General features: G+C 42.3%; 2 protein-coding genes across 7 annotated transcripts; both read left to right on the top strand.

Annotated features, from left to right (window-relative positions):
* The first annotated feature begins 7,016 nt into the window (after nt 1-7,016).
* Nucleotides 7,017-18,019, top strand: LOC120031397 (NADH dehydrogenase (ubiquinone) complex I, assembly factor 6-like). Of its 4 annotated transcripts, XM_038977131.1 has the most exons (10): nt 7,017-7,190; nt 7,295-7,414; nt 7,804-7,907; nt 9,741-9,863; nt 10,027-10,083; nt 10,179-10,281; nt 12,943-13,076; nt 15,912-16,013; nt 16,427-16,483; nt 17,498-18,019. In XM_038977131.1, the coding sequence occupies exons 3-10, from the start codon at nt 7,887-7,889 to the stop codon at nt 17,624-17,626; spliced, it is 726 nt and encodes a 241-aa protein (XP_038833059.1). In that variant the 5' UTR covers nt 7,017-7,190; nt 7,295-7,414; nt 7,804-7,886; the 3' UTR covers nt 17,627-18,019. The 4 variants fall into 4 exon arrangements, with proteins under 4 accessions (XP_038833059.1, XP_038833056.1, XP_038833057.1 ...); XM_038977128.1 differs by lacking the exon at nt 7,017-7,190 and having other exon boundaries at nt 7,202-7,414; nt 7,804-7,903; XM_038977129.1 differs by lacking the exons at nt 7,017-7,190; nt 15,912-16,013; nt 16,427-16,483 and having other exon boundaries at nt 7,202-7,414; nt 7,804-7,903.
* A 19,999-nt stretch (nt 18,020-38,018) lies between these two features.
* LOC120030887 (pleckstrin homology domain-containing family F member 2) lies at nt 38,019-71,493 on the top strand. 3 transcript variants are annotated; one of them, XR_005473700.1, is made up of 3 exons: nt 48,465-48,769; nt 67,828-70,139; nt 70,961-71,493. XR_005473700.1 is itself a non-coding variant. In XM_038976392.1 (2 exons), exon 2 carries the CDS (start codon nt 67,839-67,841, stop codon nt 68,583-68,585), a length of 747 nt encoding a protein of 248 aa, XP_038832320.1. In that variant the 5' UTR covers nt 38,019-38,160; nt 67,828-67,838; the 3' UTR covers nt 68,586-71,493. The 3 variants fall into 3 exon arrangements, 2 of the variants coding, with proteins under 2 accessions (XP_038832320.1, XP_038832319.1); XM_038976392.1 differs by lacking the exon at nt 48,465-48,769 and adding an exon at nt 38,019-38,160 and having other exon boundaries at nt 67,828-71,493; XM_038976391.1 differs by having other exon boundaries at nt 67,828-71,493.
* Nucleotides 71,494-72,089: the final 596 nt, after the last annotated feature.

Below are 72,089 nucleotides of genomic sequence, written 5' to 3'. Positions count from 1 at the left end.
GACAATGTGCTCATGAGAGCACATACTTCGATACTCATGTTAAAAAGGGTACATTCAGCAATCTAGTGAGATAAAACATGTCTGAGGCAGCCAAAACTCAAGTGCATCCTAAATCTCTGTACACATCAGTATTTTCACCTGGCTAGCTTTGTTGGCTTCCACAAGACATGTTTGTACTTCAGTTTGTGACAGTTAAATATCTTAGACAGCCCTCAGGCTCTGGTCTATGAAAAATCTATGGGGGGGGAATGAGATGTGGGCGCACATTGAATGCTTTGGTGAGTCTGCCCATACAATATTACATCAGCCACGCCACAACAACCAAGCAGCCGTCTGTTCCAGGTGGCTGGTTTTATTGGTTTAGGGACCACTGCTTTTTTCACTGCTCTTATTTTTCCCATCAAACTTGCATGAACGTAAACACCCTTATCTTGGAAACAGGAACATTCCAAGGTAGAGCCATTACTCTACATGGAATGACTGACAGGTCAACACAACACTTCTCCAGGGAACAGGGAGTACCGTTCTAATCTAATTGGTTATGTTCCAAAGTAGACGTCATATTACGCGATAGGGTTATTGTGGCGCGTGCGTTTGTTGTTTTCGTTGGGTGGCTTCATTTGGGCATCGAGGTTTGGCTAGGGCAAGGTCATTAAAGTTTCATACGGAGAAACAAAGAAGCATTGCTGTTACGGAGATAAGACTTGCGATAATTTAGAATGAGTAATAATCTTAGAATATCCTCTCTACATTCTCCTCTTCTGTCTCTGCTGCTAAAGCCAATTTCTACCACTCTAAATTCCAAGCATCTGCCTCTAACCCTAGGAAGCTCTTTGCCACCTTCTCCTCCCTCCTGAATCCTCCTCCCCCTCCTCCCCCCTCCTCCCTCTCTGCTGATGACTTCGTCAACCATTTTGAAAAGAAGGTTGATGACATCCGATCCTCGTTTGCTAAGTCAAACGACACCGCTGGTTCTGCTCACACTGCCCTACCCTGTGCTTTGACCTCTTTCTCCCCTCTCTCTCCAGATGAAATCTCGCGTCTTGTGACGGCCGGCCGCCCAACAACCTGCCCGCTTGACCCTATCCCCTCCTCTCTTCTCCAGACCATTTCCGGAGACCTTCTCCCTTACCTCACCTCGCTCATCAACTCATCCTTGACCGCTGGCTACGTCCCTTCCGTCTTCAAGAGAGCGAGAGTTGCACCCCTTCTGAAAAAACCTACACTCGATCCCTCCGATGTCAACAACTACAGACCAGTATCCCTTCTTTCTTTTCTCTCCAAAACTCTTGAACGTGCCGTCCTTGGCCAGCTCTCCTGCTATCTCTCTCAGAATGACCTTCTTGATCCAAATCAGTCAGGTTTCAAGACTAGTCATTCAACTGAGACTGCTCTTCTCTGTGTCACGGAGGCGCTCCGCACTGCTAAAGCTAACTCTCTCTCCTCTGCTCTCATCCTTCTAGACCTATCGGCTGCCTTTGATACTGTGAACCATCAGATCCTCCTCTCCACCCTCTCCGAGCTGGGCATCTCCGGCGCGGCCCACGCTTGGATTGCGTCCTACCTGACAGGTCGCTCCTACCAGGTGGCGTGGCGAGAATCTGTCTCCGCACCACGTGCTCTCACCACTGGTGTCCCCCAGGGCTCTGTTCTAGGCCCTCTCCTATTCTCGCTATACACCAAGTCACTTGGCTCTGTCATATCCTCACATGGTCTCTCCTATCATTGCTATGCAGACGACACACAATTAATCTTCTCCTTTCCCCCCTCTGATAACCAGGTGGTGAATCGCATCTCTGCATGTCTGGCAGACATATCAGTGTGGATGACGGATCACCACCTCAAGCTGAACCTCGGCAAGACGGAGCTGCTCTTCCTCCCGGGGAAGGACTGCCCGTTCCATGATCTCGCCATCACGGTTGACAACTCCATTGTGTCCTCCTCCCAGAGTGCTAAGAACCTTGGCGTGATCCTGGACAACACCCTGTCGTTCTCAACTAACATCAAGGCGGTGACCCGTTCCTGTAGGTTCATGCTCTACAACATTCGCAGAGTACGACCCTGCCTCACGCAGGAAGCGGCGCAGGTCCTAATCCAGGCACTTGTCATCTCCCGTCTGGATTACTGCAACTCGCTGTTGGCTGGGCTCCCTGCCTGTGCCATTAAACCCCTACAACTCATCCAGAACGCCGCAGCCCGTCTGGTGTTCAACTTTCCCAAGTTCTCTCACGTCACCCCGCTCCTCCGCTCTCTCCACTGGCTTCCAGTTGAAGCTCGCATCCGCTACAAGACCATGGTGCTTGCCTACGGAGCTGTGAGGGGAACGGCACCTCCGTACCTTCAGGCTCTGATCAGGCCCTACACCCAAACAAGGGCACTGCGTTCATCCACCTCTGGCCTGCTCGCCTCCCTACCTCTGAGGAAGTACAGTTCCCGCTCAGCCCAGTCAAAACTGTTCGCTGCTCTGGCACCCCAATGGTGGAACAAACTCCCTCACGACGCCAGGTCAGCGGAGTCAATCACCACCTTCCGGAGACACCTGAAACCCCACCTCTTTAAGGAATACCTAGGATAGGATAAAGTAATCCTTCTAACCCCCCCCCCCTTAAAAGAGTTAGATGCACTATTGTAAAGTGGTTGTTCCACTGGATATCATAAGGTGAATGCACCAATTTGTAAGTCGCTCTGGATAAGAGCGTCTGCTAAATGACTTAAATGTAAATGTAAATGTAAATATAATAAAGGCCTTTGTGTTTGAGCAAATAAACATAAGAACTTAATATTCTATGATAACAGGATCAGTGTTCCACAAACTCAACTACAAGCCTTGACAGCATTTGTCTAGAAAAAGTAATGAAGTGCGAATTTATGTTATAAATTACACATTACAACCACAAATGGAGCTCAAATTGAATACAGAGAGAGATTGAGAAGGACATTTTACCCAAAAACAAGTGTACCGTCCCTCCTGATGCCAAACTGGGCATTCTGCACCCCTCCGCTGTCCCTCACTTTCACCCCGTCACTGACTACATTCCCCAGTCCTAGTACCAAAGAACCCTCCATTCTGGGCATAGAGACACCAGGTGGCTTTAGCCGTTTCCTCCACCGCCTCCCGCTGGTTCACCCCGCACCCCCCCGGCCCTCCAAGCTCCAGCACAGACACTGTCCTCAGTGGGTCGTAGACCACTGTAATGTGACCTGTGGCAAGGAGGAAATCATTTCTTATATATACACACCCACCAAACAAATTAACAGAATTTCACTTGACAAAAGCCTAATATTGTAAGGGTATGGTGTTTAAAACTGTTAAATAGATATGGAAACAAAAAAGACCACATTTTGCCATAAAGATTTAAAATGGGGCAATTTTAGGGGTATTTTCAAAATGTATATTTCCTCCACTGACATGTGACCCATCGGGTTGTGCCAGGGACGTCAGAGACGAAGACTTTGGACTCAGCCGCGGGCACCCCAGTGTGGTTGCTGGCGGGCCAGGTCTGGTGGGCGACGTTGCCATGGACAACGGGCTGGCAGTCTCGGACATGATGGTGGGAGTGTGAGGGTCCATGGCTATGGCCGTAGGGGTACGGAGATAGGTCATCGTCCAATGAGGGACTGAAGAGCAAATACCCGGTTGTTTCAACTTTATTCACTCATGATACACTTATCCTGAGCCCTGAATTCATATTGCATTAAACGTTAAGCAAAATAGACAAACTGCATTCAAAGAAATCAAGATCTGCAGCAAAACTGTTTAGAACTTTTTTCTTTAAAGTAAAAGCACCTGTCACACATTTGAGTTATGTTCAAAAACACTTTAATCTCACAAACAATTGACTTATTATCAGTGGGTCACAATGTGTCCATATATTGTTGGTCATGTGAAGAAAAAAATAAGAAAAAGCCTTGGGCCACTTCAGACCATCCTTGGTACATCAACGCTTATGTCACCCCATTGAATTTTAAATGGTTAAGATAAGGGTTAATAAAGACACACTATGCAGAAATAATACCTTATTTGATTTGAAGTAATAAAGATTTCAGTTTAAGTAATACAACAAGCAAGTATAGTATCATTATACCATTTAAACCGCTGTGAAATATATTTTCCATAACCAGAAATATTGTATTTTTAGCCGTTTGAAGCTTGGTGTACAAAACTGAAAGTAAAAGACGTACAAATTTAACTTTAAAACAGAAAGCATATAAATAGACCACATCTCCTGCTTCGTAAACTTGCTTTTCAATGAGAAAAGGTCTTCTATGCCATTAGACAACATATGACAGCTTATGCTACTTGATAAGATGAGAGAAATGCTGGAGAGGTTGTAGTAACAAAGTAAAGACAGGATCTGTAAAACCAGACAAACTTGAGCTGAGAATTGATTACTAGGATTTGATTTACATAATTTGAGATACAAGCACAGCACTATCCAACACTGCTCTCTGGTGTTAATGAAATGCAACTGCCGGAACCTTCAAGACGAGTTGTGCTTAAATGCTGAGAAGAAACATCTCTGCCTCAATGAAATTACATGTGTACTTTAGATTTGTAATTTAGATAATATACATTTTGTAAAGAATAGGGGATGAGTTATTTCATGCATAAAAAAATGCTCATATTTCACATTAGCAATAAGTACAATGTACAGTTGAAGTCGGAAGTTTACATACACCTTAGCCAAATACATTTAAACTCAGTTTCAAGATTCCTGACATTTAATCCTAGTAAAAATCCCCTGTCTTAGGTCAGTTAGGATCACCACCTTATTTTAAGAATGTGAAATATCAGAATAATAGTAGGGAGAATTAATTATTTCAGCTTTTATTTCTTTCATCACATTCCCAGTGGGTCAGAAGTTTACATACACTCAATTAGTATTTTGGTAGCATTGCCTTTAAATTGTTTAACTTGGGTCAAACGTTTTGGGTAGCCTTCCACAAGCTTCCCACAATAAGTTGGGTGAATTTTGGCCCATTCCTCCTGACAGAGCTGATGTAACTGAGTCAGGTTTGTAGGCCTCCTTGCTCGCACACACTTTTTCAGTTCTCCCCACAAATTTTATATAGGATTGAGGTCAGGGCTTTGTGATGCCCACTCCAATACCTTGACCTTGTTGTCCTTAAGCCATTTTGCCACAACTTTGGAAGTATGCTTGGGGTCATTGTTCATTTGGAAGATCCATTTGCACCCAAGCTTTAACTTCCTGACTGATGTCTTGAGATGTTGCTTGAATATATCCAGATAATTTTACTCCCTCATGATGCCATCTATTTTGTGAAGTGCACCAGTCCCTCCTGCAGCAAAGCACCCCCACACCATGATGCTGCCACCCCTGTGCTTCACGGTTGGGATGGTGTTCTTTGGCTTGCAAGCCTCCCCCTTCTTCCTCCAAACATAACGATGGTCATTATGGCCAAACGGTTCTATTTTTGTTTCATCAGACCAGAGGACATTTCTCCAAAAAGTACAATCTTTGTACCCATGTAAAGTTGCAAACCGTAGTCTGGCTTTTTCATGGCGGTGTTTTTACGGTTCCTCCTTGCTGAGCGGTTATGTCGATATAGGACTCGTTTTACTGTGGATATAGATACTTTTGTACCCGTTTCCTCCAGCATCTTCACAAGGTCCTTCGCTGTTGTTCTGGGATTGATTTGCAATTTTTGCACCAAAGTAAGTTCACCTCTAGGAGACAGAACGCATCTCCTTCCTGAGCGGTATGACGGCTGCATGGTCCCATGGTGTTTATACTTGACTACTATTGTTTGTAGAGATGATTTTGGTACCTTGTGGAGGTCTACAATTTTTTCTGAGGTCTTGGCTGAATTCTTTTGATTTTCCCATGATGTCAAGCAAAGAGTTTGAAGTTAGGCCTTGAAATACATCCACAGGTACACCTCCAATTGACTCAAATGATGTCAATTAGCCTATCAGAAGCTTCTAAAGCCATGACATCATTTTCTGGAATTTTCCACGCTGTTTAAAGGCACAGTCAACTTAGTGTATGTAAACTTCTGACCCACTGGAATTGTGATAGTGAATAAGTGAAATAATCTGTCTGTAAAAAATTGTTGGAAAAATTACTTGTGTCATGCACAAAGTAGATGTCCTAGCAGACTTGCCAAAACTAGTGTGTTAACAAGAAATTTGTGGAGTGGTTGAAAAACGAGTTTTAATGACTCCAACCTAAGTGTTTGTAAACTTCCGACTTCAACTGTATATGTTTATTTCAGATAGCGTCACTGCAAGCTGAGGACCTAAGTGTACGAAAGACTTCTTCACTTGACTGAACATGTTTGCGTTAAATAGCCTATTCACACAGCCTAGTATAGTCACACAGGGACAACTCTGTTGTCAGAGACAATAATGACTTTGCTCTTTACTGTTGCCACTGCACTAGATAAACATAAATCAAGCAACTGCCTGGCTTTAACTGATCAAATTATTAGTGAGTTTATTAATTTCCAAAACCTGGCAGAACATAGTCAGGGAATACTAATTTACCCTGATGCATTTTACTCAATACATTTTCATACTGGTCACCATTGGAAATAGAACCTACAACCATGACATTGCAAGCTCCATACTACCAACTGAACTACACGGGACTACCACGTCAGATGGGTGCTGTGTCCTCCTCACAGGCTGTCCTAACAAGATTCCTGTCTGCCTCCTTGAGACAGCTGCACAAACAATCTAGCTAGCGAGCAGGCTAGCGCTTGTTAACTTCTGAGTCTGATTGTAAAAGTTTTGCTACCGAGCTAGAAACGACGGCCCTTACCCAATATTGTTGCACTCTGACAGCCAAATACCATGCCATATCAGGACCAATGCAAAGTGACAATTAATTGAAACTGTTGCCATATGATAGCATCGACATTGAAACTGTGTAACTGCCTCACTCTACTTTTAAGCTCCCATAATCATCGCGAGGGAAGTCCCCTTATATATGACGTTGTCCAAGACAAGAGCACGTCAAGTTCTGTTTACTTTGCCTGCTGCAAAGGTCTACTATAAATGACATTCTGAAATGTACAGTTGTAGCTGCTACATATTGTTCGCTAAATTACCAATAATTATCTTCCTTGAGATAAATACTTTACCTAAAACGAGTGTTCTGTATTTAAAAATACAACATAAAGCGGAACACATGAAATAGGGGGGAATACTTTTGTTGTGACACAAGGTAAGGGTGAAAGTTGAAGGGTATGTTGTCAACATGGCATCTGGCATTAGTGCAAAGCATGGATTATTAACCACAAAATGTTCGGTGTTTCACTCACTCCAAAGAAATATATTGCCACACGCTATTTGTATTCAACGACCTACCGAAGTAAAATGTATACGAGCTTCAACAAACTCTACTGCAGAATCTCAGCATAACGAAAAATACTGTATCGATATTGTGAGGTAAGCAACCCAGCTTGCTAGCTAGCTAAATATGGCTAAATGGTATGACTAGCAAGCATCCTTCTATGCACAAATTGCATGGGCCCCTCTCTGACTGGCTACATTGTACCGCTAGTTGCATGGTTGGGTTCAATTCCTGTTAATTTAGAAAGTAAACCAAATACATAAAAATTCCAATTGTTCCTCGTTGAAATGCATTGAAGAGAATTGAAATGTCAGTGCATATACTGAATTGAAATGGAATTGACCCCAACCCTGGCCAGTTATTTGTTTTTGTTACATGTGTTACTGCATCCAATGTTTTCATTGTGAAGAAGTTTGTCCACCAATAGCATTACACTTGACTTGTTTCAATTAACTTGCCTGTGTCCACTGCCTTGTTTCCCCAGGTCTCGGGACTATGACGGTTTTGTGTCCTCCCTGCTTCTCCCTGAGGATGCCCGGCGCTCCTCACTGGCCCTGAGGGCCTTCAATGTCGAGCTGGCTCAGGCAGGTATTCCAGAAAGTTCAGCCCTGAGTGCCTTCAGAAAGTATTCATACCCCTTGACTTGTTCCACATTTTGTGTTACAACCTTAATTCAAAATGGATAATTATATTTGTATTTTTTTCTCTCACCCATCTGTACACAATACCGCATAATGACAAAGTGAAGACATTTTTGCAAATGTATTTAAAATTAAATACAGAAATATCTCATTTACGTAAGTATTCACACCCCTGAGTCAATACTTTGTAGAAGCACCTTTGGCAGCAATTACAACTGTGAGTCTTTCCAAGTCTCTTAAGAGTGTTGAACACCTGGATTGTGTAACATTGGCCATTTATTCTTTTCAAAATTCTTCACGCTCTGTTAAATTGGTTGTTGATGATTGCTAGACAACCCCTTTCAGGTCTTGCCATATATTTTCAAGCAGTTTTAAGTCAAAACTGTAACTCGACACTCAGGAACATTTCACTGTCTTCTTGGTAAGCAACTCCAGTGTAGATTTAACCTTGTGTTTTAGGTTATTTTCCTGCTGAAAGGTGAATTTGTCTTCCACTGTCTGTTGGAAAGCAGACTGAACCAGGTTTTCCTCTAGGATTTTGCCTGTGCTTAGCTCTATTCCATTTATTTTTATTCCCAAAAACTCCGTAGTCCTTGCCAATGACAAGCAAACCCATAACATGACACAGCCATCACCATGCTCGAAAATAGGAAGAGTGGTACTCATTGATGTGTTGTTGGATATCCCCAAACATAATGCTTTTTATTCAGGACATAAAGTTAATTTCTTTGCCACATTTTTGCAGTTTTACTTTGGTGCCTTATTGCAAACATGATGCATGTTTTGGAATATGTGTTCTGTACAGGTGTCCTTCTTTTCACTCTGTCAATTAGGTTAGTATTGTGGAATAACTACAATGTTGATCCATCCTCCGTTTTCTCTTATCACAGTCATTAAACTCTAACTGTTTTAGTCACCATTGGCCTCATGGTGAAATCCCTGAGCGGTTTCCTTCCTTTCCGGCAACTGAGTTAGGAATGACGCCTGTATATTTTTGTTGTTGTTGCCATCTACCAATAGGTGCCCTTCTTTGCGAGGCATTGGAAGACCTCCCTGGTCTTTGTGGTTGAATCTTTGTTTGAAATTCACTGCTCGACTGAGGGACCTTACAGATAATTGTATGTGTGGGGTACAGAGATGAAGTAGTCATTCAAAAATCATGTTAAACTATTATTGCACACAGATTGAGTCCATGCAACTTATTATGTGACTTGATTATTACATCTTTAATCCTGAATTTATTTTGGCTTGTCATAACAAATGGGTTGAATGCTTATTGACTCAATACATTTCAGGTTTTATTTTTGATTAATTTGTAAACATTTATAAAAACAATTCCACTTTGACATCATGGGTTATTGTGTATAAGCCAGTGACATAAAAAAATCTCAATTTAATCCATTTTAAATTCAAGCAGTAACACAAAATGTGTAAAGAGTTGAGGGGTGTGAATACTTTCTGAAGGCACTGTATGAATATGTATATGCATTTATTGGAAATTATGATACTATAATCCTCAATGGGGTGGTCATATGTCCAATACATGTCCAGAGCTAAGTGTTGATGTTCAGGCATCCTGCTATTGAAGGTAATGCTGTTATGTCTAGAATAATACATCAACCTATAGACCTAGATATGAACAAGGATAACAGTGAGGGAATGGTCTAGTAAAGCGAGACATTTTTCATGCAAATCTGTATGCCTAACAGTATAAACTTATTCAATGAAGATGTCTTCTGAAAGGAATTGAGAAAACCCTCGCTTTTTGTTTCTCTCCAAGGTGAAGGACTCTGTTTCCCAGAAGACCATAGGTCTGATGCGGATGCAGTTCTGGAAGACTACAGTGGAGGAAATATACAGGGACGACCCCCCAGTGCAGCCTGTCAGTGCAGAACTATGGAGGGTCAGTCTGGAGTAGACATCTTCTGTTTTTATTTTCATTAATACATCTGCAGGCTATCACAGTCTACAGTATATTGTTTGGGCTTTGCATACCATTAAACATAGCTTTTCCAATGCATTTGATATGTACTGTTTTAAACATCTTCAAATATCTCCTTTTGCAGGCGGTGAAGAAACACTACCTGACAAAGAGGTGGATGCTTAGGATAATCTCTGAGAGAGTAAGCAAATGTTGCATTTTAGGTCATGGATTTGGGTGGATTCAATTCTAGTTCTGTTTCATTTATTTGAAGTATGTCTCTACTGTTGCCAACAGGAGAAAGACATGGAAGACAGAGCTTATAGAAACCTCCAGGAGTTGGAGGCCTATTCAGAGAATACCCAGTCCTCACTACTGTACCTTCTTCTGGAGAGTTTAGGTGAGCAGGTTTATGTGTGTTTTGTGCTTGACTCCACTGACTGAAGAGAGTGTACAGCATGTGCATTGTTCTGTTCCCGAGGGGTGGGGGAAACATCTAATTTATATTCACAATTAACTTCCCAGTGTTCAAGTACCTCTTAGAAATGTTGAGAATCGTGCTTGCAAATGCAGCACATTGACTAAATTGAGAAAGATGAGAATTACAGCCAGCGAATGGAACATTGCCGGGAACTTTGTAATTGTGTCTTGTCTAATGATACCATGTCCGCCTGGCGTTGCAGAGCTCTTCGTGCATAATTGCACAATGGAAATGCCATCAGAATGAATCAATATAGCCACTGATCTCCTGTAGATTTTTGCTGAAAGGCTGGACAACAGAAATGACCCATTTCCACTCTACATTAAACACATTCTGAATAGATTCCATAGAGCCAAAGAAATGGATGACTATGACTCTGCTCCTTCCCTATCTGGAAGAACCCTGACAGGAACAGTCACATTATACTGTGGATGTACTGTGCATTCGGAAAGTTTTCAGACACCTTGACTTTTTCCAAATTTTGTTACGTTACAGCCTTGTTTTAAAATGGATTAAATAAAACATTTTCCTCATCAATCTACACACAATACTTTTAATGACAAAGTGAAAACAGGTTTTTAGAATTGTTTGCTCATTTGTTAAAAATAAAAAACAAATACCATATTTACATAAGTACAGACCCTTTGCTATGAGACTTGAAATTGAGCTCAAGTGCATCCTGTTTCCAATAATCATCCTTGAGATGTTTCTACAACTTGGTTGGAGTCCACCTGTGGTAAATTAAATTGATTGGACATGATTTGGAAAGGCACACACCTGTCTATATAAGGTCCCACAGTTGACCGGGCATGTCAGAGCGAAAACCAAGCCATGAGGTCGAAGGAATTGTCTGTAGAGCTCCGAGACAGGATTGTGTTGAGGCACAGATCTGGGGACAAACACATTTCTGCAGCATTGAAGGTCCCCAAGAACACAGTGGCCTCCATCATTCTTAAATGGAAGAAGTTTGGAACCACCAAGACTCTTCCTAGAGCTGGCCGCCCAGCCAAACTGAGCAAATAGAAATGGGGGAGGAGGGCCTTCGTTAGGGAGGTGATCAAGAACCAGAGGGTCACTCTAACAGAGCTCCAGAGATCCTCTGTGGAAATTGGAGAACCTTCCAGAAGGACAACCATCTCTGCAACACTCTACCAATCAGGCCTTTATGGTAGAGGGGCCAGATGGAAGCCACTCCTCAGTACAAGGAACATGACAGCCCGCTTGGACTTTGCCAAAAGGCACCTAAAGGACTCTCAGACCATGACAAACAAGATTCTCTTGTCAGATGAAACCAAGGTTGTACTCTTTGGCCTGAATGCCAAGCATCACATCTGGAGGAAACCAGGCACCATCCCTATGGTGAAGCATGGTGGTGGCAGCATCATGTTGTGGGGATGTTTTTCAGGAGCAGGAGCTGGGAGACTAGTTAGGATTGAGGGAAAGACGAGCAGAGCAAAGTACAGAGAGATCCTTGATGAAAACCTGCTCCAGTGTACTCAGGACCTCAGACTGTGGTGAAAGTTCACCTTCCTACAGGACAACGACCCTAAGCACACAGCTGAGACAATGCAGGAGTGGCTTCGGGATAAGTCTCTGAATGTCCTTGACTAGCCCAGCCAGAGCCCGGACTTGAACCCGTGTCGAACATCTCTGGAGAGACGCTCCCCATCCAACCTGACAGAGCTTGAGAGGATCTACAGAGAAGAATGGGAGAAACTCCCCAAATACCGGTGTGCCAAGCTTGTAGTGTCATACCCAAGAAGACTCGAGGCTGTGATCGGTGCCAAAGGTGCTTCAACAAAGTACTGAGTAAAGGGTCTGAATACATGTAATATTTAAGTTTTTTTTATTTTTTATATATTTGCAAATATTTCTAAAAAACTGTTTTTGATTTGTCAGTATGGGGTATTGTGTGTAAATTGAGGGGGGGGAAACTTTTTAAATAATTTAATAATAAAGCTGTAACGTAACAAAATGTGAAAAAAGTCAATGGGTCTGTATACTTTCCCGAATGCACTGTATACAAAATAATGATTACTTGAACATGCAGATTGTTTTATGAGAGGAAGACTTAGAAGCTGGTCAAGCTGTATTCACTTGAGCGATTAATTAAGTGGCATCATTTCTGCATTTCAAATACCTGGATTTCTGTGAATCGTTCACATTTTCTCTTGTGGAATGTCATTATTTTGCCCCCCTCTGCGAAGGAACCTGTCACACTTGTTCCAGTCTAATTGACTAGAAGAGGTTGAGGCTTTGAGTCAGACATCTATTTCAAGTACAGGGCACTCAGCATGAAAGCATTTCCCAGTTCTTAATATCAAAGCGGTTGTGCTTCATTGTTGTGATAAATAATGTATACAAGAGAACAGTGTCTGCTTATGGTTTTAGCATGGTCCTAGTCAATCAAAAACGGTAACTAGGTTTCTGAGGTAAACTAGAAGACAAATTCTTCTTGTACCTAGACAGCGCATGTTTAATTCAATAGAGTTTATTTATTTGTTTTGAAAGTGGTGCAATGTTTTAACTTTTAGTTATTTTCTGTCTTCCCTGATTCCCTTTGTGTGTGTGTTTGTCCAGGTGTGAAAGATGTCCATGCTGATCATGCTGCCAGCCACATTGGTAAGGCCCAGGGGATTGTGACGTGCCTAAGAGCCACGCCCTACCACAGCAGCAGACGCAAAGTCTACCTACCTATGGACATCTGCATGCTGGTGAGTGACCATATCTGCAGCAGAGGTATCAAAATGATGACTTTCCTGCTGGTGACGTTTTGTACAGATGGATGCCATACTGCCATTCCACACACACACACACACACACACACACACACACACACACACACACACACACACACACACACACAGGCCTTTATGTGACATTATATTCCTGCTAGACCGGTTTGGCATTATCAACACAGTGAGGGAGTGTGTCACTACTCCAAATGAAGTATGCCAGAGGCACAGTTATAATGAAACCCCATGACAAATGTACTGGCTGTAGTTACAAGTCAAATTCACAGCCTTTGTCTGATCATCTGTCGACAAGGCCTCTGAGCCACAGATGGCGTGACAGGGGACTGTGTGCAGCTGGTTTATGATGTGACATCAGGAGATGTTTTTACCCCTACTAGTCCAGTGTGTGTGACATTAGTGACCTCGTCAGGTTCATGGAGGCCTCCAGGTCATTTGCCTAGCACTATTGTTTTGACACCTGGGGTGCTATTGTAACATAAAGGTCTAGTCCTGAGCTCAATTGAAGCTTACCTGGTGGGTTTTCTCCACTTCCTGTGTCATTAAAGGACAGTGAGTGCTTTGCAATTTTCCAATTATTTTAATCCGGTCATAAGTTCATTGCTCTGGTCGGAAGCGGAAGAGACTGTTGGTGTCCGGGGGTTTAACTACTGCAGCCTCTGTCCGTGGTGATGTTACATTTATACAGGCTTTGGCATTGGACCCTCTGTATGTTTGTTTTGTTGTTGTTGCTCCTATTGCTTGACAACAGCTTCTAGCCTAGCTAATAACTTGCAATTCCAAGCTTCATTGCATTCAAATAGTATTGAAGTTACCTGACTTGATTGTTTAGTTTGTCAAGCTAATGTGTGTAGCAGCATGTCTACAGACACCGACCGCCTTGTGCTTTTGGGCAATACAAATCTCATTGTCCTCATATTATTGTTAAACTAAACTCAGCAAAAAAAACGTCCTCTCACTGTCAAATGCGTTTATTTTCAGCAAACTTAACATGTGTAAATATTTGTATGAACATAACAAGATTCAACAACTGAGACATAAACTGAACAAGTTCCACAGACATGTGACTAACAGAAATGCAATAATGTGTACCTGAACAAGGGGGGGGGGTAAAAATCAAAAGTCAGTATCTGGTGTGGCCACCAGCTGCATTAAGTACTGCAGTGCATCTCCTCCTCATGGACTGCACCAGATTTGCCAGTTCTCGCTGTGAGATGTTACCCCACTCTTCCACCAAGGCACCTGCAAGTTCCCAGACATTTCTGGGGAAATGGCTCTAGCCCTCACCCTCCGATCCAACAGGTCCCAGATGTGCTCAATGGGATTGCGATCCGGGCTCTTCGCTGGCAATGGCAGAACACTGACATTCCTGTCTTGCAGGAAATCACTCGCAGAAAGAGCAGTATGGCTGGTGGCATTGTCATGCTGGAAGGACATGTCAGGATGAGCCTGCAGGAAGAGTAGGAGGATGTCTTCCTTTGTAATACACAGCGTTGAGATTCCCTGCAATGACAACAAGCTCAGTCCGATGATGCTGTGACACACCGCCCCAGACCATGACGTACCCTCCAACTCCAAATCGATCCCGCTCCAGAGTACAGGCATCGGTGTAACGCTCATTCCTTCGACGATAAACGCGACTCCGAACATCACCCCTGGTGAGACAAAACCGCGACTCGTCAGTGAAGGGCACTTTTTGCCAGTCCTGTCTAGTCCAGTGACGGTGGGTTTGTGCCCATAGACGACGATGTTGCCGGTGATGTCTGCTGAGGACCTGCCTTTACAACAGGCCTACAAGCCCTCAGTCCAGCCTCTCTCAGCCTATTGCTGACAGTCTGAGCACTGATGGAGGGATTGTGCGTTCCTGGTGTAACTCAGGCAGTTGTTGTTGCCATCCTGTACTTGTCCCGCAGGTGTGATGTTTGGATGTACTGATCCTGTGCAGGTGTTACTCGTGGTCTGCCACTGCGAGGACGATCAGCTGTCCGTCCTGTCTCCCTGCAGCACTGTCTTAGGCGTCTCACAGTGCGGACATTGAAATGTATTGCCCTGGCCACATCTGCAGTCCTCATGCCTTCTTGCAGCATGCCTAAGGCACGTGCACGCAGATGAGCAGGGACCCTGGGCATCTTTCTTTGTTGTTTTTCAGAGTCAGTAGAAAGGCCTCTTTAGTGTCCTAAGTTTTCAAAACTGTGACCTTAATTGCCTACGTCTGTAAGCTGTTAGTGTCTTAATGACCGTTCCACAGGTGTATGTTCATTAATTGTTTATGGTTCATTGAACAAGCTTGGGAAACAGTGTTTAAACCCTTTACAATGAAGATTTGTGAAATTATTTTGATTTTGATGAATTATCTTTGAAAGACAGGGTCCTGAAAAAGGGACGTTTCTTTTTTTTGCTGAGTTTATATCAAACTAAACTCCTTATTTGTGGAATAAGATTCCGATTACCCGTTTTTATATATATTTTTTGCTGTCAAACTATCCTACTTGAACTCAGTTTCTAAACAACTGCTGTCTATCATGGGGTTGATGGCCACAGTGCCGTAAACAGACCTCAGGGCAGCCTGAGGCCATAACAATTTTTAAAGGAGAGAGAACTGAGATCTGACAATCGCTATACATGCCGTGAATAATGAAGATAATTATCGAGAGCTTCACTTTGTTCGCCCCATTAGAGGCCATATGGTCTCAGCATGAACAATTGGTTGGCTTGGCTAGATTAGTGGTTTGAAGGAACAAATCTCTCCTGTGTGAATAAGTGGTGTGAACAAAGGTGTGTGTGTGTCACCACCAGCACAGAGCCTCCCAGGAGGACTTCATCCGAGGAAGCCGGGAACAGAATGTGAGAGACGTGGTATATGACATTGCCAGCCAAGCCCACGTACACCTACAACACGTACGTACCCTCATGACATCAGGACAGTGTTCCTCCAATGTTATTTGATGGGCTGTTCTTGCCGAACAGATTTACTGCTTGATTTGATTCAATTACATTTCTACATTTGAAGGGCTCTGATAGTGTGTTCTCATGTGGGATCAGTCGTTTTCTCGAATGGCTACTACGATGCCTTTTTTACCTGTACAACACATACATAATCATTTAACGTTGATGAATACTTGTAACTTTGTTTCATTGTGAGCTTCAAGTTAAGGCTTGTTTGTACACAAAAGGAAAAGAGAAGCTGAAGTAGTCCAAAATGTAGTAGCTACTGGTGTTTTTATATGCTCGCCCATCTCTGTTAAACAGATTATAGCTTTATTAGCCTGTGTTAGTAATTTTACTCAGTTTGAACCTTTTTGTCTCCACAGGCCAGATCATTCAGCAAGAACATACCAGCTTCCGCTTTCCCTGCCTTCCTCCAGACAGTGGGTTGTTGTTGTTGTTATTATTATAAGAATCATTAGCATTTATTGGGTTAGGTTGTGGTCACTGTGACTGTAACATCATGAAAAGGGTCATATTTACTAAAACGTTGACCGAAGACAAGACTGAACTATGGGGCTTCTTTAGTCCTGGCACCAGGGAGGAGACCAGGTCTGTGTGTTAGTTTCTCTTCAAGTTCTCTTGTCATTCGTTTTTTAATTAATCCTCCAGTCATGTTCATCTGAACCTAGGTAAGGAGGAGCAGCCATCTGTTGAATGATCCTTTCTCCTCCTCAACCACCTCCCAATATCCTCACATGGCTGTCTGTCTAGCCTAATCTCCCTCCCATCACAGCACGCTCCCCATCAGGCTAGATAGACCTTTTAATGCTCCAATTTTAATCGCACCAGACAGACCACCAAGGGACTGCATTATGGGCTCTTACCACTGGCACTCTCAAAAGCAGTCTGATTCCCACAGAGAAGGGGCATGAAAGAGAGCAAGAAAGGAAGGACAGAACATATTAACCAGAGGCTTGAGAATGAGGCCCAGGTGAAGAATTCGAGATAGACAAATGCCTCGCGTTGTGTGTTATGTTTTGAAGGGTGGATGGTCACAACGCTTGAGTGCTCCAACCAGCAGGGGTATGATGGTAATTAGAGAAAGAGAGAGATTAATCCACTCAATTCTGTGTTCCTCATTTATCCTCTCCATCCAGGAAAATTTCCACAAATATGATGCTCTATTGCTGCTGGTGCTATAACTATGTTAATCTGTTCTGACGCCTTAAAGGCTCTTTCCTCTCAGCTGCTGAATCATATCATATGTTTTAGGCCGGGCTGGCTTTGTGCATCTAGGGCAAAGAGGAAGCACATTCCTGAGCTCTGAGATGACGCTCACGCTAGCTTCCACATGTAGAGAATAAGGACTGACAGACACACACAACACAACACACACACAAACAGGTGTGTTGATGCTGTGGATGCTGTTTCCCTCTCTCTGGCTGCTGTTCTAGGTGGTGCTGGAGGACTACCTTCAAAGGGTGCGGCGGGTAGACTTTGATGTGTTCCATCCCAGCCTCCAGAAAAGAAACCCACTGATCCCAATCCAGCTCTATTTCCGCTCCTGGAAGAAGACCTATTGACCTGTATGGTGGGACCTTATCGTTTGCCCTATTGTAATTTATACCAGGTTTCAACATCCGATTTCCCAAAGTCCCGCTCTCGTATGTTGGTTTCTAAGTAGACCAAGATTTCAAGAGACTCCTCCATCTATGATGTCAGCACTCCCCAGAAAAGGATTCTGATCTAAAACTTGCCTCTGCCATCTAAACCAGTTCACCTGTGTTATTCCCTGTTGTAGACTAGACAGCTGAGGACCACAGACAGACATTATTGTAAAGCAATAACTACAGTACTGGAGACTGAACTGATGCCCTGATATATTGAATATTTTCAGTAATAAATTGTGTAGCCATGTTGATGGTCTAAGTGTTTTCTCTTCTTTTTAAAGCTCTTAAATAAAGATGTCACAACCATATTAACAGTTCTGTATATCATTGTGAATTATGACATTTAAGAAAATATAGAGCTTTTTACTTGACTTAAGTGCGAATATCACTGTCATTTTTGCGGAACAGGCTGTATACATTCACAACATAGCTTTTTACCAGCACAAAATTATATGGTACTGTTGCTCCTGACAACCATTTACAGCCAAAGTAGGATGCAAGTGTATATTTAGCATAGTGCTTAGTTTACCAGAAAATGTCCGCCTCCAGTTGATTGTTTTGATCTGGATCAGATGCCAGCTTGTGGAGTTGAAAAGAAAAGGGCCATTTTGAACTGTTTATGTACTTATTTGGTTTTATTCTTCAAAACCAGGAAACGCTAAGGCTTTACCTTAAAGATTGTCACAGATGGCCAGGTCATTCACCCAGGTTAGTTTTATGATTTATTTAAAAAATTATGTATTTTATTTATTATGTATTTTCCTCCCTGTTGTGAATCATTACAGTCAGTGTGTTCCAGACCCTGATAATGCCCTCTTCAGACTAGGCTACCCTAGCCCTTCTGCCCTTAACAGAAGGGAAAGTCCTCCTATCCCACTTTTTCTGCCTGTTCTCAATGATGCAAAGAGCTGTAGCCTTCCAGCGATTCATTGTTTTTTTTGTTCCCAAGCAACCCTCTGTGCTACTTCTGTCCGCTTAAGGCTGTTTCTCATACATGCAAATCCCTGTGGCCATTCGTTAGATTGATGTTTCATCCTACCATGGCAATCTTGATGCAGTCAATGGACTACTGATAAAATGAAGTTGGTATCATTCACTTGAAGCAACCCAGTGAAGTCCTGGACAAGTGCCATGTTTTGATGAGAAGTGCCTTGTACTTCTAAAGGGAGAGACAGTGAGAGAGAGAACGCGACTAGAAGAGAGAAATCCAGGATCAAAGGATATTTGGTAGGTTGGTTTAAACCTTCACCAAAGATGAGCGAGCATCGTCACAATTTATGTATTTTTTTCGTCACCAAGCCTGTGACGGCCAAAATAAAAACACAGGCAGAACTCAAATCAAATGTACCTTTTCTTTTGAACCAAGATACCAGTATGTGATGGCCAGTCAGTTATCCATAGTACTGCCACTGTCTCTTTCAGAGAGAGAACACTTTGGTCTCATCCAATTGAAGATTCTCCCCACTGGGCACAGACGTCTGTTCCACATTGGTTCAGTGTCATTTCGTTGAAATTATGTGGAAACGTTTATTCAACCAGTGTGTGCCCAGTGGGTCAGAATTAAACCAACTTGATTGTTGCCTCGCTGTTTGACTTCCTGCATTGTGCCGATGTGTCCTCTTGAAAACAGTTTGTTTAATAATGTAGGAATGATGACTTTGTTGTAAAGGAAGTGACTTGCAGTCTGAAGGGTGACCTATAATATGCTTAGGAAAGATGTTTCTTCCAGTAGATGCCACTTTTCTTGTCTTACTAAGTATTGCTAGAATGTCAGTGGGGTGGTTCAAGACTAACTGAACTGTGTGAACCTAGAACGATTGGTGTAGTGGCACTGCTGCTGGTACAAAGCATCTGGTCCTGTTATACTTCAAAGGAGGAGAGAGCGAACCAGGTATGAGTCATCAAGTTCCCAACTAGAATGCTAATGATCAAGCGTCATTAATTGGTCGTATTATGGTCTGTTGCTATGGAAACCTGCTCATCCTTCCAAGACTGATAAATTGTTTCAACGATAAAGACTTGTGTTAACGATGTTAATTGTTATTCTAAATCATATAGGCACACTAATCCAAGAGGTTTTGACCTGTGGTCTAGAGGTACAACTTAATTGCAACATGATGCCAATTTTACCTTTATATAACCATTTATTGTCTAGTTGCAGAATTGCATTTGACGGGATTATCAAGCTAAATTAATTGCTGTGATGCATAACATATTGCGATTAAATTAAAATTGTGTGCTGAACCCTACGGGACTTGACAAGGTTCCCTGTCTAGTCAAAAGCCTACTAATTCCATATTGCAGGAAATATAGGTCCATCCAAGCTCTCGATCCATTCCGTAATAAACAAAAATATAAATGCAACATGCAACAATTAAAATTGTTTTACTGAGTTTACAGTTCATATAAATTCATTAGGCCCTAATCTATGGATTTTAGATGACTGAGAATACAGATATGCATCGGTTGGTCACAGATACCGTAAAAAAAAAGGTAGGGGCGTGGATCAGAAAACCAGTCAGTATCTGGTGTGACTACCATTTGCCATTTATCTCTTGAGCTGTCTGTATCCTACTGACTGGTGTTTCTTTTTTTTTAAGACACTTAATATGCTTCTCTGCATCTCTGATAAAATCTGCGTAAAAGATTGAAAGGAATGTGAGTCTTATCCAGTACATTTAGTAATTGCTTGCTTTTCTAAAGTCTACCAACCTTGCCAGCAGGCATGCCAGCCAAGATACAGGTAACTGCCAAAATAATGGAAACACTTGAGTAAATGGGGGATACAAAATATATTGAAAGCAGGTGCTTCCACATGTGTGGTTCCTGAGTTAATTAAGCAATTAACATCCCATCATGCTTAGGGTCATGCATAAAAATGCTGGGCAGGCCATTATTTTTGCTATTATTTTGGCTACCATGGCTCTGTACCCATAGGATGACAATGCCCCGATCCACAGGGCACAAATGGTCACTGAATGGTTTGATGAGCATGAAAACAATGTAAACCATATGCCATGGTGGTCTCAGTCACCAGATCTCAACCCAATTGAACACTTAAGGGAGATTCTGGAGCGGTGCCTGAGACAGCGTTTTCCACCACCATCAACAAAACATAAAATGATGGAATTTCTCGTGTAAGAATGGTGTTGCATCCCTCCAATAAAGTTCCAGACACTTGTAGAATCTATACCAAGGTGCACTGAAGCTGTTCTGGTGGCCCAACACCCTATTAAGACACTTTGCTAGTGTTTCCTTTATTTTTGCAGTTATCTGTAATTGGACAAGCTTGATTGATAGCCTGAAATGGCTTCTTGGTAGCTAGTTATGAGGTTGGCAGATAGGTTTCCATTTTGGGCTAGCTAAAGCCAACTTCATAAAATGCTAGGTAGCTAGTAGTACTACAGAAAAACAACTCTTTAAAAAATTAAAAATATTAAAACAGGACAAATCTGAGGTACCTCTGTGTATGAACATTATGCTCAGTCACACCCAGAAACATAGACAGTTATCTAATTCTGTGGGATCTATTGTGACTGCTGAAACCAACATTGAGAAAGTGTCTGATAGGAAACATTATCATATAAAGTGTGAAAAACAAGGGGTTAGGAGGAGGAACTAGTAAACAACTCCTGCTGTTCTGTTCAACTTCTTCAAAGGAAGTGGTGGGTGAGTAGGGAGGCTCCTGATGCTTACCAACTTGAAAAGATGCACAATGGCTTCTGCCCTGTGTGTGCGCGTGGGGGCAGACTGGTTTTCGTGACGGATCCAGAGTCATGCTAGATACGTTCATGCCAACTTCAGATTGAAGACCTTTTTACTGCCACATTCCCTCAGCAGGGTTGCATAATGAGACAAGAGAGGGGAAATCATCAGAGAAGTGTATGCTGGGAATAGATAATGTAATGAACTGAGTTTATATTTTCTCTCGTCCACTATTCACATTTTAGCCTTTGAAATTTCTGGCAGGTAGAGATAATGAACATATCACCCATACCAGTCACAGGAGTTCTGTTGCTTCAAGCAGGTCCAAATAAACTGCATACTCAGGCCCTAGACATGTTTACATGAATGCAGTTTAAAACATCTGGTCTCCTTCTGTAAACAGTATTTTGATGAATACATGAATCCTATGTTATGTAGCTTAAGAATTATATTTCTGACTTATCCTGCTGGACACACTGTTCCGGGTTTCGATTCATTAAGCCCTTCGGTTTTTATGGAGATTACAAAATGTATCTCTGGGAAGTACTTAATGCTCCCTGGTTCCCCCACAATAGATGCTTACTGAGGAGCTGTAAAGGACTAACTCTTAATCCACCTGAAAATGCCCTCCCACATGCACAGAAAAAAAACACTACAATCCTTTTAGCCATAGACTTGATGTACCTCTTAAAGCAACTTCTCCTCTTCTATTCTTTTCCATGGCAACCTACTGTAGATGTTATTCTATGTTATTACTGTGGTGTTACATAAGAACCTCAAGGTTGTATGGGTTTATTCAGAAAACCTGGGTATTTCATGAAGTTCTACTGTTGTGTGGTTTACTGGTTGGAAACACTTGGTTAACATTATGGACTTGATGTAGCCTACAAGATAGAAATGACAATCACAACAATCGTATGCTGAATATACTGTAAATAACGCTGAAGGAGAGTGCATGCTAAATCAAACACATCAAAAAAGCGGCAACCGAATCAGTATCATTAAAATTTCATAACAACTTGCTGAGAAAGACAGAAACATCAACTTACACCCCTTAGTCATGGCATCTTGCTTCTCAGATTTTCATATCTAGAGGCAATTACGTTAGTAGATAGAGAGAAACATGGGAAAATATAGTACATTGTTTTTAATAAGCACTGGACACATACACTAAGTCCCTTGAAATGCTGATAGTGTTTTGTCATTTAGGAGTGTCACATGAAGAAATGGAAATACCCTATGACTGCATGTGCTCCTTTCATTTGCTCTGAGATTATGAGTGTAATGAAAATGGATCTGCGTTCTGATTATTTATTTTTGTCACCCAGTAAGCCTACTTTTCACATAATTGTTGTCAAAGTGGACTTCACCCCATTGTAACACTGTATGTGATAGGCTGTGAAAGTGCTTGACAGAAAGCTCAAATTTACTTTTTGAACTGTTACCCTTTTTAGCTCTTGTGTGAATAATGTAGAAGCCTGCTATGGCCTGCTATAATCACTTTAGAGGCTACTTCTTGATAACCAATTTGTTCTTATATTTCCAGTATCAACATGAAGCTCATGGTGGTTAGGCTAGTTAGTTAGGCTAGTTATATCCATGGATAATGAAGGAAGAGTGGAAAACAAAATAATGACATGAGAGAGGGAAGACAAATGCCTTTGGACTCTCTTAGATTAAGGTCAATCTTATTCACTCAGCTGAAGAAAGGATCATTCTTCCCATCATTTGTTTTGCACTTTACATTTTAAAAGCTATTTATTGAAGTGAAATAAACATGAGCCTTTTCATGTAAACAACAAAGGTAATAATGCCACAAATTAAGTCTGAGGTATGTCAACGCCGTGTAGCCTGTTAGCTACAGAGGGACCCATAATCAAAGGTTATTTCAGTAGAACTATTGTGTCTTTCTAAAGAGGATTGTAGGTAACTTCAATGTGTGTGTGTGTGTGTGTGTGTGTGTGTGTGTGTGTGTGTGTGTGTGTGTGTGTGTGTGTGTGTGTGTGTGTGTGTGTGTGTGTGTGTGTGTGCGTGCGTGTGAGAAAGAGAGCATGTGTGCATGTATTGCAGTGCAGTCACTCTCTCTCCCTCTCTCTGTGGTGACGTACAAATGTCAACCTCACCATGTGTATGTACATGTATTGCAGTCTCTCTCTCTCTTTGTCAACTTCACCATTGGTCCAGATGCCTTAGTAACATTGTAATTCTGAGAAGAAAGAGGATATACAGTATACTGAACAAAAATATAAACATGCAACGATTTCAATGATTTTACCTAGTTGAAGTTCAAATCTGGAAATCTGTCAAATTGAAATAAATAAATTTGGCCCTAATCTATAGATTTCACATGACTGAGCAGGGGCGCAGCCATGGCTGCCACCCACTGGGGAGCCAAGCCCAGCCAATCAGAATGAGTTTTCCCCCACAAAAGGGCTTTATTACAGACAGAAATACTCCTCAGTTTCATCAGCTGTCCGGATGGCTGGTCTCAGACGATCCCGCAGGTGAAGAAGCCAGATGTGGAGGTTCTGAGCTGGCGTGGTTATACGTGATCAGCGGATGTGAGGCCGACTGGACGTACTGCCAAATTCTCTAAAACAACGTTGTAACCAAAAATATAAAGGCAACATGTAAAGTGTTGTTCCCATGTTTCATGAGCTGAAATAAAAGATCTCAGACATTTTCCATACACACAAAAATGTATCTCAAAAGTTGTGCACAAATTCTCTAAAACGATATTGTAACCAAAAATATAATGGCAACATGTAAAGTGTTGTTCCCATATTTCATGAGGTGAAATAAAAGATCCTAGACATAGAGATATTAACATTAAATTATCTGGCAACAGCTCTGGTGGACATTACTGCAGTCAGCATGCCAATTGCACGCTCCCTCAAAACTTGAGATACCTGTGGCATTGTGTTGTGTGACAAAACTGCACATTTTAGAGTGGCCTTTTATTCTCCCCAGCACAAGGTGCACCTGTTTAATGATCATGCTGTTTAACCACCTTCTTGATATGCCACACCTGTCAGGTGGATGGATTATCTTGCCAAAATAAAAATGCTCACTAACAAGGATGTAAACAAATTTGTGCACAACATCTGAGATGGATCTTTTATTTCAGCTCATGAAACATGGGAACAACACTTTACATGTTGCCTTTATATTTGTGTTCAGTATATATTGTTCTCATGGCCTTAGAAGGTGCTAAGCAGACAACCTTGGTAGGGGATAAAAACCATCTGCACAGAAACGTGACTGGCACACTTTCCAGGGCTTTCCTCCTTACTCCAGGTGTAGTACAAACAATTAATAAATAACCTGTCTTTGTTTACAATGGGTCTAAAGAGAGGGAAAGCTGCCACAAATTTCAAATAAGCAAACCTAAACTTTCCTTACAATAGCTATTATTCACATTTGCAGTTGGTTTTCTTTTAAATTAGCGAACAGTGGTGATTATGTTTTCAAGATGATGATTCTTAGTTTTTGCCACAAATGGGAAGACGGACAACAAAATCTCTGCTATCACCACCTTGTCTATGTTGCTATTTCGGGGGCCTAGAAACATATATAGGGGGGCAAATAACGGCCCGTGGGCCGTTTCTGGCCCGCCGGGCACTTCAATCCAGCCCACGAGACATTAAAAAAATATGTATATGTATAATTTTCTTTTTACCCCCTTTTTCTCCCCAATTTCGTGGTATCCAGTTGTTAGTAGCTACTATCTTGTCTCATCGCTACAACTCCCGTACGGGCTCGGGTGAGACGAAGGTCGAAAGCCATGCATCCTCTGAAACACAACCCACCAAGCCGCACTGCTTCTTAACACAGCGCACATCCAACCCGGAAGCCAGCCGCAGCAATGTGTCGGAGGAAACACTGTGCACCTGGCGACCTTGGTTAGCGTACACTGCGCCCGGCCCGCCACAGGAGTCGCTGGTGCACAATGAGACAAGGATATCCCTACCGGCCAAACCCTCCCTAACCCGGACGACGCTAGGCCAATTGTGCGTTGCCCCACGGACCTCCCGGTCGCGGCCGGCTGCGACAGAGCCTGGGCGCGAACCCAGAGTCTCTGGTGGCACAGCTAGCGCTGCGATGCAGTGCCCTAGACCACTGCGCCACCCGGGAGCCTTTTTTTACAGTCTTGTCCCATCGCTGCAACTCGAAGGTTGAGAGCCATGCATGCTCCGAAACTCGACCCAGCCAAGCCGCACTGCTTCTTGACACAATGCCTGCTTAACCCGGAAGCCAGCCGCAGAAATGTGTTGGAGGAAACACCGTACACCTGACAATGTCAGTGTGCATGCGCCCCGCCCGCTACAGGAGTCGCAAGAGCGGCATGGGACAAGGAAATCTCAGCCTTCCAAACCCTCTCCTAACCTGGATGACGCTGGGCAAACTGTGTGCCGCCTCATGGGTATCCCAGTAACGGCCAGCTGTGGCACAGCCTGGGATCGAACCCGGGTCTGTAGTGAAGCCTTAGACCGCTGCACTACTCCGGAGGCCCGCAAATTGTTTTTAACAAACAATTGATTCGCCCAAAAAAATGCATCCCTCCGTTGAATTTCAAAATCCCGACGTGGCCTTCGAGCCAAAAAGTTTTCCCATGCACCCCTGTGCTAGAGCGTCATGTTACAAACGGCGCGCGTTTCTCCCCCAAAAAGTTTCCACCCAAGCGCACGCACGTTCCTAGATCTATGAAGTGAAATGTGGAGAGACCTTTAAACGCATAGCTGGCGCACTAGTGGGGGGCGACGAGCATTTTAAATTGCGCGATAGCGCTCATGTGAATGGGCAGCTGCCGCGACAAAGAGTGGCAAGCGCAAGCCTGGATATCAGAGAAGAAACTCATGACTGCAGCTCCGCCAAGCCATAATCCCCTAAACGAAATTAAAGACAGGTTTACAAAAATCCCAAATCTGCTCAAGATTACCACTGGCAACGTTTGAATATTTGCTCCCTGTGTGTATGTGCGTGCGTGCGTGCGCGTGCTGTACGAGTGGGTGTGTGCGTAATCAGAGTGACAATGATGGACACTTCGGCTTGCCTATAGGACACCTACAACAGGACCGACGCATTACACATCTTCTTCATCATCATCTTATTCATTCCTTTCAGGCTACCATTTTAATATCCAACTACTATAATTTCTACACAAAACAAATTCATATGCTGCCATGTTCTTGCTAATGGTGAGATTGACCATCTGCGCCCTCACACGCCGCTCTACCCCAAAGTAGCCTATCAGAGTGAGGTGAGGTGTAGCTCCCGTCTGTGATTATGGTGTTAATAGAAAGTGCAACTTCCACCCATCTGAACAGGTTCCCTAAATTGTATTTGTAACAAAAATACATTTATTTTTCATAGTCAGAGAACACATTGTGTCAACAATACCGCATATTTGACCAATTGTAGTACACACAGTTACCACGCAGACAAGTATTGCTGACTGAAAACAATCATTTCACAAAATGGCTAAGTGTGCACTGAACATGACAGCCTAAATAAGACAAAGCTGCTATACCATCATATTTGAAAACGGGTTATGCTTTTATGATGTAATTTTTTAATTTTTTATTGTTGGACATAAAAGACTGTAAAAACACCAGCAAATCAGCTCCAAGTGATTTTAATTTTTGGAATCTGTTCCAAAGTATTCAAAAAAAAATCTGAAAAATCTACACTGAGTAGACAAAACATTAAGAACACCTATTTCCATGACATAGACAGACCAGGTAAATCTAGGTGAAAGCTATGATAGCTTATTGATGTCACTGTATTAAATACACTTAAATCAGTGTAAATGAAGGGGAGGGGACTAGTTAAATAAGGATTTTTAAGCCTTGAGACAATTGAGACATGGATTGTGTGTGTGCCATTCAGAGGGTGAAAGGACAAGACAAAAAATGTAAGTGCCTTTGAACGGGTTATGGTAGTAGTTGCCAGGCGCACCGGTTTATTATTATATATTATTATTATTTATTATTATGTTCAATTAACCATACGTTCAAGAAAAAATCTGCCTGCGGCTGAACCTAGTTGATGATTACTGCCCGAACATGTGTGTGCGTAAAGCATCGATCACAGAGATACCATAGCCTAGCATTTCTCTGTAGGCTGCTTTTCTTTCGTTATTACATTGTCTTTGGTACCTTCATCATAAATCCGTCATTTCGACATGTACAAATATGTCAAAATAAGATTAAGACAAAATGTCCACAGTTTTTGAGGTCTTGGTGACATTATTGATTTGGCAAGGAATCAAAAGCTTGTGCGCGCGCAGCCTAAACTTCTGGTCTCTCACGCTGTATATTATAACGTTCCAACAGCTATTCGTAGTCAGTATCCAAAAAGCAAAAAGCGAAAAGTTGCACCATTCGTTTCCAAGAACATTTCCCACGACAAAGACAGCAATGGGGGTGAAGGATGCCGTAAAAGCCAGCGTTAAAGTCCCTATTGTTTTGGCAGCTTTGATATCTGAGAAAGTGGGTCTGGAGCCGCTTTGGCATTCGCTTTCAGCCAGATGTTTTCTCTGCTTTGAGTTCTGGCGTATGCTAGACAATGAAATTATATTTATCACCACGGTTCCACCAAGGAGTGTGAAATCAAACGCGGGAAAGAGCAGGAGAATGTTCCATGCCTGGGAAGGAAACGTGTCGATGGTGCCTAGTGCGTAATTGCACATTCTACTACAAAGGTTATATTCGAGGGCAATTTCATTGCTGAAAATCATCGGAAACACTGCCAGAAAGAAACTTCCCACCCATGAGAAGAGTATGAGGATAGTGGTCCGTTTGCGCGTAATGACTGATTCTTTGTGCAACGGTCTCAAAACTGCGATGCTCCGTTCGATAGTAAGGAAAAATATAGTCGTAATGGATACAAAGGTGCAGCCAGCGAAAATGGGGCCAATTAAATTGCACGGGTGAAAAGTCGTTGCTTGTGAATTGTTCACGATCCATTCTGGCGCGGAGTTGTTCAACATAAGCGACACCTCTGCGTAAACGGAGACTGGCACCACAAATATCCCTACCGCCAAGTCAGCCACCGCTAGCGACGTTTTCAGATATCCCTGGGGCGTATGAAAGTGCTTAGTCCCGCACAGTACGGCTAAAGTCACCGAGTTGCCGAACAAGATAGCAAAAATCAAGATGACCATAAAAACGACCATCAAAATCTTGTTGGTCAGAGCACAGCAACACAGAGTACAGTTTTTCGGCTCCGTTCCCTCCGGCAGCATGATTGGTCTATATGAGAAACAGACCATGAGCTGAAGTTACTTTTATAATGATGAATATCCTCCTCATCAACTGCATGTTACAGCAAGAACATCTGTGGTAAATAGACGACTCCAGGATAGGACACGCGCTGTAATGTCTCGCGTCGAGCTGTCACTAAGAGTAAAGCGATGACGTCATATTTAGTATTGACAGCAGCTGGAATAGTAAATACAGATGCTATTATTTGTAAAGTGGATTTCATAAATGAAGTCTTGCAACCCTAATATTTGATAATATGAAAAAATAATAATAATGTAGTAAAAACAAATAATATTCTAGGCTATTGTTATAGAGTTGGCCAATCTCAAATTATTATTTTTTACCTTTATTTAACCAGGTAGGCTAGTTGAGAACAAGATCTCATTTACAACTGCGATCTGGCCAAGATAAAGCAAAGCAGTGCAACAAAAAACAACAACACAGAGTTACACATGGGATAAACAAAAGTACAGTCAATAACAATAGAAAAATATGTATACAGTGTGTGCAAATGGAGTAAGGAGGTAAGGCAATAAACAGGTCATAGTAGCGAAGTAATTACAATTTAGCAAATTAACACTGGAGTGATAGATGTGCAGATGATGATGTGCAAGTAGAAATGCTGGTGTGCAAAAGAGCAAAAAAAGTAAATAAAAACAATAGGGGGATGAGGTAGGTAGTTGGATGGGCTATGTACAGATGGACTGTGTACAGCTTCAGCGATTGGTGAGCTGCTCAGATAGCTGATGCTTAAAGTTAGTGAGGGAGATATAAGTCTCCAACTTCAGCGATTTTTGCAATTTGTTTCAGTCATTAGCAGCAGAGAACTGCAAGGAAAGGCGGCCAAAGGAGGTAATTGGTTTTGGTGATGACCAGTGAGATATACCTGCTGGAGCGCGTGCTACTGGTGGGTGTTGTTATGGTGACCAGTGAGCTGAGATAAGGCAGAGCTTTACCTAGCAAAGACTTATAGATGACCTGGAGCCAGTGGGTCTGGCGACGAATATGTAGCGAGGGCCAGCCGACGAGAGCATACAGGTCGCAGTGGTGGGTGGTATATGGGGCTTTGGTGACTAAACGGATGGCACTGTGATGGACTGCATTCAGTTTGCTGAGTAGAGTGTTGGAGGGTATTTTGTAAATGACATCGCCGAAGTCGAGGATCGGTAGGATAGTCAGTTTTACGAGGGTATGTTTGGCAGCGTGAGTGAAGGAGGCTTTGTTGCGAAATAGGAAGCCAATTCTAAATTTCATTTTGGATTGGAGATGCTTAATATGAGTCTGGAAAGAGAGTTTACAGTCTAGCCAGACACCTAGGTATTTGTAGTTGTCCACATATTCTAAGTCAGAACCGTCCAGAGTAGTGATCCTAGTCGGGCGGGCGGGTGCGGGCAGTGATCGGTTGAAGAGCATGCATTTAGTTTTACTCGCGTTTAAGAGCAGTTGGAGGCCACGGAAGGAGTGTTGTATGGCATTGAAGCTCGTTTGGAGGATTGTTAACACAGTGTCCAAAAAAGAGCCGGATGTATACAGAATGGTGTCGTCTGCGTAGAGGTGGATCAAGGAATCACTCGCAGCAAGAGTGTCATCATTGATATATACAGAGAAAAGGGTCAGCCCGAAAATTGAACCCTGTGGTAGCCCCATAGAGACTGCCAGAGGTCCGGACAACAGGCCCTCCGATTTGACACACTGAACTCTATCTGAGAAGTAGTTGGTGAACCAGGCGAGGCAGTCATTTGAGAAACCAAGGCTGTTGAGTCTGCCGATAAGAATATGGTGATTGACAGAGTTGAAAGCCGTGGCCAGGTTGATGAAGACGGCTGCACAGTACTGTCTCTTACTCTTGCATTTCTAAGAGGATGGTCTCTCCCCCCCAAAAAAATCTGGTTGGTTTTTCTTTGGATTTTCTCTCACCGTATCTGCTGTGTTATATTCTCCTACATTATTTTAACATTTCTACAGACTTAAAAGTGTTTTCTTTCCAATGGTACCAATTATATGCATATCCTGGCTTCAGGGCCTGAGCTACAGGCAGTTTACTTTGGGCACGTCATTCAGACAGGAAGTGGAGAAAAAAGGTGCCTAGCCCTAATTAAAAACAATTTCTTATTTTCAATGACGGCCTAGGAACAGTGGGTTAACTGCCTTGTTCAGGGCCAGAATGACAGATTTTTACCTTGTCAGCTCGGGGATTTGAGCTTGCAATCTTCCAGTTACTAGTCCAACGCTCTAATCACTAGGCTACCTGCCGCCCCACAAATTAAAAGAGTCATTATTGCAGATGGTAGAAACAACTCACTTACCTTAAATTGATTTTCAAATGATTAGATATCAAATTCACCAGTATGCTTTATTGGGGGTACATAGGCCTACACAGTGGCTGCATCTTTTGCTCCAGTTTAAATATGCCATATATAATCCCTCTCATAAAACAATGAAATATGACAGATTACTATTCTCAAACCCACTTTTTCAGATGACTCTTGGAGACGAGGACCAGACCCAGTCAGTCCGGGACGATATGACCAGACAGGGCTTGAAGTCAGTGTGACTGTATGTGCACTGCATGGTCGAATATTATAGGCGGAACTAGAAATTACATTTTTACGCAGGCAGATTCAACCCCATTGGCTGATGTTCTTGATGACAATGATTGATGCTTAAATTGTCTTTATGACATATGAGGTTTGCTTTGCACACTTTTGGGATGACAAACCTACCAGTTTATTTTGTATCAAGTGGAGAGATGAGGAGAAAAGTATCAGTTGGTTGTGATGGTGTGAGGGACCAGGTTCAGGAATTTAGACAGGACTATTAAAACCCCTATTTGTCATAAAACTCCACTATCACTGCCCTGTGTTGTTGGGGTCGTCAGATTGATGGCCCTAGTTCTCCAACGGCAGCAATCTGATTTTGTTTTCCCATCCATCTCCCTAAAGTAAACTGGGTCTGACCCTGCTAGATGAAAACCAGTAGAAGGACAGAGGTTGGTGTGGTTTGGCTTACTAAAATCATACAATACTGCACACTGATTAAACGTGATTGTCTAAGCAGTCTGTAACATGGACGTTCGGCTTTCGCTCTGTTTGTGCTTTAGCTATGTTCGGGCAGAAGTAGACACAGAAAAACAAAATAATAATCTCATGCCATTGTGTGTGTAGTTTAGTGGTAATAATCCCTAATCCAGGGTCACCATGTGTGACTCAGGTACCAGCTCTGCAAAGCTCCATAAACAGAGGAAGACATGCAGCTGGCATCATGCCCATCTCACCAGATGCAACAGTCAATATTGCCTTTATCACCAATTCAGTCTGAAAAGGAGCAATGGGATGGCAGGACAGAGAAACAGATGGAGATGGGAGATCAAACAAGCAATATTGAGTGTAATAAGAAAGAGAGGGAGAGAGACAAGTAGGAATAGATTGTTAAGGGCATGACACAGAGACAAACAAAGCAAGGGCACTTATTTCCATCACTGGGCCTACAACAGCACCAAGTGAGTCGAGTCAGAGTTGGATTAATTGGCTTTGACCATGACATGCACCCGTTTCTCTCCGGAAAGACCAGCGCTGCCGCTATAGCTTCCCCTATCCCCCAGCTAAGTCTAGCTCTGCTCGGTCAAGCTCTTGAGGGTGTGTAGGAGTGGTGCTTTGGGAAGGTGGATTGAAGACGTGGGTTTGGTTTTGAGTGACAGATTGAGAACAATCGCTAAGCATGGTTTAGTACAGAGGTAATTGGCTGTATTGTGTAGCTCTGAGGCAAGTTTGTTTTCACTATGTTGTCATCCTTGTGTAGTCATATTTCTCAGTGCTGGCTGTGTTAATGCCCTGCTGAAAGAAAATAGCATAGGCTGGTCATCAGCCTTCACTGTGTTTTTGCTGTTGGCTAGCCTTTGCTGTGTTTTGGACACAGGTGACATTAATAAGGGATCATAGCTTTCACCTGGATTCACCTGGTCAGTTTATGTCACGGAAAGAGCAGGAGTTCTTAGTGTTTTGGACACTCAGTGTATATAATACATTGGCTATCTCAGGTCTGCCAGTCATGTTATGCTGGTTTGCAAAGCGATGTTTAATTCATATTGGAATCCAGCCAGAGTGGGGATATCCAACAATTGGAACTTTTATTCACCCACAATCTGCAATCAGAATGACTGCCAGGGTAAAAAGATGAATATGTGATACTACCTAAACAATCTAAACTGGAACAACCATTTCAGTAACAGGTGCAATAAGTCCAACTAACAGATTGGATTAGTTTAGAATTGTTTTATTTTATCTAAGATTAATGAATCAATCAATGTACATGCAAAAACAAAAATCAACCTGCAATAGAGCTTGCTGGGAAATATGTTAATGATGGGCGTGGTTTTACCTGACTAGCTTGACCAGCTAGCTAGACCATGCTGGACCAGCATACACCAGCTTGGTCACCAGCATACCAGTATCACCAGCATAAACTGGTCACCAGCATACCAGCATCACCAGCATGAGCTTCTCACCAGCATCATCAGCTTGAGCTGCTAGTGGGCCAGCCTAACCAGACAAGGGGTGGGCAACTTTGATAGGGGTGGGGGCCACCAAAAATCTGAACTCATGAGGGGCCGCAGTGGCTCGCAGGTCTGTGTACCCACATCCATACTCACACATGCAGCCTTTTGGGGGACCTACAGTATGTGAAATTTTGTTTTGCTAACAAAATCAATGGCGGCCCCCCGATCAATAATTCGACCATGATTACTACAGGTTTAGATAGTTGGCTAGACTAACTTACTCATCTAAAACCTGTTAGCTGACATGGGCTAATTGAGTGACTGTCAGTGACTGACATAAGAGAAAAACTGCTGATGCACATTCAAATTTAGAAATTGCACCCTGTGTATTCTACTATTCTAACTAAGTTGAGACCCTTTTAAAAAAATTAACATTGTGTGGAAATAGATCCGCGGGCCTACAAAAGGGGGGCCAGTTGCCCATCCCTGTGCTAGACCATGCTGGTCAGACCAGATATACCAGCATGAACCAGCTTGAAATGTAGGCTGTTTTTTTCAGCAGTGTGTACCTCGTCATCAGAAAGTTGAACTGAGTTAGTATTTCATGGGAGAGTTTCCCATTGAACAATATAAACTATGAAAATCCTGGAAAAGGGTCTCAAATTCCATACAATTCATAGAAAAAACATTTAATTCACAATATGTGTTCCTTGAGCATTGCCCTCTCTTGTCCTATTTGCTCCAGTTGGCAAACACAGCTACCTTTCAATCAGGGCAGTAGCACTGACACGTTTCAGGTAAATTAGGCTGCGTCAGCCATTTCATCACAGCCTCAGTCACTGAGAGGAACACTTCCTCGACAACAAGCCAGGGAGACTGTCTGGAGATGACACAGGGAGACACACCAACGCAGACAGGCTCACCTGTTTCAGACAGGGACGGAAGTCTAATGGGGTGCACGACAGGATAGGGGCATGAGCCACCTGGCGGAGGGTACTACAGCTCTGTGATATGAACCCTGGTAGGGGTGGCGATGCACAGGAGTTATCCCTGCTGAGATTCCCATTAGCAGAGAGACTGGACAGTGCTGAGTGACCCACGTACAGGCGAGCACAGGGGGGAAATTAAGCTAAAGCAATGTTAATAAATTGCCATGGACACCTGATATTTTCTAATGGGAATCTGAACCAAGTAAGAAAGCAATTAACAGTGATAGGAGAGAACCATGAACAACAACAGGGCCTAAAACACATGTGGAACGTCAAAAAGAGAAAACTTGAGAAGTCTTATCACTTATCATGGAGATGAGATTTAAAAAATACAAGGGTTTTAGAAAATAGAAAAACATGGCTTTGGTAAAAAAGGTACTTTGTGAAAATTCCCTAAATGTCCATTAGTTGCTACCTGGAGAGACAAAGAGTCTAGAGCAAAGGTATTCACTTCCTGATGGTTTTCTGTTCTACCTGATAATTAATTGCAGACACCCGGTGTCTCAGGTCTAAATCAGTCCCTGATTAGAGGGGAACAATGAATAAACGCAGTGGAACTGGCTTCAAGGTCCAGAGTTAAGTATGACAGGTCTAGAGTATAAAGCTGGGATTGAACTAAATCTCCTTGAGGCCACTCTAGCTGAAAAGAATGTTTATTTCTCCCTTTGCTCTCAATTAGTTTTTTGGAACTTGCCCAGAGTCTTTTCCTTGTAGTCACCAGAGTACACACTCCAATTGAACAGACTCTAGTCTCTACACACCATGTTTTTTGGACTACAATTTAACCTGTTGTGTGTGTTCATGATCAGTCAAAGTAGTTCAGATGATAATCAGTGCCTTATCATTGTGCTCTAATTCCTAGCCTGGCTCTATGCTCTAACTCCTAGCCTGGCTCTATGCTCTAACTCCTAGCCTGGGTCTATGCTCTAAATCATAGCCTGGGTCTATGCTCTAACTCCTAGCCTGGCTCTATGCTCTAACTCCTAGCCTGGGTCTATGCTCTAACTCCTAGCCTGGGTCTATGCTCTAACTCCTAGCCTGGGTCTATGCTCTAACTCCTAGCCTGGGTCTATGCTCTAACTCCTAGCCTGGCTCTATGCTCTAATTCCTAGCCTGGGTCAAAATCAGCTGCTAGAGACAAAGGAATATGCTCCTTATAAAAGTGTGAAACATTCAGGTGCACTGAATTAGATACACAATTAACTGTACTGGAACATGTTTTCTGAGTGTTCTTGGACATCCCTGACCTACTAGTGCTATGTCTGTGTGTACTAGATGGTTGTCCATGCTTACATGATCCTCCAGGCTATATTCACCTCTATTAAGAGTGTGTTCCTTATTTAAAGATCTAGGCATTGGAGGATAAGGATTAGAGAGGAGCAAGGATGTGACATTCTCCTGATCCTCTTAACTACACTAAACAAAAATATAAATGCATACATGTAAAGTATTGGTCCCATGCTTCATGAGCTGAAATTAAAAATCCCAGAAATGTTCCATACACACAAAAAGCTTAATTCTCTCAAATGTTGTGCACAAAGGAGTTTATATCCCTGTTAGTGAGAATTTCTCCTTTGCCAAGGTAATCCATCCACCTGACAGGTGTGGCATATCAAGAAGCTGATTAAACAGCATGATCATTACACAGGTGCACCTTGTGCTAGGGACAATAAAAGGCCACTCTAAAATGTGCAGTTTTGTCTCACGTCACAATGCCACAGATGTCTCAAGTTTTGAGGGAGCGCTCAATTGGCATGCTAACTGCAGGAATGTCCACCAGAGATGTAGCCATATAATTGAATGTTAATTTCTCTACCATAAGCCAATGTCTACCAATGTCATTTTAGAGAATTTGGCAGTATGTCCAACCGACCTCACACCACGTGTAACTTCTTCACCTGTTGGATCGTCTGAGAGGGGTTGTTGGGGTGCTGAGGAGTATTTCTGTCTGTAATAAAGCTCTTTTGTGGGGAAAAACTCATTCCGATTGGCTGGGCCTGGCTCCCCAGTGTGTGGGCCTGGCTGCCAAGTGGGTGAGCCGATGCCCTCCCAGGCCAACCCATATCTGCACCCCTGCCCAGTCATGTGAATTCCATAGATTAGGGCCTAATGAATGTATTTAAATTGACATATTTCCTTAAATGAACTGTAACTCAGTAAAATATTAGAAATTATTGCATGTTGCATTTATATTTTTGTTCAGTATAGAAGAGAAAGCAGATGGACTTGATGGGAAAGTGATTATGTTAGTCCGTTCCTGAGTTAATGCTGCGTTCAAAACAACTGGGAACTCGGAAATCTCAGACTTCCAACTTTGGAAAAAAAACTAGCTTAATCTGTATGGGACCTCGCTTTGTGCACGGAGGAATTGTGATGCTGAAAAAGAAAAGAGCCTTCCCCAAACTGTTGTCACAAAGTTAGAAGCACAGAATCGTCAAGAATGTAATTGTATGCTGTAGCGTTAAGATTTCCCTTCACTGGAACTAAGGGGCCTATCCCAAACCACAAAAAACAGCCCCAGACCATTATTCCTCCTCCACCAAACTTTACATTTACATTTAAGTCATTTAGCAGACACTCTTATCCAGAGCGACTTACAAGTACATACATTCATACTTTTTTTGTACTGGTCCCCCGTGGGAATCGAACCCACAACCCTGGCGTTGCAAGCGCCATGCTCTACCAACTGAGCCACACGGGACCGTTTACAGTTGGCACAATCCATTTGGGGAGGTAGCGTTCTCCTGGTATCCGCCAAACCCAGATTCGGACTGCTAGATGGTGAAGTGTGATATATCACTTCAGAGAACGAGTTTGCACTGCTCCAGAGTCCAATGACGGCGAGCTTTACACAACTCCAGCTGACGCTTGGCATTGTGCATGGTGATCTTAGGCTTGTGTGCGCAGCCGCTCGGCCATGGAAACCTATTTCATCAAGCTCCTGATGAACAGTTCTTGTGCTGATGTTGCTTCCAGAGGCAGTTTGGAACTCGGTAGTGAGTGTTGCAACCGAGGACAGGCTATTTTTTACACGCTACGCACTTCAGCACTAGGTGGTCCTGTTCTGTGAGCTTGTGTGGTCTACCACTTCGCGGCTGAGCCATGTTGCTCCTAGACATTTCCATCTAGCAATAACAGCACTTACAGTTGATTAGGGCAGCTCTAGCAGGGCAGACATTTGATGAACTGACTTGTTGGAAAGGTGGCATTCTATGATGGTGAAACATTGAAAGTCACTGAGTTATTTAGTAAGGCCATTCTACTTCCAATGTTTGTCTATGTAGATTGCATGGCTGTGTGCTCGATGTTATACATGTTTCTGAAATAGCCGAATCCACTAATTTGAAGGGGTGTCCACATACTTTTGTATATATAGTGTATTTTTAGTACTGACTAACCACATGATATGTTATAGCAATCTATCAGTCAATTACGTGACACGCAACCATTGGTTGATGCTTGCAACGTCTGAGAAGGGGAACGCAACCTATATGTGGTTAGCTGATAAATACCTATCAGGCATTGTAAGATCTGTCAGGAGTCAGAAATATCCAAGCAGTGGAACATGACCTGAGTATTCACTCAGTAGGGAGTCCAGGCAGTTATCTTCTCTACTATTGTTGGATCCCAGTTTACTAGGGGAGTAGCCTGCCTACTTCATAACAGGGCCTGTTGACCAATCCTGAAACAAATTATGGAGAGAAAAAAAAAAAAGACCAAAAAACATGGTAAACCAGTGAACCAGTATCCCCGACCCGTCCTGTTTATGACTGCACGTCCCAGTCCAGCCCAACCCAGCCTTGCACTCACTCCCATATTTTTTGAACAAGTCAAGTGACGCCACTACTCCCTGTAGCCATATTGTTATTACTTTCAAGGCAACGAGTGAGCAGCTGTCCGCGGACAGCAAGGTAGAGGGCGACTGACAAGTGTGGAATTTCATTAAACGAAGCTACAAGTTACTTGTAAATTGCTGGTCGAAGTTAAAGTCGGGTATGTGCTTTGTTGGAATGGTATCTCACTATTTGTGTTCTTGTATTCTTAGCCATAGTCACAGCTACTGTAGCTAGCTAACTCGCCACTGTTCCACTGCACTGTGCTAACACCACAGCGGCTAAGTTAGCTAGCAAGTTGGAAACGGGACCGAATGGAGGATTTAGCTAGCCTTTGCTTTAGCATTAACATTGTGGCTAATGAGCGTAGCTAGCAACTAACTAAATAAGTTGATCTAGCTAACTTAGCTAGCGCTACACCAATTATGAATTATATTGAGATAACGTTGGCCAAGTTAACCACGCGAGTCATCTTTAGTAGCTAATGTTAGCTAGTTAACCAGTACACCATTCATAGACGTTGTTAGCAAACTACCTTCTTTAGCGCCCATTAACGATGGTATCGTCTGACTGGGGGTGTTTTCTTAAGCGCCCCGACGCTTGTTCTAAACGTTAACGCATCGTTTGCGGTAGGGTTTTGGAAACATAAGGAACGTATCTTTCATATCAGCAGGTGGGGAAAAAGTACTCAATGTTCATACTTGAATAAACATAAAGATACCTTAATAGAAAATGACTCAAGTAAAAATATAAGTCACACAGTCAAATACTACTTGAGTAAAAGTATTTGGTTTTAAATATACTTAAGTAGCTATCAAAAGTAATTGGAATTGCCAAAATATACCAGATCAGAGACAGTAGGGATGAACAGGGATGTTCTCTTGATAAGTGTGTCAATTGAACCATTTTCTTGGCAAAATGTAACGAGTACCTTTGGTTGTCAGGGAAAATGTATGGAGTAAAAGGTACAGTATTTTCTTTAGGAATGTAGTGAAGTAACAAAAATATTTAAAAAAAAAAAATATATATATATATATATATATATATAAACAGAAAAGTACAGATACCCCCCCAAATACTTACGTAGTACTTTAACCCTGCTGCTGTGTTCTGGTCAAATTGGACCAATCTACGTTTTCGCTCTGAAAAATGTAATTAATTTAATCTGATAGTCATGGAACCTTATGACATTGTCCACACAGGGCATCTGAACACACAAAATACATCTTGATGATTTTCATTACATTTTGGGTGTTTTATTTAACTTTTGTACACCTGTGGTGTTCCCGGTCAACAATGACCGGTCATTAGAAATGAATGGGTGAGACTACAATTAGTGTATAAAATTGAGTTCAGGCACATGCCCATTCATCAGATGGACACACTTCCTCTCCCAGACCCCCACATGCATGTGTGTTTGAGCACACACACACCTCACTCCCCTTCTTGGCTTCCATGGCAACCCACAGGGAACCTTTCCCCAATAGAATCACCTGTTGGCATTCTCACAAACAATCACAACATTGTTTCAATAATATATAGAACTTTTTTCGCAGCTCTGGTATGTAAAGCTTTTTTGAGGCCTTGCTCACAATTAATTCTGTGGCAGCACAATGACCAAACAATATACTGTATGTGAGGCTCTTGATCATGACACTGGTGAGGAGAGAGTCCTTGATAAACTTTGACACACAAGTAGTCTGTGATAAATGGCACAATATGTTTCATCTGAGTATTTGTTATAGTCAAAATAACCATACATTATGCTTTTTTAAAACTCAACAAGTTGTATACGCCTAAAGGCCATAAATAGCAAATAGAAGTTCAAACTTGTAATGTTCACATGCATTTAAGTTGATAAAAAGATCTAACACAACATTAGGTGATAATATATGGATTATTATGGATTTATAATCAGCTATAATGGGGTATAATGGGGTGGTCATTTTGGACCGAGAACACAGAATGAATTAACATGAAACAAACAACAGGAGGGTTGAAGTATTTTTACTTACAGTTGAAGACGGAAGTTTACATACACCTTAGCCAAATACATTTGAACTCAGTTTTTTCACAATTCCTGACATTTAATCCGAGTAAAAATTCCCTGTTTTAGGTCAGTTAGGATCACCACTTTATTTTAAGAATGTGAAATGTCAGAATAATAGTAGAGTGGATTTATTTAAGCTTTTATTTCTTTCATCACATTCCCAGTGGGTCAGAAGATTACATACACTCAATTAGTATTTGGTAGCATTGCCTTTAAATTGTTTAACTTGGGTCAAATGTTTCTGGTAGCCTTCCACAAGCTTCCCACAATAAGTTGGGTGAATTTTGGTCCATTCCTCCTGACAGCTGGTGTAACTGGGTCAGGTTTGTCGGCCACCTTGCTCGCACATGCATTTTCAGTTCTGCCCGCAGATTTTCTATAGGATTGAGGTCAGGGCTTTGTGAATCCTTAAGCCATTTTGCCACAACTTTGGAAGTATGCTTGGGGTCATTGTCCATTTGCAACACCCATTTGTGACCAAGCTTTAACTTCCTGACCAATGTCTTGAGATGTTGCTTCAATATAGCCACATACTTTTCCTACCTCATGATGCCATCTATTTTGTGAAGTGCACCAGTCCCTCCTGCAGCAAAGCACCCCCACAACATGATGCTGCCACACCCGTGCTTAACGGCTGGGATAGTGTTCTTCGGCTTGCAAGCCTCCCCCTTTCCCTCCAAACATAATGATGGACATTATGGCCAAACGGTTCTATTTTTGATTCATCAGACCAGAGGACATTTCTCCCAAAAGTATGATCTTTGTCCCCATGTGCAGTTGCAAACCGTAGTCTGGCTTTTTTATGGCGGATTTAGAGCAGTGGCTTCTTCCTTGCTGAGCGGCCTTCCAGGTTATGTCGATATAGGACTCGTTTTACTGTGGGTATAGATACTTTTGTACCTGTTTCCTCCAGCATCTTCACAAGGTCCTTTGCTATTGCTCTGGGATTGATTTGCACTTTTCGCACAAAAGTACGTTCATCTCTAGGAGACAGAACGCGTCTCCTTCCTGAGCGGTATGACGGCTGCGTGGTCCCATGGTGTTTATACTTGCGTACTATTGTTTGTACAGATGAACGTGGTACCTTCAGGCGTTTGGAAATTGCTCCCAAGGATGAACCAGACTTGTGGAGGTCTACAATTTTTTTTCTGAGGTCTTGGCTGATTTCTTTTGATTTTCCCATGATGTCAAGAGAAGAGGCACTGAGTTTGAAGGTAGGACTTGAAATACATCCACAGGTACACCTCCAATTGACTCAAATGATGTCAATTAGCCTATCAGAAGCTTCTAAAGCCATGACACCATTTTCTGGAATTTTCCAAGCTGTTTAAAGGCACAGTCAACTTAGTGTATGTAAACTTCTGACCCACTGGAATTGTGATACAGTGAATTATAAGTGAAATAATCTCTGTAAACAATTGTTGGAAAAATTACTTGTGTCATGCACAAAGTAGATGTCCTAACTGACTTGCCAAAACTATAGTTTGTTAACAAGAAATTTGTGGAGTGGTTGAAACACTTAGGTTGGAGTCATTAGTTTATGTAAACTTCCGAATTCAACTGTAAGTACTTCACACCACTGCATATCAGCGAGAAATAATTTTCAAAAATCAAAAGGTTAAATGACCTTTTATAGGGTTAGGGTTCCCACAGAGACATATTTCCATGTTACAGCCCTTGTTTTCAGTAGTGATGGGGAAATGAAGCTTCCTGAAACATTGCATATTTCCAGCCAATTGTGTCAAATAGGTTCATTACTCAAGGCTTTGATCAACACTGTGTACACTAGTGGCACCTGGTAGTCAAAACAATTTAGCACAGCCAAATTATTATAGATGACATCCCACATGCACAGTGTAGCCTTTTTGTCTTCTTCTGAAGATGATACCTAGCCAATCAGGTGTTTGCGCCAGGTAGCCTAGTGGTTAGAGCTTTGGGCCAGTAACCGAAAGGTTGCTGCGTCGAATCCCCGAGCTGACAAGGTAAAAATCTGTCGTTCTGCCCACTGTTCCCCGGTAGGCCGTCTTTGTAAATAAGAATTTGTTCTTAACTGACTTGCCTAGTTAAATAAATAAAAATAAGATTTTGTTAGTTGAAACGAAGCTTCGGATGTCATTGATCACGTGCCTTTGATAAAGCGATACAAGCATCGGCACACTGCTTAAAAATAAACTGCTTAGCAATTGCCTCGGAGCACCGGTATTAAACGTAACATCACTAGTTTATGGAAGACAGAGTGGACTAGCTAATTAGCTATCTGCATCACTGACACCTGTGTGTAAACAAAAGACAGACGCAACAAACATCTTGTCACTGAAAAATACTGTCGGGTGCAACTGTGTTAAAACCGGTTAAAACATTGTATAGTACTAAGTGTGTGTTTTTAATTTGTGAAATTATTTTGTTGTGAGATGAAAGTAGAGGGATTTCTCTTTCTAGAACCGTACTGCAATTGAGAATCAATGCTTTCTTAAGGGTCCTTCCTAACAATGCAGAGAAATGTATAAATAATAGAAAACAAGGAATAAATACACAGTGAGTAATGATAACTTGGCTGTATACACGGGGTACCAGTACTGAGTCAATGTGCAGGGGTACGGGGTAATTGAGGTAGATGTGTACATATAGGTATGGGTAAAGTTACTATGCAACAGGATAGATAATTAACAGTAGCAGCAGCGTTTGTGACGAGTCAAAATAGTTAGTGCAAAAAGGGCCAATGCAGATAGTCAGGGAAGCCATTTGGTTAACTATTTACCAGTCTTATGGCTTGGGGGTAGAAGCAGTTCAGGTCCTTTTGGTTCCAGACTTGGTGCATCGGTACTGCTTGCTGTGCAGTAGCAGAGCGAACAGTCTATGACCTGGGTGGCTGGAGTCTTTGACAATTTTTAGGGACTTTTTTTTTAAGGACACTGACTAGTATAGAGGTCCTGATGGCAGGGAGCTCGTCCCCAGTGATGTACTGGGCCGTACGGACTACCATTAACACCTTGTGGTTGGATGCCAAGCAGTTGCCATACCAAGTGGTGCAACCATTCAAGATCATTTCAATGGTGCAGCTGTATAACTTTTTGAGGATCTGAGGGCCCATGCCAAAAAGGGCTGTTGCGATCACAAAAAAATGTCAATGTCAAAAATAAAAACGCGAAGCAAACCAAACTCTTTGGTCCTTTAAAAACCTGATGTATGTAAAATATTGTGTGCTATATAAAAAGAAAGGAGGACCAAGGCACTCTTCCTATAATTAATTAAAATGCCACGAAGGCCATGCAGCCGAAACGCGTCGGTTTTTAAACAACTTTGTTTCTATTGAACATGCCATACTAATAAAGGCATTTTAATTAATTATATGAAGAGTGCCTTGGTCCTCCTTTCTTTTTGATGACCAATTTACCCCTTTTACCAAAGAGCACCTTCTATCTACCAAAATATACTATAGTGTACCTTAGTAGCGCTTCCCTTCCTCCTCTTTCTATTGTGTGCTATATGTTGGAAAATATACTGAACAAAAATATAAATGCAATATGCAACAATTTCAATAATTTGACTGATTTACAGTTCATATAAGGAAATCTGTTAATTGAAATAAATTCATAACATGCTGACCAGACCAGACACGTCGCGTGCGCGAGCGTCGCAAAATAAATTTAGAAATCCATGTTATTCAATTATTGCACCCACACTGCTCGCGCGGGCTAAAATAGAACTCATTCCTATTTCTGACGCAGATCGCACTGCAAGTCCTGCTTCTCCTATCTCCTCATTGGTTTATAGAAGCAGGTACCCACATGCCAGCTCCTCATTGGTTATACCCACGTGGGTGATTGAAAGATGAACTTTGTTGCCGGTTGTCGTGGAAATACAATGAAAGTTTAGATGCGATCGCCATATAAGTTCAAAGATGAAAAAGCCTGGAAGGAGGAGAGATGACTAGAAACGATTCGGTTGGCCGTTTTATGTGTGGATTAATTGTCGGAGAAGAGGTCCTTGTGCATTTCAGGTAAAATAACTCAATGTTTATATCCCAGGACAAATTAGTTAGCAACAGCAAGCTAGCTAAATAGGACAAATTAATGTTAGCTAGCAAGTGCAAGCTAGCTAGCTAAATTGCCATACATGTTTAATGCTTTTCGACCTGCCCCCAAATTAATGTCATTGGTTCAGAGTTTGTTTTGATATTTTAACCTGCGTGTTGTGATCGCGTTTGGTGTGGGGGGGAAAAATACATTTATGCACGATAGCGCACGCGCGCAGCCGGTTTGGGTTCCGTGTTAGGCCCTAATCTATGGATTTCACATGACTGGGCAGGGGCGCAGCCATGGGTGGGCCTGGGAATGTGTTTTCTCCACAAAGGGCTTTATTACAGTCAGAAATACTCCTCAGTTTCATCAGCTGTGCAGGTCAATCCCGCAGTGAAAGAAGCCGGATGTGGAGGTCCAGGGATCTTTTTATTTCAGTTCATGAAACATGGGAACAACACTTTACATGTAGTTTTTTATTTTAGTTCAGTATAAATGAATGTGTCTCTGGATGACTGATGTTTGTTTCCAACATTAGGTATGTTTTCCTGAATAAGTTGAATCTGCTTTGTGTTTTGTTTCCTTGCCAACGCCTTTTGCGATACTGGTATCATCATGGATCTATTGCCAAATCTTTTCACCCTCCTGAGGGGGAAGAGGCGTTGTCGTGCATTCTAAGAGGCATTGTTGCGCCTTCTTCATGACTGTTTAGACCATGATAGTTCCTTAGCAATGTGGACACCGAGGAACTTGAAGCTCTCGACCCACTCGACCCTCTGTTTCCTGTAGTCCACAATCAGCTACTTTGTCTTGCTGACGTTGAGGGAGAGGTTGTTGTCCTGGCACCACACTGCTTAGTCACCTCCCTATAGGCTGTCTCATCATCGTTGGTGATCAGGCCTACCACATTTGTGTCATCAGCAAACTTAATGATGGTGTTGGAGTTGTGCATGGCTACAGGAGGGGACTAAGCACGCACCCCCGAGGGGCCTCCATGTTGAAGGTCAGCGTGGTGGATGTGTTATTGCCTACCCTCACCACATGGGAGCGGCCCGCCAGGAAGTCCAGGATCCAGTTGCAGAGGGATGTGTTCAGTCCCACGGTCCTGAGCTTATTGATGAGCTTGGAATGCACTATGGTGTTGGAATGCTGAGATGTAGTCAATAAACAGCATTCTCACATAGGTTTTCCTCTTGTCCAGGTGGCAGAGGGCACTGTGGAATGCAATAGAGATTAACGCTATGCTCCTTTAGTCCATTATTGGGCTAGTTAATTAGACAGAATTTAGATAGCTAGCCGTTTTGTTGTTTATCACCACATCCAGTACTTAAGTAACTAGAGAGCTTACAACGGCCATAAATAGATTCAACTCACTTAGCTAGCTAACTAGTAATCATGACAAATATCAATCACCATTTAAACTTGTAGAAACTTGAATGCAGAACACCACCACAATGACGGCTCAGCTATCATTAAATGTACTTTATCCTCGTCCTGGGGAGGCAAAGGTGTGTACCTTTTTTGTTTGTTTTTCCTTGCTCAGTTTGTAAAGCATGGCACCACCAACGGCAGAATAGTGGGTTCGATTCCCAGGACCAACCTTACGTAAATGTATGCATGCGTACTGCAAGTTGCTTTGGCTAAATGCGTCTGCTTATGGCATATCTTTGCCTTAGCACTACACAACTGATTCAAATGATTAACTCATCAAGCTTTGAGGATTTGAATCAGGTGTGTCGTGCTAAGGCTAAAATATGCAACTCTTTCAGTTGCCAGGACCAGGATTAAGAAATTGCGATTACGACATCAGCTAGCTAGTTTTTCACCTGGTCAGAGCATCAGCCTTGTACAATTTTGTCAAAATTAGAGGTATTGAGCAATCTAGCGGTTGCTTTTGCTCTGTTACGAAACACACACACACACAAACGACTACCCAGTGCCTGATGCTGCTCACTCTCTCGTAACTGTAGAATAGCCTAAATGACTTAGGGCAAAAGGACAACGTTGTGCAAGTGTGTCAATAGGCCATTGCCTATTGAATGCAGGTGCTGTCATTTCCCCCCCCCCTCGAGTAGTTTCACGTGGTCAGAGGCAAAGCATAAAATGTGCATCTGAAAAGAAGCACCTACAATAAGTTGTTTGACAGCGGTTTTATCCCTTGTTTTTTTTTTAGCTTAACGATGTAAAACCAGTTTTCTACGAGCTAGGCCTAGGTGAGGCTAAATGCAGTCGACTTGCCCAGGAGGACTCCTCTCAGCCTCAGGCAACTTGCTGCTCTGCCGCACCGGTACAGGATGTTGCTCTGGTTCCTGTAATCCAATATGGCTCTGTTTATAAATGGATGCAGATTAAATACACTAGAATAGTTCCCACTCTGAAACAAATAGGTTGCCGTCGCTTTAGTAGCTCACAGGTATTGTTTAGCTTGCTAAAGTTATCGGTGTAGTGTATGTCAATTGTGCTTATCTTTCTCACCAGGAAGTAGTTCTGTCACAAAGGCCTATAATGTGATAGTAAATAGTTTTCTGTCGCAACAGGAGGGTTTTTCATATTATGTAAGCATTTCACTTCTGCGTTTGTTGTGCCTGCCTCCAACCTGGCGTTTTTGAAAAGGCACAATTCAGACTCACTTTCGCAGTGCCTTTTTACTTCTGATTTATTCTCTTTATGTCTCTGTGAGAGGATTTCACTTGTGACAACTTCACTTTTATCCACATGGAGGTAAACAAACAGTTAGCAAGATGGGCTGTGAGTAGCCTAGTTTTTTCTTGCTATTAGCAGACAGTTTTATTTTAAAGTGGCTAACTGCAAGCCTTACCACTCAACCTTTTTACCGTTCTCTGCTACCTTTTCTATTAAAATGTCCCAGAAGTGAATATGATGAACGCATATGCACATCTGAATGAGTGTAACAGATGTTGTTATGGTGCATTCCTGTGTAGATAACTTCGCTGTTAATGCTCCTACAGACACACACCATGGTTGAGTTTAACGAGCACTACCAAAAACCTGGAAGAGCAGCCATTTCACATGTCATCAGAAAATATAATGTGTTCATACTCAAACCCCATATGGAGCTCAGCTACCCTTTTTTTTTTTCACTTCAAACATCAATCTGTAGTGAATGCTGTTGCCTGCTGCTGAGGGAGCGATCATAGCTTTCTGAGTGAGTGGTATAAGTAACAACAACTTATCCACATAGAAGCAGAGAGCTTAAGGATCAACCACATGACACAGTGCCCTTTGACCTCTACTACAACTCGGTCGGAAAGAGGCGTGTCAGTCGGACTCTTGATCTCCATGGTGATTTTACAACCCTGTGAGTGGTCTGAGCTAATGCATAGACTTACTAAAGCTCCCACGCTGCCTGTACTGGAAATTGTAGAGGTGGAAATGATGTTGTCAACCTATAGGCCTAGCCTAAAAAATAATGTTGAGACAAAAAGGTACTTTGATCATATATAGCGTGTCAACTTTTGGCCTGGGAGGCAGCTGAAGTCAAAGGGTGGTGACCTCAAAGGTTTAAGCCAAGTTCATTTGGGTCAGGCACTTTGTTTTTGACAATCTTTCAATGATTTCTGTCAAATCAAATCCCATGATCCATCGCCTGCTCCATTAAATCGATTCAGAGGTTTTATGTAGCTTAGCCCCACAACACTGGGGGGTGGCTTCCCCTCTAGTCAAAGTTAACATCCTTTCTGCCTAATGCTTTTTTTACTAGCTTTTCTTAGTCAGCAAAGTTATGGCAAGGACTAAAGCTTTCCCTCCAAGGTTCTCGGTAGAGAATAGTCGCTGAATAATTATTTGACATTTTAAGAGTAGAGTTATTTTTATTTATTTTCCTCAAACCAGTGTTTATTTTTTTAAATTTAAGCTCTCACCTGCACAAGGTTATAATCTAGCCTATCTACAGGTGGCTTCACTGTAATCATTTACACAGTGGAATGTCCCACACCTTCACTTGAAGGTTAAGGTCCCCTAACAAAGGTTAGACGGAAGGTTAGACTGAAGCAACCTGGTTGCTGTTGGATTGATAAGGGCCCTCCCTGTATTCTGTAAATGCAGTGCACTGGACATGCTTTGGTTAGACTGTCCTTTTGCTCTGGTTTAGAGAGCACATTCACAACAGTCCCAAGCCATTGTGCATGTCATGAATTAGGCTTGGGCAGTATACCATATGCCAGGGTATTTGGAAAAAGCCAAGGGATGATTTTTCAATACTGTTTTATACATTTTAATATTTGTAGATACTTTTGAAGTAAATACCTGCAGTCAACTTGTGCAATACTATAGGAGATAAAGAACATTGCGTAATATAGTTATCCTGTCACATTTTTATGAAGCTTACGGTAGTCCCTAGTCACGTGTCACATGGTGTTTGTTTACAAGCAACTACGACGAGAGATCGGAGCTTTGTGAGTCACTCACTGTTGTGCAGCATGCGCCAGGGGATCTAATTACACTATGGAATTCACAACTAAATGTTTGCCAGCTAGATATCTTATAACGTATGTTAACAGTCTAAAATGTGCAAAATGTCTGCAGTTGTGCATTTGGTGTGCAAATTTAGTAGCTAGTTAGCTATCTAGCTAAGTGGTTAGCTTATTCCAAAATCAAGCAATAGCTTGGTAGCAGCAGAGAATCCCATCCTGGATCAAGAGCCTTGCTGGAAAATATTTGTTTTGTGTGCAGCAAAATGAGTGAGTAGTATTTTTGAGTTACTTGTATAGTTTAGTTCAGAAACTGTACAACATGTTTACAATGCGCGCTCTAGCATTTTGTTGGTATTCTCTATTGGGATTTTACATATACAGTGCATTCGGAAACTATTTAGACCCCTTCCCCTTTTCCAATGTTTGTTACGTTACAGCCTTATTCTGACATGGATGAAAAACATGGATGAATCCTGTTTCCATTGATCATCCTTGAGATGTTTATACAACTTGATTTGAGTCTACCTGTGGTAAATTCAATTGATTGGACATGATTTGGAAAGGCGCACACACACACACCAGTCTATACAAGGTCCCACAGTTGACAGTGCATGTCAGAGCAAATCCAAGGTCGAAGAAATTGTCAGTAGAGTTCTGAGACAGGATTGTGTCGAGGCACAGATCTGGGGAAGGGTACCATGTCGACTGTAGTAGCGTAAATGTGAAGTGAAAATGCCATCATGCCACTATATCATCGGAGGCCATTAGGTCAAATGGCTTGTTTCGAAAGGTTACCAAAAGGAAAGGTTACACCCCCCCCCCTATATTTGCAGTGAGGGGTTTGAACTTAACTTAGCCCTGTCCTATTCAACAGGTCAATGTGCCTGCACTGCACACCTGTTTAGATATCACATAAACAGCCACTTCACACAACATATTTCCAACCCCCTTATCTCATATTGAGATCATGTAATCCTCTGTAGACATGCTGTGCTCATGGTAAGCCAGGACTGTGTCCTCTGCTGTAAGGCTGTATTTCCTCTGCAGAGTTAAGCGAGGCTGAAGTTGTTTGTTGTAAGCTGATGATAACACAGTGCAGTAGTGTTGTCACGATACCAGAATTTTGACTTCGATACTCGATACCACAACAAATAAAGAAGGCGTATCAGCCAAAGTCAAGTAATGTCACTTGATCCAGACAGATCTTTTGAGTTCAATATCATTGCATTACAATTTGAGTTTTGGTTAAAAAAAAATATATATATATAATTAAACTACATAATGGTAATCATTTATTTGAGTGGTAAATCTTAGGGATGTGCAACTTTCCCTTTCTTGATGATTCAGTACATATTTAGATACATGGGCTCCAATACGATACAGGAACAATATGTTTTGATTTTAAACGACTCGGTGCGATTTGGTTTGATTAGAGGAACGAAACGATACGATTCGATGCACTGACATTTGTTGTATAAACACATTCGTTTTCCATTCTAATCTGCAGCTAATGGAGTTTATGAGCTGGGCGCCTCTAAGCTGAATCTGTCTGAGCTGACCTCTCTCACTGTGTGTGTAAATTATGTGTATATGTCGGCACCTGAGCTGAGCCATAAGGGAGACTCTGCATCTACCACCCCACCTATCAGATAATGGGGATAATGTTTGCTTTTTGTCCCTCAACTTTCGATCTGAAATCATTTTTGCAGATTCAAAGTGTTTGAGCTAGTAATGTATCAATATTCATCGTTGCAAATTAGCTATGACATAGCCAATGAATATAGAGCACAATTTTGGATTTCAGCCCTGTCTCAATTGAATGGTTTAGACCTTTTTGGAAGTTGGAACTGGCTTCAAGGTCCAGAGTTGAATTTGAGGGCTTTAGTCTATTGATAGACTGGGTAAATCTAGATGTACCCTAGGACTGTCCACAGTACAGGGGAATGCATATTCAATAGGAGTATGTGCATGCATTGAGTTATTGAGCTTGTTTTGCTGATTCCATGTGGCTACAGATGAAAAACAATCTGTTTCCCTTCCATTTGGGACTTATTTTATTATACTGATCAACATCATTTGCTGCTTTTCTTTCATTCTAAAAGTTTGCGCTCTCTCTTTAAGACCCTTGACTTCATTCACACACAGTCAGTTCGAGGCTAGAGCAAAGATGATATGTGAATTGGGGGAGACGATGAAAATGTTATGTTTTTGGTGTCAATCAGCTTTGAAATCAGCAATATTTTGCGTTAACATTTGCATATCAGAAGCATGGTACTAGGGTAGTGAATTGATGTTTGCTTTAGCTAGCAAGGAAAGTTGGCCTATAATTTTAATTTGTATTTATTTAACTAGGCAAGTTAGTTAAGAACAAATTCTTATTTACAATGAAGACCTACCCCAGCCAAACCCTAACCCGGACGACGCTGGGCCATTTGTGCGCTGCCTTATGGGACTCCCAATCACGTCTGGTTGTGATACAGCCTGGAATCGAACCAGGGTCTGTAGTGACGCCTCTAGCACTGAGATGCAGTGCCTTAGACCGCTGCGCTTCTCTGATAGCTACCGGTATCTTCTTGCAAGTGTTTTAGCATGTAATGCTAATGAGTGCAGTGGTTCCTCAGGCCAGGCTAGAGCTAGCAAAGAGTAAGTGGAGCAGGGACGGTGCTCTCTCGCTGTAAGGGGACATCGGCTGACCTGATACAGACATACTTGATCCACTCTCAATCAGTAGACGACGTTAGGCACATTTGACACTGACAGAAGTACCGAAAGTAACAAATTCTAGTAACAAACTTTCATTTTCTAGTATTGAAAAACGACTGACAGTTTGGTATACCGTGCTACACTACAGTGCAATGGTACCTGTCAGTACCAAGGACTCAACATATTTTTTTCTGGCTGTCTGGCCCTTGGTGATTGGGGCTGGCTGCAGAGTGGGCATCAGCTCGGAGAATGGAGAGCAGAGAGTTGGGTGTAGTGAAGTAGTAGCCTAAATTCTTTTGGAGGTGTCTGGTCAAAGGTGACATTCATTCTCAGTGAGGAGGCATAGGCCTGTAGCTGTACTGTACGTCGGCTTACATAAACACCTGCTAGTGGGGGTGGTGGTGAGTGTCAAATGTCTCACATATACAGTGAGGGTGGGCTTATCCTCTCATACAACCTGTGCTACATGGTCCAAGGTGTAGTGAATCATGAGCTTGGCAGTCACACTTTCACTTTAATAGCTGAAATGCTTGAGGCGGATCTTTTCTTCCTGTCTGGTTGAATTATGCTATCCTCTGTCTTTCATGCAATGCTTCCTTCAGTTAAAGGGGCAATCAGCAGTTTCTACATACGTTTTAGACTTATACACTGAGTGTACAAAACATTACAAACACCTTCCTAATATTGAGTTGCACCCCCCCACCTTTTTTTTTGCCCTCAGAACATGAAATCTACAAGGTGTCGAAAGCGTTACACCGGGATACTGTCCCGTGTTCATGCCAATGTTTTCCACAGTTGTCAAGTTGGCTGGATGTTCTTTTGGTGGTGAACCATTCTTGAAGCACACGGGAAACTATTGAAAAACCCAGCAGTGTTGCAGTTCTTGACACAAACCGATGCGCCTGGCACCTACTGCCATACCCTGTTCAAAGGCACTTAAATCTTTTGTCTTGCCTATTCACCCTCTGAATGGCACACACAATTCATGTCTGAATTGTCTCAAGGCATAAAAATCCTTCTTTAACCCATCTCTTCCCCTTCATCTACACTGATTTGAACTGACATCAATAAGGGATCATAGGTTTCAACTGGATGCACCTGGTCAGTTTGTCATGAAAAGAGCAGATTTTCTTAATGTTTTGTACACTCAGTGTAAATTATATATGCCCATTGATTCTTGAAGAATTGAACTTATAAATGTCTCATGACCTAAGTTCAACTGTCGTACCCCATCAGAACCCAAACTATAAACATGTTTTACTCCCACTGTTTGTCAACAAAGTAAATACAAATGCTATATAGCCTTCAAACATGGTTAAAACTATCATTTTGATATCATGGATGGTGAATCCTTGCATCCATAGCTCTGTCTATGAATTTGAGTGGTTAGATTTCTCAAGGCCCATCCCTTAACTTTTTACTGAAACTGGTGGGGAGGTCACTTTGTTATTGTTTTAACTGCTGATTGCCGCTTTAAGGTCGTGAATTCGTGTTTTGGTGAGCGGTGTAAAAATATCTTGATGCTCATCTCTTTAGATGAATGTGTGCAGGGTAATTACTTCCTCTGTAGGAGGAGGCTGTGGCAAACTGTGCATACACCAAAAACATGAGCGCCCCCCCAACAGTGAGGTTGTTAAGCTACCACGCCACAAGAGTTTATAGACCCAGAGGCGCAACATCGCGAGACTTCCAGAAACGGCTGTGAAATAGACTAAGCAGACAGGCTGGGGTTTGGGGTTTGAGAAGTCAATGAGAGCAGTGAAATTCTCCCTTAGTAGTTAAATTTCTCAATCTAAAGGCACAACCTAGATTCAAGTCAATGTCTTAATAAGTAGTTGAACATGTTTTTACTTAAATTGACATACTAGCACGTTTTGATTTTCGTCAAAAACAACTTTATATTGAGTGCCTTTGCTTTGACGGCCTGCACATGCGAAGTTTGGCGCCAGACGACCGTTAGACCTGCTGACGTGTTTCTACGCATGAGCTTAGCTAGCCAACGTCGCAATGACATCGCCTACAAGCGTGATCGAGGATTTCTATTGGCGAAGCAGTTTCTGCCTGTCTTTGACCTCTCATGTGCAAAAGCAGCAGCATCCTTGTCAACAACAGAACCCTCTTAATTGGTTTTGCTTGTTTTGGAGATTTCTGTTTGGGTTAGAGCATACAAACACCTCTCTTTCTTCCGCCACTTTCATTCTCTTGGTATCTGAGTCACTTCTGTCTTGCCAGGGTTCATGAGACATGGGCCGATATAGAACTGCATTGCATTTTGACTCAGTGATCCTCAACAAGTATTCTAGTGTCTGACAGTTAGGCTAAGTAATGTTGTAGCCCAGCATTGAGGAGAAAGGTTGAATGTCCCCTGCTGCCTCCCTCTGTCTGCTTCATGAAGACAAGAGTTTTGCAATGGTGACCCATCTGGGGAAACCTTGGGTTATTTTTTAGATGTACTGTCTCCCAATTTGAGACTGAAAGAAGACTGTTTTGCATTGGGTGCCTCTTCTGTTCAACGTTACAGGAAGGTAAGGGCAAGGAACCATTCATTATGAGAGCCAGGCCTTTTTTAAAGCTGTTGTTTATTGGCAGTGTCTCCTATACCATTAGTTTATTATGACCATTACACCATGTAATTGGATGCCCTCCTGCCTAGGGAAAATGTTAGCATTATTGGCCTTGATGTTGCCTCAGGAAGATGTTGGGTGGCAACTGTGTTCATTAGGCCTTCCCCACAAACTCATATAAACCTAACATAGAAAATGTTGTGGGGAAAAGAAGAACTAACATCATGAGTGTTGACTTTCCCTAAGTTGTCCTATTTTCATGTCTGCCTAATGTTGGTTGTATTTTCACAACCTCAATCTGCTTCTTGGCAAAATGTCTAGAAAAATAAACTTGAAAGAGCGAGAGGACAGAGCTCGTAATTAGGGATGCACGATATATCGGTGAACATATTGGAATTGGCCAATATTAGCTGAAAATGCCAACATCGGTATCGGCCAATGTCTAGTTTAACGCCAGATGTGCAAAACCAATGTGAAAGCTGACGTGCATACTAGAGGTCGACCGATTTATGATTTTTCTACGCCAATACCAATTATTGGAGGACCAAAAAAAGCCGATACCGATTAATCGGCCTATTTATTTATATATATATATATTTGTAATGATGACAATTACAACAATACTGAATGAACAATGAACACTTTTATTTTAACGTAATATAATACATAAATAAAATCAATTTAATCAATTTTTCGCGAATACGCACCGCATCGATTATATGCAACGCAGGACACGCTAGTTAACTACACATGGTTGATGATATTACTAGTTTAACTAGTGATTATGATTGATTGATTGTTTTTTATAAGATAAGTTTAATGCTAGCTAGCAACTTACCTTGGCTTCTACTGCATTCGCGTAACAGGCAGGCTTCTCTTTTTTTTTTTTTTTTTTTTTTTTTTAAATAAATTTTTATCCCCTTTTCTCCCCAATTTTCGTGGTATCCAATCGCTAGTAATTACTATCTTGTCTCATCGCTACAACTCCCGTACGGGCTCGGGAGAGACGAAGGTCGAAAGCCATGCGTCCTCCGAAGCACAACCCAACCAAGCCGCACTGCTTCTTTAACACAGCGCGCCTCCAACCCGGAAGCCAGCCGCACCAATGTGTCGGAGGAAACACCGTGCACCTGGCCCCCTTGGTTAGCGCGCACTGCGCCCGGCCCGCCACAGGAGTCGCTGGAGCGCGATGAGACAAGGATATCCCTACCGGCCAAACCCTCCCTAACCCGGACGACGCTAGCCCAATTGTGCGTCGCCCCATGGACCTCCCGGTCGCGGCCGGCTGCGACAGAGCCTGGGCGCGAACCCAGAGACTCTGGTGGCGCAGTTAGCACTGCGATGCAGTGCCCTAGACCACTGCGCCACCCGGGAGGCCCACAGGCAGGCTTCTCGTGGAGTGCAAGAGAGGCAGGTGGTTAGAGCGTTGGACTAGTTAACTGTAAGGTTGCAAGATTGAATCCCCGAGCTGACAAGGTAAAAATCTGTCGTTCTGCCCCTGAACAAGGCAGTTAACCCACCGTTCCTAGGCCGTCATTGAAAATAAGAATGTGTTCCTAACTGACTTGCCTAGTTAAATAAAGATTAAATAAAGGTGTTAAAATAAAATAAAAATCGGCCAAATCGGTGACCAAAAACACAGATTTCCGATTGTTATGAAAACTTGAAATCGGCCCTAATTAATCGGTCGACCTCTAGACATAATGACGCCACGTAAAGTTTTGCGCTATATGTGCAACACAGCATTCCTGAACTAGCCCACAATGTCTGCTGTGTGGATCGAGCTGTCAAACAGTCATTTGAAAGAGTAACAAAATTTCAGCGAGACAACTCAAAGGCAAAATCTATTAAAGCTAAGATAATGGAATTCGTTGCCCTTGAAAATCAACTGTTCGCCGACTGGTCGAGCACCGGTTAACACTACCAAAAGCTCTATTTTTCAGATGTTGCCCTACCGGAGTTACAATGTAATAGCGTCAATGTATGTCAAGAAGCTAATAGCATACTATGGAACGCCGTTTGGGTCTTTGCGTGTCAAAAATGATACAGTAGCACTGTCAAAGCTGTACAAAAAAGTCAGCAAACACCGGCCACGAACGATGTGTTTACAATACCGTGTTGGTAATAAAGCATTATTTGTTTGACCGCAACTTCTGGGGTAGGTAACTTTAGCTTGGTACCTAGCTAGTACCAATACAACGCAGCCTGAAAACAACGACCAGTAGAAACTGCAGTCATTTTCATTATTCTTAGCAATGATTTAGGAATCCGTGTGAGTAAGTATTGTTGTTCGCTTATTGATTTTGTACTTCAGTTCATGAAAATAAATAGCTAGCCAGCTACTTAGCTTTGGGCAACAGGGTTGACGTTATAAGCAGCCAGCTAGCTTCATCTGGCTAGTGAGGCTCGACCGGACCGGGTTATGTGTTGTGAAGCTAGCCACAATAAGGATTAAGCACAATAGTGGAATTTGCAGTTTGCCTTAAAAATTAAAGTATGTCATTGACAGTGATGCAAATGAATACAAATAGTAGAATTATACTATTATTTTGAAGGCTAACCACGAAGTCCGCTATTGTGGCTAATCCTTATTGTGGCTAGCTTCACATAGATGGGTCCGACCACCATTTAATCAAATAAGAACTGTTTTATAAATTAGGGTTATTTTAGATGACACCTAGCAATATAGTTAGCTAGCTAACTATAGCTACTGAAACAGATTGTCATTTTTGGGGAAGAACATTGTTTGCATCCATGAGCTAGCTAGCTTTTTTTTATGACCAGCACTGTAGGTGCGCTAGACAACTTTACCAGCATCATAGCATACGTATCGTTGTGACATATGAAATACGAGTGATAGTGTAATCAATGTGTAATAACTATGTAAAAAAATAAATAATGAACACGTTAAATTATTATGTGACGTGCAGTCATATTCAGGCCCTGATTGGTCAACAAACTTCTTTGACACATAAAATAGTGTTAAATAGTATATTTTTTGACACGCAAAGACCCAAATGGCTTTCCATAGAAATCCTGGTTGAGAATGAAAAGACTGAACAAATGAACAACGAAACAGCACAGCAAGCAAGTGAAAGAAATAGGTTTTGATTATGTTTTACTGGAAATGGGGACATACGTAAATGCCAACAAAATAACTTTTTGGTGTGTGTATAACCTTTATTTAACTTGGCAAGTCAGTCAAGAACAAATTCTAATTTACAATGACGGCCCACCCCGGCCAAACCCGGACGACGCTGGGCCAATTGTGCGCCGCCCTATGGAACTTCCAATCACTGCCGGATGTGATACGGCCTGGATTCGAACCAGGGACTGTAGTAACGCCTCTTGCACTGAGATGCAGTGCCTTAGACCGCTGCTTGTGTATGTTAACTTTTTAACTGTACTAGAATGCTTAAAAGGCCACAGTAATTTTTAATATTGGTATCATTTTCTTTGGCAAGGAAAATATTGGATATCGGTATCAGCCAAAAATGTCATATCGGTGCATCACTACTCATAAACTATTAATCATGGGTTTATCTTTAGCTCCTGCTTCTCCCGTAACCTGAGTTAGGCTATAGCAACAAGTGTTGGCGTCAGCTAACCCTGCCATTCAAAATTAAGTCTTTAGTCCTGTTACTCCAGCATCCAAAACTATGAGGAGTGCGTTGTAAAAGGTTGTCCTTTTTCCCAACCTGTCCAAGATCTGGTGTCGCTGATGGAAGGGGAAAGCTTATGAGGTTTTGAAAGGACCAGCTGGTGATGGGGAAGCCCATGGTGCTGGGATAGAGGTGTATTCACCACCTTGCTACCCTCTGCTACCTGGCACATTCTTCAACCTGGTGACCCTCTGCCATTTGCTAACTTGTACGTCCACTCAGGGTCAAGAGGCACAAGAGCAACCAATCAGCAAATGACAAACTTACACACTCCCAAGTGTTGTTGCTACCTGTTGCGTGGTGTCTGACCGGAGTCCAGGTTTGTGTGAGGGGGTGGTTATCCTGTATGTGTTTTGGCTAGGTAGTTCTTTGCTATGTTATTTTTGTTTGAGTTTTGATAGAACTCTTGAAATCAAGTCTTTCATCTGTCATTATTAATAACAGTACTAAATCTTTCGGGGACATACACACGTGTTTGATGCGACGACTAACGAGTAATTACCTAGTTCCAGTGCGTATTTTCTTTCGTCACTGATCATTTGGACAAATCACGATTTCACAGGTGTGCTCATCTTTAACATTTCAGAGATTGGGGACATTTGGCCCATAAACTTGCCTGTAACCTGCAAGGAGAGGGGGTTGGAGCTACAGCTCTGCTTCCCCTCCTCGTTCTAGTGTCTTTTCTAGCTAGTCAGCCCCCAGAACTTAATCGAGCATCTGATGCAATTTCGTGGGATTTTAGTTATGGATTTCCGAGATTACTAGGTAGTGGACCCTGTGTACCCTACCTATTTGACAGCAGCAGTACATCTGTAGTATTAAAATGTCTACGTTAATTCAGTCTGTATGTGCTTACTCTTTCAGGCAGTGCACTGGTTGACCCGTTGTGCTGAAGGTGGTGTATGACCCGAGCTATGCTGAAAGGACATGAATGTTTTTCTGTCTTCCCCATCTGTTTACTGCGTGTCACACTGAAGAGGAGGAGGGGTGAAAGTGAGACTGATGTCTTGTAGGTCATAATGCTGTTATTTTGGATGAGAGCTGGAATCTGCATCTTCAGAACTAAATATATTGAATCCACTGAAGCAGTACATGTACTATAGGCCTAAGACATGTTAGGCCTCTTACTGTATAAAGTTAATGCAAAATCTTTAGCCTCACTCTGAAGCACTTTTCTCTGAAATTGTATAGGCCTCCCTCTCCACTCTGTGTTTAACTTTGCAAAGCAGAGGTGAGTCACAGTAGTTCAGGCACAACCAGGATTGGCAGTTGGTTTTGTCCCAACATGTTGGGCCCTTCAGATGAAAACAACCACGCCTAACCTGGTGGGCGCAGAGCGTCACGCTTTAATGCTGAATGTCAAAGCGCCCTCGTATGCTTTTTCCATTTACATGTAGGTGTTTGAATCGATGCTGCCATGCAGCCTCACCACCGCAAAGTATTGAATTTTTTTTTGACAGTGTAACGTGATCAAGATCAAATCAAATCAAATGTATTTATATAGCCCTTCGTACATCAGCTGATATCTCAAAGTGCTGTACAGAAACCCAGCCTAAAACCCCAAACAGCAAGCAATGCAGGTGTAGAAGCACGGTGGCTAGGAAAAACTCCCTAGAAAGGCCAAAACCTAGGAAGAAACCTAGAGAGGAACCAGGCTATGAGGGGTGGCCAGTCCTCTTCTGGCTGTGCCGGGTGGAGATTATAACAGAACATGGCCAAGATGTTCAAATGTTCATAAATGACCAGCATGGTCAAATAATAATAATCACAGTAGTTGTCGAGGGTGCAGCAAGTCAGCACCTCAGGAGTAAATGTCAGTTGGCTTTTCGTAGCCGATCATTCAGAGTATCTCTACTGCTCCTGCTGTCTCTAGAGAGTTGAAAACAGCAGGTTTGGGACAGGTAGCACATCCGGTGAACAGGTCAGGGTTCCATAGCCACAGGCAGAACAGTTGAAACTGGAGCAGCAGCACGGCCAGGTGGACTGGGGACAGCAAGGAGTCATCATGCCAGGTAGTCCTGAGGCATGGTCCTAAGGCTCAGGTCCTCCGAGAGAGAGAAAGAGAAAGAGAGAATTAGAGAGAGCGTACTTAAATTCACACAGGACACCGAATAAGACAGGAGAAGTACTCCAGATATAACAAACTGACCCTAGCCCCCCGACACATAAACTACTGGCTGAGACAGGAGGGGTCAGGAGACACTGTGGCCCCATCCGATGATACCCACGGACAGGGCCAAACAGGCAGGATATAACCCCACCCACTTTGCCAAAGCACAGCCCCCACACCACTATAGGGATATCTTCAACCACCAACTTACCATCCTGAGACAAGGCCGAGTATAGCCCACAAAGATCTCCGCCACGGCACAACCCAAGGGGGGGGGGGGGGCGTCAACCCAGACAGGAAGATCACGTCAGTGACTCAACCCACTCAAGTGACGCACCCCTCCTAGGGACGGCATGAAAGAGCACCACTAAGCCAGTGACTCAGCCCCTGTAATAGGGTTAGAGGCCGAGAATCCCAGTGGAGAGAGGGGAACCGGCCAGGCAGAGACAGCAAGGGCGGTTCGTTGCTCCAGAGCCTTTCCGTTCACCTTCACACTCCTGGGCCAGACTACACTCAATCATATGACCCACTGAAGTAAAGACTTAAAAGTTGAGACCGAGTCTGCGTCTCTCACATGGGTAGGCAGGCCATTCCATAAAAATGGAGATCTATAGGAGAAAGCCCTGCCTCCAGCTGTTTGCTTAGAAATTCTAGGGACAATTAGGAGGCCTGCGTCTTGTGACTGTAGCGTACGTGTAGGTATGTACGGCAGGACCAAATCGGAAAGATAGGTAGGAGCAAGCCCATGTAATGCTTTGTAGGTTAGCAGTAAAACCTTGAAATCAGCCCTTGCCTTACCAGGAAGCCAGTGTAGGGAGGCTAGCACTGGAGTAATATGATCAAATTGTTTGGTTCTAGTCAGGATTCTAGCAGCTGTATTTAGCACTAACTGAAGTTTATTTAGTGCTTTATCCGGGTAGCCGGAAAGTAGAGCATTGCAGTAGTCTAACCTAGAAGTAACAAAAGCATGGATTCATTTTTCTGCATCATTTCTGGACAGAAAGTTTCTGATTTTTGCAATGTTACGTAGATGGAAAAAAGCTGTCCTTGAAACAGTCTTGATGTGTTCGTCAAAAGAGAGATCAGGTTCCAGAGTAATGCCGAGGTCCTTCACAGTTTTATTTGAGACGACTTTACAACCATCAAGATTGTCAGATTCAACAGAAGATCTCTTTGTTTCTTGGGACCTAGAACAAGCATCTCTGTTTTGTCCGAGTTTAAAAGTAGAAAGTTTGCAGCCATCCACTTCCTTATGTCTGAAACACAGGCTTCTAGCGAGGGCAATTTTGGGGCTTCACCATGTTTCATTGAAATGTACAGCTGTGTGTCATCCGCATAGCAGTGAAAGTTAACATTATGTTTTCGAATTACATCCCCAAGAGGTAAAATATATAGTGAAAACAATAGTTTGAGGAACACCGAAATGTACAGTTGATTTGTCAGAGGACAAACCATTCACAGAGACAAACTGATATCTTTCCGACAGATAAGATCTAAACCAGGCCAGAACTTGTCCGTGTAGACCAATTTTGGTTTCCAATCTCTCCAAAAGAATGTGGTGATCGATGGTATCAAAGGCAGCACTAAGGTCTAGGAGCACGAGGACAGATGCAGAGCCTCGGTCTGACGCCATTTAAAAGGTAATTTACCACCTTCACAAGTGCAGTCTCAGTGCTATGATGGGGTCTAAAACCAGACTGAAGCATTTCGTATACATTGTTTGTCTTCAGGAAGGCAGTGAGTTGCGGCGCAACAGCTTTTTCTAAAATTTTTGGGAGGAATGGAAGATTCGATATAGGCCGATTTTAGTTTCTTATATTTTCTGGGTCAAGGTTTGGCTTTTTCAAGAGAGGTTTTATTACTGCCACTTTTAGTGAGTTTGGTACACATCCGGTGGATAGAGAGCCGTTTATTATGTTCAACATAGGACGGCCAAGCACAGGAAGCAGCTCTTTCAGTAGTTTAGTTGGAATAGGGTCCAGTATGCAGCTTGATGGTTTAGAGGCCATGATTATTTTCATCATTGTGTCAAGAGATATAGTACTAAAACACTTAAGTGTCTCTCTTGATCCTAGGTCCTGGCAGAGTTGTGCAGACTCAGGACAGCTGAGCTTTGGAGGAATACGGAGATTTAAAGAGGAGTCCATAATTTGCTTTCAAATGATCATGATCTTTTCCTCAAAGAAGTTCATGAATTTATTACTGCTGAAGTGAAAGCCATCATCACTTGGGGAATGCTGCTTTTTAGTTAGCTTTGCGACAGTATCAAAAATAAATTTCGGATTGTTCTTATTTTCCTCAATTAAGTTGGAAAAATAGGATGATCGAGCAGCAGTGAGGGCTCTTCGGTACTGCACGGTACTGTCTTTCCAAGCTACTGAGTCGATGATGGCTCCGAAAGCCTTTTGGAGTGGGTCTGAGGACTTTCCATGTGAATATTAAAATCACCAAAAATTTGAATATTATCTGCTATGACTACAAGGCCCGATAGGAATTCAGGGAACTCAGTGAGGATTGCTGTATATGGCCCAAGAGGCCTGTAAACAGTAGCTATAAAAAGTGATTGAGTAGGCTGCATAGATTTCATGACTAGAAGCTCAAAAGACGAAAACGTCATTTTATTTTTGGTAAATTTAAATTTGCTATCGTAAATGTTAACAACACCTTTGCGGGATGCACGGGGGATAAGATCATCTGTTGTAATCAGACGTGTTGAAAGGTTTAGGCCTTCTCTCTTTCTATTGGGCATTAAGTACCAATGAAGAGAGCAAGCAGCCTTGTATCTTCCTCTTAACCTTGTATCTTTCTCTTAACCTGTTTGGGCTGCAGCCCGACACCGGTACACTTATGACAACATCCAGCTCAAGTGCAGGGCGCGAAATTCAAAAGATATTTTTTTTAAATATTTAACTTTCACACATTAACAAGTCCAAGACACCAGATGAAAGGTACACATCTTGTGAATCAAGCCAACATGTCCGATTTTTAAAATGTTTTACAGGGAAGACAAAATATGTAAATCTATTAGCTAACCACGTTAGCAAAAGACACCACTTTTCTTACTCCATCAGTTTCTTACTCCATCAGTAGCTATCACAAATTCGACCAAATAAAGAAATAAATAGCCACTAACCAAGAAAAAACTTCATCAGATGACAGTCTGATAACATATTTATTGTATAGCATATGTTTTGTTCGAAAAATTTGCATATTTCAGGTATAAATCATAGTTTACATTTCAGCTACAATCAGAAATTGCACCGAAAGCAGCCATAATATTTACAGACACCAACGTCAAATACCTAATTACTCATCATAAAACATTTCTGAAAAATACATAGTGTACAGCAATTGAAAGACAGGCATCTTGTGATTCCAGACAATATTTCCGATTTATTAAATGTTTTACAGCGAAAACAAAATGTAGCGCTATATTAGCGTAGCCACAATAGCCAGAAACACTTGGGCGCCCACGACCAGTTCACATGCACGACAGATATTAGAAATAGCATCATAAAATGTTTCTTACTTTTGGTGATCTTCCGTCAGAATGTTGGACAAGGTGTCCTTTGTCCAGAACAGTCGTTGTTTTGATCTGGAACGGCAAATATCCCTCTTCATTTAGCATGCACCCTAGCCGAGTGGCACGGATCTCTCCAACGACAACAAAGTCAGAGAACGGAACACGGCAAAACTCCCGAAAAAATTTCAGTAATCTGATTAAACTATATTGAAAAAACATACGTTACGATGATATGGTCACATGTATCAAATAAAATCCGAGCCGGAGATAGTTGTCGTCCATAACGGCAGCAAAACAGAAGGCAATCCCACTGTCCAAGTCGCGCGCTTCAGAGTACTGGAAATGACGGTCACGTCATACAAAGAGCTTGTATTCCAATTCAGATGAAGATAAACACAAAATTTCTTCTCTCACAGCCTCTTGACACCCAGAGGAAGGCGTATGAAGTGTACGTAGACTCTTACGTATCATGACCATGTATAGGCAGGAAGTTGAACAGAGCATATATTTCTGACATTCCACTTCCTGGTCAGGAAAAGTGCTGCAGAATGAGTTCTGTTTCACTCAGAGAAATAATTCAAACGGTTTTAGAAACTAGAGAGTGTTTTCTATCCAATAGTAATAATAATATGCATATTGTACGAGCAAGAATTGAGTACGAGGCCGTTTGAAATGGGCACTATTTAACTGGCTACTCAATACTGCCCCTTGCAGCCATAACAGGTTCTCTTAACCTAACTCCCTATGATTCATTTCCCTGACACAATCCTTCATCTCTTTTTTTTCTCTTTCTTTTCTTTCTTTCTCAGGCCCGGCTCTAGATCTCATCTGCCTCTTGACTGCAGCTGAAGCCTGTCGTCATGGCAGTAGGCAGTGAGGCCTCACTAACAGGGCTAATATGTCTCTAAACAATGTCTCACCCAGGCAGGGGCACATAAGGCCCTATACTCCATGGCTCCATATCACCTGTTGTCAATAGTGTTAGCGCTCTGGGCTAGTTGGCTAATGCACAGATCATTGTGAGCCCGTGTGCCCTCCCTGCCTGTAGCCTCGCCCCAGTGCTTATGTTAGTCTTAGCTTCTGCTGCTAATTAGCACAATCCCAGAGCAGCAACAGTGGGACCAGGCCTGGAATGAAATTGCGTTGCTAGGAACCACTCCATATTAGAGATCTGCCAGAGGTGTGTTTACCTATGTTTTGAATTTGTCTTGGTATCAACATCAAGACATGGCATAGTTGAGTAGGCTATGTGTATGCGATCTGTATGCTTGATTTGAAATTGTGGTGATCAAAAATAATGTGCCTTTAGTATTGTATGCATCAGAGGCATGTGTGCATCACCAGTTCAAACAACTGAAGTCTGTCCCTCTTGCAAGGTACCATCCCCAGGCCCACAGGGCAAACGCAGCCCTTCGTCTTTCTCATCAATTACCTTTGACATACAAATACCGTTCAAAAGTTTGGGGACACTTAGAAATGTCCTTGTTTTTGAGAGAAAAGCATCCCAGGGTCGCCTGTTGACGTTGAGACTGGTGTTTTGCGGGTACTATTTAATGAAGCTGCCAGTTGAGGACTTGTGAGGCGTCAGTTTCTCAAACTAGACACTAATGTACTTGTATTCTTGCTCAGTTGTGCACCGAGGCCTCCCACTCCTCTTTCTATTCTGGTTAGAGACAGTTTGTGCTGTTCTTTGAAGGAAGTAGTACACAGCGTTGTACGAGATCTTCAGTTTCTTTGCAATTTCTCGCATGGAATAGCCTTCATTTCTAAAAACTAGAATAGACTGACGAGTTTCAGAAGAAAGTACTTTGTTTCTGGCCAGTTTGAGCCTGTAATCGAACCCACAAATGCTGATGCTTCAGATACTCAACTAGTCTAAAGAAGACCAGTTTTATTGCTTCTTTAAACAACACAACAGTTTCAGCTGTGCTAACATAATTGCAAAAGGGTTTTCTAATGATCAATTAGCCTTTTAAAATGATTAACTTGGATTAGCTAACACAGCGTGCCATTGGAACACGAGTGATGGTTGCTGATAATGGGCTTCTGTACGCCTATGTAGATATTCCATAAAAAATCTGCCGTTTCCAGCTACAATAGTCATTTACAACATTAACAATGTCTACACTGTGTTTCTGATCAAGTTGATGTTATTTAATGGACAAAAAATGTGCTTTTGTTTCAAAAAACAAGGACATTTCTAAGTGACCCCAATCTTTTGAACGGCAGTGTATATGAATGTACAATTATAAGCTCCCACTCAGTGCCTTTGCTCGAAGTTGGGTCAAAGCAGAGAAACTTCTGTGTTTGCTTATCTTGTTTTGGATTCACTCCAAAGATTGGGAGAGATGAGGGGAGCATCTACCTTTTGGAATAGAGAGGAATCAGGAGTATGAGCTGCAGGATCAGAACAAATCAAATTGTATTTGTCACATGCACCGAATACAACAGGTGTAGACCTTAGAGTTAAATGCTTACTTACAAGCACTTAACCAACAATGCAGTTTTAAGAAAAATGTGTTAAGTAAAAAAGAGAAACAAAAAATAAAAAAACCAAATAATTAAAGAGTGTTTGGACGATGATAGTTTGTTGGTAATGTGGACATTAAGGAACTTGAAGCTCTCAACCTGCTCCACTACAATGATTAGCATTCTCACGTTGGTGTTCCTTTTGTCCAGGTGGGATAGGGCAGTGTGGAGTGCAATAGTGATTGCATCATCTGTGGATCTGTTGAGGCGGTATGCAAATTGGAGTGGGTCTAGGGTTTCTGGGATAATGGTGTTGATGTGAGCCATGACCAGCCTTTCAAAGCACTTCATGGCTACAGACATGAGTGCTATGGGTCGGTAGTCATTTAGGCAGGTTACCTTAGTGTTCTTGGGCAAATGGGTCTTTCTGGTTCTGTGAAGTTGCAGATGTGAGTGTCCTCAGGATAGAGAGAGCGAGGGAATTAGGTTGAGGGAGACAGAGATGGTGTCTTCTGGGCAGAGAGCGAGGTTAAGGAGGCGAGTGAGTAACGGAGATTGTCATCATTAGGAAAGTTAGATAGGAGCAGCTTGGTTTTTCTACTGGTATGTCAGAACCTGTTAGAATATAATGTCACAGTGCAATTCTCTACTGGTACATTAAAGGGATAGTTCACACAAATTACATATTGGTTTCCTTACTCTGTAAGCGGTCTATAGACAAGGTATGACAGCAATCCATGCTTTGATTTAGTTTCTGTTTCAACATTTTCCAAGTCATGGGACTGGTATTAGAGTTTTTCGTGCTTCATGTTTAAAGCATCAACAAGTGACATTATTGAGCTTTACAATCAATGTTAGATACTTTCAGATGATTTGGATATGACGTGTGAAAAAAGCTATCGGTCCCATGACTGGAGTGGGATTTGTGCCTTAAATGCTACAATGTTAGCATGTGGAAACCGTGCCAGGCAAACTAAACCAAAGCATGGATTGTCATACCTTCTCCATCGACTGCTTACAGTGCATAATTTAGTAATTTCGGTGAACTATCCCTTTAAGACCCATATTAAACTCTTTCTGATTTTGACACCCATCTTCTGTGGACACCATTATTCTGCAGCTATCAACATTCATTAAAATGATTGTCCAGATCTATTTTTGGGGACGATGGGAGTTATTATTACTAAGTGTTTGCGTCTCGATTTGTGTGTGTGTGTTTATCGTTCCTTGAAGCAGTGTTTCCCCTATAATCATTTAGCAGCGGTGCCGCCACTGAAAAAATACATATTTCTGCCGAGATACGCTTTTAAGATCAGAGTGGCAAGTTACAACAAGTTGCATATCTTCCTCAGATTTTCATCAGCTCGTCCGAGAACCTCCAAGGTAATTTGTAATCCTGGAAGTGTAGCCAACCCATAGAGAGGGAGAGGATTCTAGTGCCCAAGGGTCCGTTTTAGCATGGGCAGCGCTATTGAGGACTTTCACCATTTTGAAGTAGTTAGCAGGGTGGGACTTCCTATGAGTAAAGGAAGGACCACATAATTCCATCCAGGTCATCAGGAGGGATCAGCCAATGAATTATACTTGTGTGAAAACATTCCATAACTGCAGGTGGCAGTAAATGTATACCTGTTCAAACAGCACACTTCAGGTGGCAATATGCACCCTTTCACTTTGTTTACCAACTCATAGAAGTAGTAGAGGAAGAACATTTGACTACTTCAAAATGGAGATGGCCTCAATGGCACTGCCCATGCTCTCACAGTTGCCATAATGGGACAAATACAATGTTGCGTCCTCTGACTATCTTTTAGCCAACCTTATTAATAGATGTATGTAATAATTGTTAGCTAAGAGTTACGTTACGCTAGTTAAATTACTTTTTGGGTTAATATAGAATGGTCTGGTGATGTCATTGAGATTTAAGAGAGAAAATGAAACTCCTTGATTTTCAGATGAATTTTAAAGGAAGATAACATAATTACATGTTCATGTATTTTGGAGTAGGATGTTCAACAAAAAAATCCTAATTTTGAGTGAGTCTTAAGTTAATAAAGCAGCTGACTGAATGAGAGGCCTAGCCTAGACATTTTGCTAGAAGTTCTCTATTGAAACGTGTCTGTGTTGCCTGCCATATATTTCCTATATCGCTTTTCATATTCTTATAATGCAATGAACTGGATGACACTTTTTTCCCACTTTCAATCTTTGTATCGCAGGTTTGAATGGGGTATTTGCTAAAAATTAAAACACAATCGTTTTCTCTCTCTCCCTGCTCTCTCTGTTTGCGCCAGGCGAGGCTAAGATGGTGGACCGGCTGGCGAACAGCGAGGCCAACTCCAAGCGGATCCAGGTAGTCGAGGGCTGCTTCGGCGCGGCGGGCCAGCCACTGGTCATACCGGGCCGCGTACTCATCGGTGAGGGTGTGCTCACCAAGCTGTGTCGCAAGAAGCCCAAGGCGCGCCAGTTCTTCCTGTTCAACGACATCCTGGTGTACGGCAACATTGTCATCCAGAAGAAGAAGTACAACAAGCAGCACATCATCCCGCTGGAGAGCGTCACCATCGACACGGTGGCTGACGAGGGCGACCTGCGGAACGGCTGGCTCATCAAGACACCCACCAAGTCCTTCGCCGTCTACGCCGCCACCGCTACCGAGAAGTCAGAGTGGATGAGCCACATCGGCAAGTGCGTGGGCGACCTGTTGGAGAAGAGCGGCAAGGCGCCGACTGGCGAGCACGCCGCCGTCTGGATACCAGACTCAGAGGCCACCCTCTGCATGCGCTGCCAGAAGATCAAGTTCACGCCCCTCAGCCGCCGCCACCACTGCCGCAAGTGCGGTTATGTGGTTTGTGGCCCGTGCTCTGACAAGAAGTTCCTGCTGCCCAGCCAGTCATCCAAGCCGGTGCGTGTGTGTGAGTTCTGTTACCTGCAGCTGGCCTCCGCAGGAGGGGGGATGGGCTTAGGCCCACGCTCGGACTCCTACAGCCGGTCAGGGTCAAAGTTCAACAACGTGTCGGACGACGAAGATGAGGAGGACAGCAGTGACTGAGGAAGGCCCTCCTGACAGCCTTCCATCTTTTCCCCTTTTAGTAATCAATTAGCAATATTCCACTAATAATTATCGTTTTTTTTTTTTTTATCCCTCCACAGCTTAAAAATACCGTAGGAAGATTAATTCATTGGACAGCAGTGTTTTGAAGAAACATTCTCTTTTTTTCTTCTAGCTGAAATAAATGTTTTTTAACGATAATATAGTGAAATGCCTGATGGGAATTGTAGTAAGTTCGGTAAAAATATCCCTCCGACTATTTGTAGATTGTCTGGTTCCTGTATGGCATGCTCCACAGTCCATCTTCTTTGTTCTCCATTAAACAGTGGACCTCACTACAGGAGCGAATGATGCAAGGAGTAATGTAGCTCCTCTGCTAATGTCATCCTCTCTTCAATTACATTCTTGATTTCATTTCCCCTTATAAATTTTTTTCCCCGTTTTTTTTTTACCAATGAACCTTAAGAGGTGTGTGTACATGCCTCAATGCTGATATTTCTGCGGGGAGAGGTGATTAGCATTCAGTCACACTTTACATAGTCTTGCCTACCCCTTTAAATATTTCAGGTAAAATACCTGTAGGTGCTTTTTTTTCTAGGTTTGTAACTGCTTCAGTATTTTCTAACATAAATAACCCCTCCTTAACTAACCTCTCAAATGATTACAGTATCAAAGCCAGAAACGTAAACAGTCTGATCTGTTGTCTGTTGATTTGTCTTTTGTAGTTATTTGCTAATGACAAATCGGCTAAAGCTTTATGATTGTATGGTGAAGCTCCTCTAGGTGTATATGTCTTAGCATACAGTGGTGGCCAACTTTCAGTTTTGAAGTTGAAGAGTTTTTCTCCACAGCTTAGCTTGTAATAGCATGTATTTGAAATGCACATAGTCAATCATCCCAAAAATGTACCTCACACAGACCTTAATTTTCACACAGTGCCTTCTGAGAAAGTGAGTTGTCTGGGCAGGCCTGTTTTAATGAGATATTGCATCAGAGTAGACCCTAGTACTGTAACTTGTGTTTTGAGGCTGTGTTCTGTCGGTATAACCCTAAGCTGAATAATGGCTGTAGGGAGAAGTTTGTGTGATCATTGTGTCGGTGTCTGTAGATGCGCTAGAAAGCTTTACTTCAGATATTTTTTACTAAATCATAGAAGAAAACATGCACCTAAAAATATTGTCATGCTTTATAGAGTACTGTCCAGTGTTGGAGATGGGTTTTGGTTCATCTAGAGTATTTGGCAAGTTTCTGGATGGAGTTTCCACTGAGTGCCTCTAGAGTGCTGTGAGAGCAGAAACTTGACCTGTGATGATCAGGAAATCAGCCCATTGTCTTATTGTGGTCTCCTCAGTATGTGACTGCTTCCTAACCTGCCCTCAAAGTTCCAGGGTATCCTGACCTGTCAGAAAATAAAGCTGAACTGAACTTGCCTGACCACAGAGAACGGGATATCATTGCATAACGTACAGGAAGTGTCTACCATCGACTTCTTTCCGAGGAACCGAGACCATCCCTGCCCCCCTTGTCCCTCTTCCAACTGAGCTTCCCTATAAGGTATGGACAGTCTGTGTCAGCTGACGCTGACATGTGAAAGGCTTGTTGGAGGACCAACAATGACCTACCCGCAACCACCATCACTTTTTCACGCTGTGAAGCGAATGTGAAATGCACTAACCATTTCAGGTTTTACACTCTGGGCCAGACAGATCTAATTCACTTTGTCTAGGCATAGTTTATCTTCCTGTGTTTCCATGGGAATCCTTTCTCTCCTTTTAAAGCAACTTGTTTTTACACTTAAGCAGTCAGGTTCACAGGTGGCATAGACTTGGAACTAATTTGCAGTCTTTCAGTGTAATATGGAACGTTTATCCTGAGAAGTGTGTGTGTGTGTGTGTGTGTGTGTGTGTTTCAGAGTGACAGAACTGGCAAAAGGGATAATTTCTTTCCTTTAAAAAAATGTTTCGCTTTTCTAAGAAGTAACTGTAGAACCCTATAAAAGTCCATCTCTTTGGCAAGCAATAAGACATGAGACAAATCTCCTACCCTGTTGTCTCTGATTATCAGGTTGTATTGTTGAAGAAGCAGATGCTCAAAATACTACATCACTCACTCTATTGAAGGTTTAGCATTATACTCACTTAAGCAAGTTTTGCTGTTGATCCTACTTATAGATATTGGGCACATCTATATTAACTCTAATCCTACCATAATCTGTAGTTTTCTTAATCAACACGTTTGTTTTTCTTCTTTCACCTCACTTAATGAATATTTTGAAATGACTTTGTTTTAATCCTGTTGATTTTGTATATTTGTATAGTGTTTGGGGTTTGTTTTGTACAGTATACTATGTAGTTATACAAATGCCGCTGTTTCAGGTCTCTTGTGCTCGTCTTCATGTATGGACCGGATTAAACACCAGCACTTTACTCTCTTTCTCTGGAGAGAGGTCGTAAACAAGAGCTACAGTGCCCCTGAGACCGTAGACTGACAGGACTGGATTTCCTGTATGATATCACCTCAGGAGAGTGAGCTAGGGGGACCAACACAACCTGATATTTAACATTGTACACCCATTAAGCAAAAATGATGTCTGAACACAGAACTGAGGGAACAATGTGAGATTTCTGAAAGAGAGCATACCATACTGTTTTGAGTTTGTTTTCTTTGCCTGTTTATCTGGTGTGGTCTGTTAACCACTCAAGTCTCATGGAATTGAAGTTCTCTCGACTGTTATCGGGTGACGTTTTGTCTTCTCTCAGATTTAGATTTTTCTTGTCATTTAAATTCTCGTTTAAAATGTCTTTAAAGGGCTTAAACCTGAATGTAATACAGCATATCATCGTTAGATACTAATTTTCTCTGAATTGAAATATATATGTATAAAATATAAATAACATATTGCCTAAAATCTGTCTTGTCTTCTTTGGCTTGTTGGAAAAAGTCCTCATGGCTTCAGAGGGGAATGACTATTTACCATGGTGTTTAGAGGGAGCTTGCTAGGTGGTGGAGACAGTCTTCTCGGGGAGCTGAGAACTGACTGCTCCATGACCTCATAGGCTGCCTGATAGTCACATGGCCTGTAGTGCTCATAACAATCATGCCATAATCCAGCAGCCAAACTGCTCTCAGTGCAGTTTTCAAGCTCTGTTTGTCCAGTGATTCAATGGGAAGCCCAGAAAATTCTGAGAAGAGTTTTGTTTTCCTTGTGCATATCTTAACATTAGTGATCAAGTCCCGTTTAGTTATGTAGTAGAATTGAATTAGCCACTGCTTCCTATTCCGAGCATCACAGAATTCCTTGTGGCTCCGCATTGTGCAGCTGTAACCAATTCTTTCACAATGTTGAGGAATTCTCCCAGGCTTAAAATAGCATTCAGAAAGAAATGCACCAAGCATTTCTGAAAGCTATTTTAATCATTCTGAAGATGCCATGTTCATAGCTGTCCTTTCATTTATCTATTCGACATCTTACATTCATACGTTTCTGATGAATTATCAAGATGT

This window comes from Salvelinus namaycush, chromosome 37, assembly GCF_016432855.1.
Source record: "Salvelinus namaycush isolate Seneca chromosome 37, SaNama_1.0, whole genome shotgun sequence".
In the NCBI taxonomy this organism is placed as follows: Eukaryota; Metazoa; Chordata; class Actinopteri; order Salmoniformes; family Salmonidae; genus Salvelinus; species Salvelinus namaycush.
Note: the sequence above shows the minus strand (reverse complement) of the source record. Positions and strands in the feature narration are given on the sequence as shown.

Coding starts and splice junctions, on each gene's coding strand:
- LOC120031397 (XM_038977128.1), top strand. CDS start 7,224: ATGGCATCTGGCATTAGTGCAAAGCATGGATTATTAACCACAAAATGT. Junction 7,415..7,803: donor TACTGTATCGATATTGTGAG/GTAAGCAACCCA, acceptor TTGTTTCCCCAG/GTCTCGGGACTATGACGGTT. Junction 13,077..15,911: donor CTATGGACATCTGCATGCTG/GTGAGTGACCAT, acceptor TGTCACCACCAG/CACAGAGCCTCCCAGGAGGA.